Source organism: Oncorhynchus mykiss, chromosome 2 (genome assembly GCF_013265735.2).
Source record: "Oncorhynchus mykiss isolate Arlee chromosome 2, USDA_OmykA_1.1, whole genome shotgun sequence".
NCBI lineage: Eukaryota > Metazoa > Chordata > Actinopteri > Salmoniformes > Salmonidae > Oncorhynchus > Oncorhynchus mykiss.
Genome location: NC_048566.1, coordinates 71,922,402 through 71,989,942, shown reverse-complemented (window position 1 = coordinate 71,989,942; position 67,541 = coordinate 71,922,402). Strand labels below are relative to the sequence as shown.

General features: G+C 42.2%; 2 long non-coding RNA genes across 2 annotated transcripts; both read right to left on the bottom strand.

Annotated features, from left to right (window-relative positions):
• Positions 1-7,121: 7,121 nt before the first annotated feature.
• Positions 7,122-28,224, bottom strand: LOC118937292. The gene is made up of 3 exons (XR_005034536.1): positions 27,232-28,224; positions 26,454-26,544; positions 7,122-8,126 (listed from the first exon to the last, which is right to left on the bottom strand). It is a non-coding gene; the product is annotated as an uncharacterized LOC118937292 (long non-coding RNA).
• Positions 28,225-29,843: 1,619 nt separating this feature from the next.
• LOC118941481 lies at positions 29,844-45,258 on the bottom strand. The gene is made up of 3 exons (XR_005037751.1): positions 45,122-45,258; positions 35,147-35,351; positions 29,844-31,052 (listed from the first exon to the last, which is right to left on the bottom strand). It is a non-coding gene; the product is annotated as an uncharacterized LOC118941481 (long non-coding RNA).
• Positions 45,259-67,541: the final 22,283 nt, after the last annotated feature.

Below are 67,541 nucleotides of genomic sequence, written 5' to 3'. Positions count from 1 at the left end.
AGGATTTTCCTATTCATATTCAGGAAAGGAGATCATGAGCCCCCTGATACCAGCGAAACCATTTATTTTCCAATTTGTTAATGTAAAAAAAGTGGCAAGGAATCAAATGGTTATATGCTGTCTACTAGACTTCCTCTTATGTTTATTCAATGAATCTATATACCTGTGACCCAAAGAGACAAAGATAGCCATAATGAACAAACCAAGTTCTTTTTTAAAAGTAATATTACCCTGTAGTAGTCATTCTATGTCTTACATTTCTGAATGTGTCGCTTTGACACTGTTTTGAAAGGGAAATATTTCTGATTCCACTTTAACTTTATCTAATTTATTTTACACAAAAGGTTGTGTCAGATAAGCTGTTGGAGGGGTCAGGCTAATATATGTGAAACAGCTTTCCAATGTGTATGTAAGGTGGTATGAGTAAATACTGCTATATCAGACAATATTCTATCTCTATAAATGATATCTTTAAAACACATTTTGTGTATGAATGTCACCTTGGCTGTAGCTGATAGTCAGCCTTACAGAATAGACTGGGGTCATTAAGGGGACAACAAAAGAAAAAACATTGGTGAAGGTAAACAACCAGGGTAATTAATACGGGTTCTTCAATGTCACTGTTAGGTGAATGCTTCATCTCAATGTTTTTAATTTCTATCAGAGAGATAGACAGGAAATAGCACCGGTCTTCCTAATATTCAAAGTTCAACTGCAAGGAAGTTGTCAGGGTTTGTTTTGTCAGGGTTTGTTTTGAAAGTTATTTTTCAGCCACACACATGGCTAAGATCACAACAATTTTGCACCCTATTAGTCCCTCCCTTGCTTTTGGCAGCATATCAAAAATAAAGGCTTGCATGACAAACAAGAACCTTTTTTAAAAAAGTATTTATTTAATCTGCTGATCATTAGAACTTCTCATAAATCTAAGCTTGTGATGACAGCCTCTGTTTGGATACAGGTTTGTTTACATTCTTAGCCATCGCTCTGTTTTTGCTTGTGGGAGATTCCAGATTCTGATTTGTGTGCACGGAAATGCAAATAGGTGCAAAACATTCATAATGTTAAGTTTCACCTAATACCAGTCATTGAACAATAACAATGAGAATACAGTCATCCACATTTTTTAAATGTGTCACTTACAGTGCCTTCAGAAAGTATTCACACCCCTTGACCTTTTCCACATTTTGTTGTTACAGCCTGAATTTTAAATGGATTCAATTGAGATTTTGTGTCATTGGCCTACACACTATACCTCATAATGTCAAAGCGCAATTATGTTTTTAGAAATGTTTACAAATTCATTAAAAATGAAAATCTGTAATGGCTTGAGTCAGTAACTATTCACCCCCTTTGTTATGGGAAACCTAAATAAATTCAGGAGTAAAAATGTGCTTAACAAGTCACATAATAAGTTGCATGGACTCACTCTGTGTGCAATAATAGTGTTTAACATGATTTTTGAATGACTACCTCATCTCTGTACCCCACACAAACAATTATCCGTAAGGTCCCTCAGTCGATCAGTGAATTTCAAACACAGATTTAACCACACAACTAGGGAGGTTATGTAACGCCTTGTATTGGTAGATGTGTAAAAAATAAAAAAGCAGACATTGAAAATCCCATTGAAGAGATCAATTACACTTTGGATCCAGTCAATACAAAGATACAGGTGTCCTTCCTAATTCAGTTGCCGGTTTGGAAGGAAACCGATCAGGGATTTCACCTTGAGGCCAATGGTGACTTTAAAGTTTAATTGATGTGATAGGAGAAAACTGAGGATGGATCAACAACATTGTAGTTACTCCACAATACCAACCTATATGACAGAGTGAAAAGAAGGAAGCCTGTACAGAATAAAAAAATATTCCAAAACATGCATCCTGTTTACAACAAGGCACTTAAGTAATACTGCAAAAAATGTGGCAAAAAAATAACTTTTTGTCCTGAATACAAAGTGTTATGTTTGGTGCAAATCCAACACAACATCACTGAGTACCACTATTCATATTTTCATGCATGGTGGTGGCTGCATCATGTTATGACTAGGGAGTTAATTTAGTATTTTTTGCATTTTTAAAGCATACAATATACTTACAGTGAAGCCACTCAACAACTACATCACATTAGTCATCTAACAGACTCCCATCCAGAGTGACACAGAGAAGAAACCAGAGTCAACGCCCTGCTCAATGGCATGTCGACAGATCTCCCACAAGGTCGAAAATGGGGAACCGAACCAGTGATCCAGCCAACTGCCAGGATACCAGCCCTCCAAGATCCCCCCACAGTTCCCCAAGAGCTGCCCCTCAACCATCTGTGACCCCCCCCCCCGAGAAAAAAATTATACATTCAATAAATCCCTTCCCCACCCCCAAGACCCCCCCCAACAACCAACATAATGAACAATAGTGGAAAAAAAAGAAATACAAAGGAAAACAGAAAACAACAATGCAAAAAACAAAAGACATCATGGATAACAATCATAACAGCAAGGTCAACCGAATATGTTTGAGTGTATTTATGGCACTTTTTACATGTGTCTGTCCGCGTATGTGTACATGTGTGCATTTGAATGAGTGTGGGTGTATATGCATGTGTACATACACCTGCACGGCATCAGCCTCAGGCAAACCGGCATTAACTAACAACACTGTCATTCAAACATACTTTTTGTTATGTTTTATTTTGACTTTATTTTTTAAAAACTTTTATCTTTGACCGTCATTCTGTCCCCCGCACAGCAACTCCACTCCCACTTGTCTCCAATTTCACATCTCTACTCTCAGTTCCCCTAAGCCCATCCCACCTATTTCTGCTGGCCACCCTCTTCGGATTTCTACGAATCATATATCTTCAACTATGCTGTGATGTTTAACATACAATTTCAACCTATATAATCGAATAGAAGCCACAGATTGCAAGTTGAAGATAAATAGTTTTACTAAGAGTATTATATATTTGTAATTGACTGACCTGGTCTCTACAGATCTCCCAACAGTACTACTTCTAGGGTCAATTTTAGATCAATGTTATTCATTTTTAGCCATTCCTGAACCTGAGACCACAAACAGGCTACCTGAGGGCAATACCAAAATAAATGGTCTATTGACTCTGTATCCTCAAAACAAAATCTGCAGAGCTTCGATTAATTGTATGCCCCAAATATTCAACATTTTGTTGGTGGCAAGAATTCTATATAATAATTTTAGCTGTAAAGCACAAAGTCTTGAATCTTGTGTCGTTTTATATATCAACTCGTACACCCTGTACCATGGAATCGGTACATCAAACATGTCTTCCCAACTATTTTGCAATCTGTATGGCACAGCTGTCAACATCCTGGTTCTAAAATAAAACTGGTATACTTTCCTATTTATGCTATTTTTATTCCTCTGACAGTTTTTATCCTTTATATTGGGCAGACAGACCAGTTCCCTACCTCCTCCTGCTGCCACCTGCCTCCTAAATTTTTGGGTTAATGCTGTAATCAATTGTAATCTTGGATTGAGCAGACCTTCCCATGCAATTCTGATAACTCCACGAAAGACAAACTCTACCATTCCAATTTACAATATAATTTAAAAACAAAATACAATTTCAAACATCTTTCCCATAAATACAGGTCTTTAAACAACCAGCACATTTGATTTGGACTAGAGAGTTGTTTAGGATAAAAATAAACAGAATAGAGCTAAACACAGGAAAAATCCTAGAGGAAAATCTGATTAAGTCAGCTTTCCAACAGACAATGGGAGACAAATTAACCTTTCAGTAAGACAATAACCTAAATGCCAATGCCAAATCTACACTGGAGTTGCTTACCAAGACGACATTGAATGTCCATGAGTGGCCTAGTTAGTTTGGACTTGAAATCGGCTTGAAAATCTATGGCAAGACTTGAAAATGGTTGTCTAGCAATGATCAACAACCAACTTGATAGAGCTTGAAGAATTTAAAAAATCAAAAATGTGCAAAGTATTGTACAGTCCAGATGTGCAAAGCTACACATCCGAAAACGTTTGGAACAGTTCGTTCATTTTGTTGTTTGTTTGTTTTGGTCTTCGCAAGATTTTTCTCGGCTTTTCGGGAGCCGAAGTCTACGCCTCTTTGTTGGTCAACAGTAGGGATTCTTCAATGAAGTGATTGTTGTCATTCAACTAGAGACAAATCATTTTCACGCACATTTCTTCAATTGAGAAATACTGCACTAAACATCTTAGATGTCAAATTGCGTGACTAAGACCTCCTCTGCAAAAATGTTAAAACGAATACCAGATTGAGAATTATTTCAAATTAATTCAGACTATTTTGACTACGGCATCTCAAGATGGACAAACAGTACTTTTGCAACTTTTTTTCAAATTTTTCAAGCAAAGGTCTATTAAGAGGTTGTGCAAGCACACTCATTCGGTTCGCCAAGCCGAGTTCGAAACGAAGCATGCTGATGCCTTCTTTAGAGACTTACCCAAAAAGACTCACGGGTGTAATCGCTGCCAAAGGTGATTCTAACTTGACTCAGGGGTGTGAATACTTATGTAAATGAGATATTTCTGTATTTTATTTTCAATAAACGTGCAAAATGTCTAAAAACACCCTTTCACATTGTCATTATGGGGTTTTGTTACAAAATCGATTGAAACAATTTTGAACTGTAACACAACAAAATGTGGATGAAATAATGTGGTATGAATACTTTCTGAAGGCACTGTACAAAATGGTGTAATATGTTACTTAAAGAGGTAAATTGACCACTGAACTATGTATTAACGGAACGAGTGTTTAGGGGATTATAGCAGTACAGAGATAAATATTCAGAGCCTCTAACAGATTAAGGAGATTGTTTTTTAAAATTAGTATTTGCATTGACTTGAATTGCAAGGGATTGTAGCATTATGATCCTCTAATGGCTGGTAGGCCCATCTGTTTCCTACCTAGCTAGCATAACAACAAGGTGCCAAGAGTGAGTCAGGCAGTGAGCTGAATATCTGCTGAGGTGTGTGTGCATTTTGCAGACATACTCCAGATGGATTTGTCATGGCTGTCCGAGAAGCAGTGGGATTGTTTCTCCAACTGAAAAAAAAGAAAGTAATTTCTCTCTTTCACACAGCGTTTAAAGGTCATGAACAGTCAAAATAATGTTTTTCATGAAATTGGATGATGTTTGGATGAAACCAGATCAAAGTATGATTACCAAATTATGAAAAAGGCCTGTTTCTTTTACATTGATAAAGTTTGATCATAAAGTTACTGGTCGCCTCCCCCATGTCAAAAACAGGACTCACCCTAACTCTCTAATTTTAATACCCCAATGGTAACATGATATTCTCTTAACTAATATAAATAAGTAACGCTTTGTAACCAACATCGGAGAAGGCGTGTTTGCAGAGCGGCGTGGTTTAAGTAGCTAGATAGCGACTTTACTGGTGCTAACAAAGAAAAATGAAGACGGGCAGTTCCATGTCTTCTCATCACAGCTGGTGTACAAACTCAAATAAAATAGGACTCAAAAGGTATCATAGCCTAGATGAATGAAGTCTGAAATGAGGGTGTGTGTCATTGTCTTTGATAATGAGAAGTGTGAGTGAAAAGTCTATTTGCTGGTGATATGTAGAAAGCAGGCAGTGCATAGCATTACTCAGACTATAACAATGTGAATGCAGGAAAGCAGTAAATTGGCAGAACCTTACACAGAGTTATGGAGTAGAATGCTTACACCCTCATTATACAGTATATAAATATATAAAAAACACATTCTCATTCTAGGCAGGGAAGGATAATCTTTTTTTTAAAGCCCAGACACTGATCCAATGAGAATTATGTGCACTCCTTAATTCTAGACATGCACCAAACCGGACCAGGGAATGTGCATGGACGGCAAGTATAATTAGTCCTGATACCAAATAGAGATAATCAGACTGAATGACACTGCACATCAAACCTAATGACCATGAGCAACATTGGTAAGTGCAGAGCCAACCCAGTGCACAGTATGGTCCTTGGAATAATGCATGTGGTTTGTCAAAACATTGCAATGCAGTGAGAGTTGGAGAACAACAGACCTGCTTCGATTTGCATGTTTGGTCTTGTTAATGTATTCTACAGTACAGAGGCTTATCTCAATAAAACAGCTGCCTTGTACATTTCTTGCTGCATAATGTCTCCCAAATGGAGGGAGGGCAGATCCTAATTTTATGAGGACATGGAATATAATTTCCCACATTTAGATGAGCTGCCACTTTTCACATATTTTAGAATGTATCTTAGATGGTCTTCAGTTGAATAGTATACTGAACAAAAATATAAACAAACATGTGAAGTGTTGGTCCCATGTTTCATGAGCTGAAATAAAAGATCCCAGAAATGTTCCATATGCACGAAAAGCTTATTTCTCTTATATTTTGTGCAAATTTGCTTACAGTCCTATTAGTGAGCATTTTTCTACTGCCAATATAATCCATCCAGCTGACAGGTGTGGCATATCAAGAAGCTGATTTAACAGTACACAAGTGGACCATGTGCTGGGGACAATAAAAAGCCACTCTAAAGTGTGCAGTTTTGTCACGTAACGCCACAAATGTCTGAAGTTGAGGGAGCGTGCAGTCGGCATGCTGACTGCAGGAATGTCCACCAGAGTTGCTGCCAGAGAATTTAAAGTTGAATTCAATGTTCAATGTTTAATTCTCTACCATAACCTGTCTCCAACTTCATTTTAGGGAATTTGGCAGGGTGTCCAACCGGCCTCAAAACCGCAGACCACTTGTAACCAAACCAGCCCAGGACCTCCACATCCGGTTTCTTCACCTGCGGGATTGTCTGAGACCAGCCACCTGGACAGCTGATGAAACTGAGGAGTATTTGTCTGTAATAAAGCACTTTTGTGGGGAACAGCTCATTCTGATTGGCTGGGCCTGGCTCCCAGGCCCACCCATAGCTGCACCCCTGCCGAGTCATGTGATGTCCTTAGATTGGGGCCTAATGAATTTAAGTTGGCAGATTTCCTTATATAACTGTAAGTCAATAAAATCATTGAAATTGTTGCATGTTATGTTTTTATTTTTGTTCAGTACAGATGAGTGAAATGAGTTTACTGAGAGTCCCAACATTAATAACAGACATTGATATCATGCCCATCTTCGTCTTCGTTGTCATAGAAACAGCCTGAGTTGCGATTTGGAATATAGCATTTTATCAAACATTCATGTTGCATCTTCCCAAATGTTAGTACACATTGCACAAATGATAAGTGGGTGAAAGAGATACAGTAATTATTTGTTATTCATGAGAGGGGAAATTGCTGTCCAATACAGTCAGAGTATGTCAACAGAACCTACCTTGAATGGTGACTGCAGATAATCCACAGAATACGACTAGATAAATATAGAGTCTTCTACTCTGATCTGGGTGAGCTGTTGCATTATGAATCATAAATAATCAGAGTCCTGACATGCTTATCCAAGCTATCACTAATGCAAATCTCTAACAAAATACCTTTCAATAGACAGCTAAAGACTAGATTATGTGGAAACTAATATATTGCAATGGCTTTTAACAGAGGAAGATCTAGAAATGACAACATTTGCTGAAAAATGCATAATGGGCACGATTCAGGCGTAGGAAACAGACACCTAACCTACATGAGCCTTTCCTAATCACTTGTCAGTAGTTGTTATTCAGACTTAGATTTTGCAGGTGCGTAATGGGCTTTGTAGGCGTGGTTCCCTTGCGTGCGCTGAATAGATTTAATTCAACCACGGAATACCCTTCCACTTGCTAGCCAAAAGATTCTCGTGGAGTTTTCATTCAGTAGGGTTTTCAGTACATTTATCTTAAGCCATCCCTTTAATAATGGTGTACCTTTAATTCAAATTTTGTTAACAGACTAGAATACATTGAGAGAACGGGTTCAGAATACAGGGATCAATGAAAGGAAGCCATCTATATCACAACTCAGATGCAGACACAGGAGGTGTGATAGTTCGACAGTCAATTTTTATTGTACAAAAGGGCAGGCAAAGGGCAGTTCGTAGTCCAAGGCAGGGTCAAACAGGGACAGAACGGCAGGCAGGCTCAGGGTCAGGACAGGCAGATAAACAAATGTATCTAGTCTTCCCAGATCTGACCTGAGAGCAGGAGAAACGGGAAAAACGCTGGTAAGACAAGATGAACTGGCAACAGACAGACAGAAACGTACAGTTGTCGGCAGTTTAAATACACTTGGGGTGGAGTCATTAAAACTAGTTTTTCAACCACTCCAAATTTCTTGTTAAACTGTAGTGTTGGCAAGTCGGTTAGGACATCTATTTTGTGCATGACACGTAATTTTTCCAACAATTGTTTACAGGTAGATTATTTCACTGTATCACAATTCAAGTGGGTCAGAAGTTTACATACACTAAGTTGGCTGTGACTGTAAACAGCTTGGAAAATTCCAGAAAATGGATATCAGAAGCTTGTGAAGCCATGACAAGCTAATTGACAATATTTGAGTCAATTGGAGGTGTACCTGTGGATGTATTTCAAGGCCTACCATCAAACTCAGTGCCTCATTGCTTGACATCATGGGAAAATCAAAAGAAAATTAGCCAGACCTCAGAAAAAATAGTTGTAGACCTCCACAAGTCTGGTTCATCCTTGGGAGCAATTTCCAAACGCCTGAAGGCGTTTGAAGGCGTCACACTCAACGTCAACAAAACTAAGGAGATGATTGTGGACTTCAGGAAACAGCAGAGGGAACACCCCCCTACGCCGAGGAACTTAAAACTTACTACCCTCTCCACTACTGTTCCATCGATGTGGATAGGGGGGTGTTCCCTCTGCTGTTTCCTGAAGTCCACAATCATCTCCTTAGTTTTGTTGACGTTGAGTGTGAGGTTATTTTCCTGACACCACACTCCGAGGGCCCTCACCTCCTCCCTGTAGGCCGTCTCGTCGTTGTTGGTAATCAAGCCTACCACTGTTGTGTTGTCCGCAAACTTGATGATTGAGTTGGAGGCGTGCGTGGCCACGCAGTCGTGGGTGAACAGGGAGTACAGGAGAGGGCTCAGAACGCACCTTTGTGGGGCCCCAATGTTGAGGATCAGCGGGGTGGAAATGTTGTTGCCTACCCTCACCACCTGGGGGCGGCCCGCCAGGAAGTCCAGTACCCAGTTGCACAGGGCGGGGTCGAGACCTAGGGTCTCGAGCTTGATGACGAGCTTGGAGGGCACTATGGTGTTAAATGCCGAGCTGTAGTCGATGAACAGCATTCTCACATAGGTATTCCTCTTATCCAGATGGGTTAGGGCAGTGTGCAGTGTGTTTGAGATTGCATCGTCTGTGGACCTATTTGGGCAGTAAGCAAATTGGAGTGGGTCTAGGGTGTCACTGTTCCCTGCAGCAATGACGTATCCCAAAAACGAGATAGTGGAATGATGGAACTCACATTCCTCAACTTTAACAAACAGCTGGTTCTCCAGGAGACGCTGGAGGACTTGTCAGACATGGAGAACATGCTTTTGAACCGACATGGATGTCGTCGAGATAGACAAACACAAACCGGTTCAACATGTCACGGAGCACTTCATTAACCAGGGCCTGGAACACTGCGGGAGCATTGGTCAGACCAAACGGCATAACCAGGTACTCAGCCTGCATAAACGTTCACTAGGAGACAATCTAGCCCTGCCCAGTTGCATGGGCTCCGGAAGAGACGAGTCACTAGCCACCACCCGAGGGGGTTTGAGTGATTTCGGGTTCTCTCGGGAATGCATACGTCGGGAATCCCGGGGTTAATTGGAGAAGAGGGAGAAACCGTGGATGAGCGAGTGTGGCTGAGAACAGACCTCTCCCTCCTGCGTTCCTGCGAGTTAGTCTTTGATTTCCTCCGATAATCCACAAAGGAAGGTGTCAAACAGGGACTCTGGGTTCCAGGCACTCTTGGCAGCCAGAGTGCGAAAGTCTACTGCCTAGTCTACCACACTGCGGGAGTCTTGATGCAGACGATTCCCCCGTACACAGGGGAATCGAACACCTTCCTTATCTCTGCTACGAAATCCTCCAGACTAAGGCAAATGGTGGATTGTTGACCCCACACTGCCGTAGCCCAAGCAAGCGCCCTTCCAGACATCAGCGTTATATGATATGCTATCTTTGACTGATCCGAAGGAAATGACAAGAACTGTAGCTGAAAGATGAGAGCACTGGGAGAAAAACGCCCAGCAGGTTCCAGGATCTCCTGCATAGCGCTCCGGAGGAAGTAAGCAGGGTTGTCTGGGTAGGCTGGGGAAAAGCATCACTAGTAGTGAGGTTACTGAGCACCCGGGAGGTTTCCATTGTGGTTTATTCCAGTAATGAGTTTTTAATACATGGTCATGGTATTCCTCCAAGTTATGGAATTCCTCCATAAGGTTCTGAAGTAGCTCCTTGTGTATTCCAATGGTGGCTCCTTGCAGGGAGACAGCATTGTGGAGCTGGTATGAGTTTGCTTGGTCAGTAATGGCCAGTTTGTACTATCACGACTCAGGATATGACCCTGATGCAGACACAGGAGGCGTATAGTTTGATACTCCAAATTTGTATTTTATACAAAGGGGCAGGCAAAGGACAGGTCGAGGGCAGGCAGTGGTTCGTAATCCAAGGCAGGGTCAAAGAGGGACAGAACGGCAGGCAGGCTGAAAAATAAGAGACACCTTTTGGAGGGTTGTGACAAGCACAAGACAGGTGAAACAGATCAGGGTGCATATTCGTCTACGTTTAAGCACCAGCTGGTAGATAAAAAAAACTCTGATTTTGTTGATTATTTAGGGGCATTTTTGGGTTAGGAAAGTATTTATGAATAATAAAATAGCTGTGCCACCAGAGACTCTGGGTTCGCGTCCAGGCCCTGTCGCAACCGGCCGCGACCGGGAGGTCCGTGGGGCGACGCACAATTGGCCTAGCATCGTCCGGGTTAGGGAGGGTTTGGCCGGTAGGGATATCCTTGTCTCATCGCACACCAGCGACTCCTGTGGCGGGCCGGGTGCAGTACGCGCTAACCAAGGTAGCCAGTTGCACTGTGTTTCCTCTGACACATTGGTGCGGCTGGCTTCCGGGTTGGAGGCGCACTATGTTAAGAAGCAGAGCGGCTTGGTTGGTTTGTGTTTCGGAGGACGCATGGCTTTCGACCTTCGTCTCTCCCGATCCCGTACGGGAGTTGTAGCGATGAGACAAGATAGTAATTACTAACAATTGGATACCACGAAATTGTGGAGAAAAAGGGGGTAAAAAATGAAAAAAGGATTGAACAATAAATCTACCATAATTCTCACTAAATCATGGAACTGTATGACAACGGTCCAGTGTTGTGAACCATGCTCCAGGTTTAACCTGCTACGTGTGGTCGGAGTTCCAAAATTAATGCACAACGTTCACCTAATATGATCCAATAATGCTAGCTACCCTCAGGAACAACTACACGGATGTGACAAAGGAAATAAACGTATCTGAATGGAATGAGGCCAAATGTAAGAAAACAAACTCTAAAGTGACAGTTACAGTGCCTTGCGAAAGTATTCGGCCCCCTTGAACTTTGCGACCTTTTGCCACATTTCAGGCTTCAAACATAAAGATATAAAACTGTATTTTTTTGTGAAGAATCAACAACAAGTGGGACACAATCATGAAGTGGAACGACATTTATTGGATATTTCAAACTTTTTTAACAAATCAAAAACTGAAAAATTGGGCTGGCAAAATTATTCAGCCCCTTTACTTTCAGTGCAGCAAACTCTCTCCAGAAGTTCAGTGAGGATCTCTGAATGATCCAATGTTGACCTAAATGACTAATGATGATAAATACAATCCACCTGTGTGTAATCAAGTCTCCGTATGAATGCACCTGCACTGTGATAGTCTCAGAGGTCCGTTAAAAGCGCAGAGAACATCATGAAGAACAAGGAACACACCAGGCAGGTCCGAGATACTGTTGTGAAGAAGTTTAAAGCTGGATTTGGATACAAAAAGATTTCCCAAGCTTTAAACATCCCAAGGAGCACTGTGCAAGCGATAATATTGAAATGGAAGGAGTATCAGACCACTGCAAATCTACCAAGACCTGGCCGTCCCTCTAAACTTTCAGCTCATACAAGGAGAAGACTGATCAGAGATGCAGCCAAGAGGCCCATGATCACTCTGGATGAACTGCAGAGATCTACAGCTGAGGTGGGAGACTCTTGTCCATAGGACAACAATCAAGTCGTATATTGCACAAATCTGGCCTTTATGGAAGAGTGGCAAGAAGAAAGCCATTTCTTAAAGATATCCATAAAAAGTGTTGTTTAAAGTTTGCCACAAGCCACCTGGGAGACACACCAAACATGTGGAAGAAGGTGCTCTGGTCAGATGAAACCAAAATTGAACTTTTTGGCAACAATGCAAAACGTTATGTTTGGCGTAAAAGCAACACAGCTGAACACACCATCCCCACTGTCAAACATGGTGGTGGCAGCATCATGGTTTGGGCCTGCTTTTCTTCAGCAGGGACAGGGAAGATGGTTAAAATTGATGGGAAGATGGATGGAGCCAAATACAGGACCATTCTGGAAGAAAACCTGATGGAGTCTGCAAAAGACCTGAGACTGGGACGGAGATTTGTCTTCCAATAAGACAATGATCCAAAACATAAAGCAAAATCTACAATGGAATGGTTCAAAAATAAACATATCCAGGTGTTAGAATGGCCAAGTCAAAGTCCAGACCTGAATCCAATCGAGAATTTGTGGAAAGAACTGAAAACTGCTGTTCACAAATGCTCTCCATCCAACCTCATTGAGCTCGAGCTGTTTTGCAAGGAGGAATGGGAAAAAATGTCAGTCTCTCGATGTGCAAAACTGATAGAGACATACCCCAAGCGACTTAAAATCAAATCAAATCAAATTTTATTTGTCACATACACATGGTTAGCAGATGTTAATGCGAGTGTAGCGAAATGCTTGTGCTTCTAGTTCCGACAATGCAGTAATAACAAGTAATCTATCTAACAATTCCAAAACTACTGTCTTGTACACAGTGTAAGGGGATAAAGAATATGTACATAAGGATATATGAATGAGTGATGGTACAGAGCAGCATAGGCAAGATACAGTAGATGGTATCGGGTACAGTATGTACAAATGAGATGAGTATGTAAACAAAGTGGCATAGTATAGTATAAAGTGGCTAGTGATACATGTATTACATAAGGATACCGTCGATGATATAGAGTACAGTATATACGTATGCATATGAGATGAATAATGTAGGGTAAGTAACATTTATATAAGGTAGCATTGTTTAAAGTGGCTAGTGATATATTTACATAATTTCCCATCAATTCCCATTATTAAAGTGGCTGGAGTTGAGTCAGTGTCAGTGTGTTGGCAGCAGCCACTCAGTGTTAGTGGTGGCTGTTTAACAGTCTGATGGCCTTGAGATAGAAGCTGTTTTTCAGTCTCTCGGTCCCAGCTTTGATGCACCTGTACTGACCTCGCCTTCTGGATGATAGCGGGGTGAACAGGCAGTGGCTCGGGTGGTTGATGTCCTTGATGATCTTTATGGCCTTCCTGTGACATCGGGTGGTGTAGGTGTCCTGGAGGGCAGGTAGTTTGCCCCCGGTGATGCGTTGTGCAGACCTCACTACCCTCTGGAGAGCCTTACGGTTGAGGGCGGTGCAGTTGCCATACCAGGCGGTGATACAGCCCGCCAGGATGCTCTCGATTGTGCATCTGTAGAAGTTTGTGAGTGCTTTTGGTGACAAGCCGAATTTCTTCAGCCTCCTGAGGTTGAAGAGGCGCTGCTGCGCCTTCTTCACGATACTGTCTGTGTGAGTGGACCAATTCAGTTTGTCTGTGATGTGTATGCCGAGGAACTTAAAACTTGCTACCCTCTCCACTACTGTTCCATCGATGTGGATAGGGGGGTGTTCCCTCTGCTGTTTCCTGAAGTCCACAATCATCTCCTTAGTTTTGTTGACGTTGAGTGTGAGGTTGTTTTCCTGACACCACACTCCGAGGGCCCTCACCTCCTCCCTGTAGGCCGTCTCATCGTTGTTGGTAATCAAGCCTACCACTGTTGTGTCGTCCGCAAACTTGATGATTGAGTTGGAGGCGTGCGTGGCCACGCAGTCGTGGGTGAACAGGGAGTACAGGAGAGGGCTCAGAACGCACCCTTGTGGGGCCCCAGTGTTGAGGATCAGCGGGGAGGAGATGTTGTTGCCTACCCTCACCACCTGGGGGCGGCCCGTCAGGAAGTCCAGTACCCAGTTGCACAGGGCGGGGTCGAGACCCAGGGTCTCGAGCTTGATGACGAGCTTGGAGGGTACTATGGTGTTGAATGCCGAGCTGTAGTCGATGAACAGCATTCTCACATAGGTATTCCTCTTGTCCAGATGGGTTAGGGCAGTGTGCAGTGTGGTTGAGATTGCATCGTCTGTGGACCTATTTGGGCGGTAAGCAAATTGGAGTGGGTCTAGGGTGTCAGGTAGGGTGGAGGTGATATGGTCCTTGACTAGTCTCTCAAAGCACTTCATGATGACGGATGTGAGTGCTACGTGGCGGTAGTCATTTAGCTCAGTTACCTTAGCTTTCTTGGGAACAGGAACAATGGTGGCCCTCTTGAAGCATGTGGGAACAGCAGACTGGTATAGGGATTGATTGAATATGTCCGTAAACACACCGGCCAGCTGGTCTGCGCATGCTCTGAGGGCGCGGCTGGGGATGCCATCTGGGCCTGCAGCCTTGCGAGGGTTAACACGTTTAAATGTCTTACTCACCTCGGCTGCAGTGAAGGAGAGACCGCATGTTTTCGTTGCAGGCCGTGTCAGTGGCACTGTATTGTCCTCAAAGCGGGCAAAAAAGTTATTTAGTCTGCCTGGGAGCAAGACATCCTGGTCCGTGACTGGGCTGGATTTCTTCCTGTAGTCCGTGATTGACTGTAGACCCTGCCACATGCCTCTTGTGTCTGAGCCGTTGAATTGAGATTCTACTTTGTCTCTGTACTGGCGCTTAGCTTGTTTGATAGCCTTGCGGAGGGAATAGCTGCACTGTTTGTATTCGGTCATGTTACCAGACACCTTGCCCTGATTAAAAGCAGTGGTTCGCGCTTTCAGTTTCACACGAATGCTGCCATCGATCCACGGTTTCTGGTTAGGGAATGTTTTAATCGTTGCTATGGGAACGACATCTTCAACGCACGTTCTAATGAACTCGCACACCGAATCAGCGTATTCGTCAATGTTGTTATCTGACGCAATACGAAACATCTCCCAGTCCACGTGATGGAAGCAGTCTTGGAGTGTGGAGTCAGCTTGGTCGGACCAGCGTTGGACAGACCTCAGCGTGGGAGCCTCTTGTTTTAGTTTCTGTCTGTAGGCAGGGATCAACAAAATGGAGTCGTGGTCAGCTTTTCCGAAAGGGGGGCGGGGCAGGGCCTTATATGCGTCGCGGAAGTTAGAGTAACAATGGTCCAAGGTCTTTCCTCCCCTGGTTGCGCAATCGATATGCTGATAAAATTTGGGGAGTCTTGTTTTCAGATTAGCCTTGTTAAAATCCCCAGCTACAATGAATGCAGCCTCCGGATAAATTGTTTCCAGTTTGCAGAGAGTTAAATAAAGTTCGTTCAGAGCCATCGATGTGTCTGCTTGGGGGGGGATATATACGGCTGTGATTATAATCGAAGAGAATTCTCTTGGTAGATAATGCGGTCTACATTTGATTGTGAGGAATTCTAAATCAGGTGAACAGAAGGATTTGAGTTCCTGTATGTTTCTTTCATCGCACCATGTCACGTTGGCCATGAGGCATACGCCCCTGCCCCTCTTCTTACCAGAAAGATGTTTGTTTCTGTCTGCGCGATGTGTGGAGAAACCCGTTGGCTGCACCGCTTCGGATAGCGTCTCTCCAGTGAGCCATGTTTCAGTGAAGCAAAGGACGTTACAGTCTCTGATGTCCCTCTGGAATGCTACCCTTGCTCGGATTTCATCAACCTTGTTGTCAAGAGACTGGACATTGGCAAGAAGAATGCTAGGGAGTGGTGCGCGCTGTGCCCGTCTCCGGAGTCTGACCAGAAGACCGCCTCGTTTCCCTCTCTTTCGGAGTCGTTTTTTTGGGTCGCTGCATAGGATCCACTCCGTTGTCCTGTTTGTAAGGCAGAACACAGGATCCGCGTCGCGAAAAACATATTCTTGGTCGTACTGATGGTGAGTTGATGCTGATCTTATATTCAGTAGTTCTTCTCGACTGTATGTAATGAAACCTAAGATGACCTGGGGTACTAATGTAAGAAATAACACGTAAAAAAACAAAAAACTGCATAGTTTCCTAGGAACGCGAAGCGAGGCGGCCATCTCTGTCGGCGCCGGAAGTGTACTCTGTGCTTACAGCTATAAACGCAGCAAAAGGTGGCGCTACAAAGTATTAACTTAAGGGGGCTGAATAATTTTGCACTCCCAATTTTTCAGTTTTTGATTTGTTAAAAGAGTTTGAAATATCCAATAAATGTCGTTCCACTTCATGATTGTGTCCCACTTGTTGTTGATTCTTCACAAAAAAATACAGTTTTATATCTTTATGTTTGAAGCCTGAAATGTGGCAAAAGGTCGCAAAGTTCAAGGGGGCTGAATACTTTCGCAAGGCACTGTATAAATGTATGTGGGTATAACTGACGGTGGCTCCCGACAATAGCTAATGTTTAACATGATACAATTTGTAAATAAAATGGATAAGGCCCATGTATATAATTAATTCCAAAGCGCATACATCAATTCAGCAGGTTCAGCCCTAGAGAAGCATATAGCTTGGATCTCAATCCATGCAAATTGTGAGGGCACACAGTAAAAATTCTGAATAACGGCACAGCTATTTATAGCCTACTTCAATGTGGAAAAGGGGCTACAATACATGTCGATATCATTTTCAGTTTGTTTCCATATGACTGGTTCCACATTCTTCTCCATGGATCACAAGGAATAAAATTCAATTGCCTAGCACTTATCAATTTATAAATTACAGTGCTGTTATTTCTAATCAGAAAAAAGAAAGTAGATGCTTTTTCCACTTGGAACCGACAAGTTCGCTCGACCTTATTTCTGGTTTTGTGTAAAGGTGGTGGAATTATCAGGCATTAAGTCAAGGTCAGAACACGCTGTATCTGTAGACACCTCTGGCACACCTTCATTTCTTAGAACTCCGTCACGAAGGTCAGAAGACGCATGGAAAGAAAAGTGCATAAAAAGGGAATTACGATCTGTTTACTCACGCTTAACTAAGGTCGGCCCCTATGTTATATAACCAATTAAACCCTTTCCCTCTGTGTGAATGTTGTCTGGACTGATATGGAATCATTGAACAAAGACACCAGTGCCTGATCTGTCTTTGAGAGGGCTATTCACAGACACAGTCTTCCACTGATGTTTCAGCTACAACTAGCCACTCTCGCCCTCTTTCTAATGGTATTACAGCGTAATGACCCTCTTGGGCAAAAACTGGTTAAATCAATGTTGTTTCTACATCATTTCATCAACAAAATGAAATGTGATGACGTTGAAGCAATGTGGGAAACTGATTTGATTTGCAAAAGGTCAACCTAAATGTTGATTTACCAAATGTAGATCAAAACTAGAGATGTTGAAATTACATCTGTGAACAGTGGGGACACAGCAACATCTCTCAACAAGGACATAAACACCTGGGGAATGTAGATCAATTCCAATGTCATCCACAACCTGCTTACCCAACATTTTGTTTTGTTTGCATTTAGAGTTACCAACATCTGGGAATCTGGTGTTAGAAAATTAAATCAGTAGGTCTGAAAATGTTTGGAGGCCTTTAATTTCTTTGTTTCTTCTACTCCGCTGTTGAACTTGACCAGTGTGCTGTAGTGTTGTCCTGTGTGCACAGCTGCAGCGGCTAAGGCTTGCCCTTCCTTTCGTGGCATCCTGTCACAATGGCTGCAGCGAGAGCTAAAGTTATTGCAGCTGCAAGCCAATTATTGGCAGCATTAAATTATTTTGCAGCTTTCATGCTCGGGTGATAGTGAATCGTGCTTTGAAATGGTGTTTGTGTAATTATGAGGCCGACTGGATACTCAGAGAGAACAGGCACTTCTTAAGGTTTCATTGCACAGACATTACAGTGCATGATGCTCTAGTCAGAACTGCTGTTGACTCCTGTGGGAGAGAGACCTTATAGTGATCCAGCAGTGAGACCTCAGCCTCAGTGGACTTAAATATAAAGGGGAAAATACTGTATTTTTGGTAGTACTTACAACAAGCATGTAACCTTTCTGGGCAGTAGGCCTGTCAAGATAACCGTATGAACACATTCATATTCAGTCTACATGTGAAATAATTTAACTGCCCTTGAAGCCAATGTCATGGGTCAATTGCTTCATACCAGTTCAGAGCGTAAATCTATCCTTATTCAATAGCTGGAAATTAATTTGCAACTCAAAGGACTTGGAACAAGATCATTTACATACTGAAATATTTATAGACTTCTTAAATTCATCGATGTGTAGAAAGCTGAGGTGGCTGGAAGAGCAGATTCATTTGAAACTCATTAAGACGTGCTATCAGCTCAATGTGCTGGAGAGTAGGCTAGTAGCAGTATCCCATTAGAAGCTGCTCCCGAACATTTGAAAGTAAACTTCTGAAATTGTTGGTTAGACAGGGATGTCATGGTCCTCTGTGATACATGTTAATTTCCCACTGCCCCCATGTAGTCCACTCCGTCTCATAAAGTACACTGTCTCGTTAATGAGCCGTGGAAATGTCAGCGCTGATTACAGGAAAATTGCTTACAGATATCCCCAGCCCTCCGAGACAACATACCTCTCCTCGGGGCTTAATTATGTTGTTATTGATCGTTTTCTGTAAGATTAAATTGTAATTGCTCCAACTTGGCTGTTACAATAGACCTCTATTAATTAAAAACTTTTTTCTTTTTTTTTTAAGGTCCAATTCAGCAGTTCTCAATACCAATAATTTCTGGGTAACAATTAAGTATCTTACTGTGATTGTTTTCAATTCAGAAGGTCAAAAAGAAACAAAAATATCTTAGCAAAGAGCAATTTCTCAAGCCATAATTTTGCTAGAACTTGTCTGGGAGTGGTCTGAGTGGGGAGGGGAAAACTGAAAACGAACTGTTATTGGTAGAGAGGTTTGAAACTCTTTCTTATTGGTCTATTAACTATTTCAGTTTATCACCTGGTCATGTCACCAGGCAGAACAAAACTCCATCCCACGAAACAGGCTGAAATTTCAAACTGCTCACACACTGAAAGGGCGTTATCATAATTTTCACAATTTCCCATTATTATTCCAACCTCAGTGTGGAAATATATATAAAACACAGGAAAAATCACTTTTTTTTGACTGGGCCTTTAAGAAAGAAATCCTGGTAGGTTGTAGGTTCACAAAACTCTATGGCTGACACCAGCCCAAACATTGACAGGAGGGGCATGGACTGCATCCTATTTTTGGTGATGCAGAGGAATGATGATGAAACCTGATGTCTTTGATATGTCTCTGAGACACTGTAGCAGAGCAGCAGCACCTGATACAGACAGGCCCTCAGTACAAAACTCTCAGCCAATAGTTGGGAGACTGAAGCCCAGCATAACTCCCAATGCCAAAATAATACCAGTGAGTCATAGTTGCCTTTAGGCCGCACTGCCATTATCTTCCTTGTCTCAACATGCAGTCTAGTCCTCTCATCAGGAACTTTAATTAAACATGGTATATGAAGACACCAGATACCCAAACTCACCTTTCTCCATCTGTCTGACTGTATACTGAAAAAAAAGTGTTGACATGTCTTCTTTCATTTTCCTCTTGTTCCATGTGCAATGTGCCCAAGTAAGAGGGACCTGCATTGTGTGTGTGTGTGTGTGTGTGTGTGTGTGTGTGTGTGTGTTAATATCTTTAGTTTTATACTTGGCTGGTAAAAACATTTATTTAACTCCAAAAGGGGCCATCCCTGGTAAAATACAACTCAAATTACATTAGCAGATGTGTGCATGCTTTTGTTTTCCCTTGAGTGATATGGGAGTTACTTTTATAAGTGCAATGTGTGCAAGGGAATGGTAAACTGGAATACTGGAAAAAGTCTGTCTCTCTGCCAGTTCAATTGGAAACAATACTCAATATCCCTCAGATTCCTTTCTGCATCCAGTCAAAGTAAAGTGTGGGATAGACAACCTCTTGGCCAATAAAAAAGGGACATTATGACATACCTCTTATTGGATGAAGTGCCATTTTTTAAAACAAATACAAGTGTTTGGCTATCATTAGTTTCCTATGAGCCAATAGAGATTGCCAGTCTAAACAGCCATGTAACGCATTTAGCCTGTAAGGATTGTAGAACAAGAGGAATAATATTGTGTAACTAATGTGTGTTCCAGTGAGACTGTACAGTATAGCAACTCAAAAGGAAAACAACAGCTTGGAAATTCATATGTAATCAAGAATACAGAAACAGAGCAAAGCTTTTCAAAAAGTAAAATGACTCCTTTGTCTGATCTCAGAGGATGCACCGTGTTTTGGGTGAGTTCTCCAGATGGCTGACACATGTTCATTTACTTTCCTGCTGCTATCAGTCTCTTCTCTACAGTAAGGTGATCTGCACCAGCAATCAGCTGTCAATTAAATTATTTCAGCAGTCCAGCGACAAGATCTAAACTCAACATTTCTTCTCCCAAGACCCATGTTTACCCCATTTGTCTGAACGTCTGGCTGTCCCTCTCCCAAACACCACTAACAGAAGAAAGAATGCTCAAACACATCTCAACTCATGGACACACATGCAGAGGGCACACCAAGACAGATAGATGGATGAATATAGACAAAGCCAACAGGAAGAGAGAGCGAGAGTTGACAGGGTAATGTTGGAATCCAAACCGTTTGAGAGCAATACAGCTGTATTGATTTTGTGTGCATATGTGTGTGTGCATTTTAGTGTGCATACATCTGAGTGTGTTCATGTGTGTGTACAATTATATTGATGACACATTTGCACTACTGCCAATATCACTGTGTCGAGCTCTGAAAATAAATCCTGAGCTTTCAGTCAGTACAGTCCACACAGAGGAAATTGGACATCACACAGCAGTTTTAAATAAGAAACTCAATTCCTTTCAGATCACACAGCCAAGAATTCTACAGCTAGAGACACTCTCAGGGTATCTGCCCATACTTGCCTCTTGTTGCATCTATATCAATATTGAATAAAGGTGTTGGCAGTTTTTCTTGTATTAAAACAGAAAAAGATGCTGAGTGAGCTATTGAGGAATGCCTCTCTGCTCTTAGCAGTATTGTTTGCACTCTCTGTGCTACAGTGCATGCAGTTGCTTGTAACATATTTAACCAATCAACCTTTACCAATGCACACCTAATGAGAAAATATTAAGTGTTGAAAGTTCTGTCCCATTCTTGCATCAAGTGGTAAATATTTCCAGTCCTACCCACATAAAAAAATACTACAGTTTACTATAAAATACTATAGTACTTACTACAGAAATAATAGAATTCTGTAGTAAACTGTAGAATCCGGTACTCCACACTAGTATCCCTTGATCTTGTAGTGCTTACTACAGACTTTTGCAGTATACTATACACTGTACTACCCCTTGGTCATGTGTAGTACTTACTTTAGATTATTGTTGTATACTGTAGAATACTATACTACACACTGTAGTATCCCTTGATCATGTAGTGCTTATTTTTATAATTTTTTTTGATCGATTGGACTGCTAGCTGGCTTTACTGCTAGCTTTGTTGATGCTGTTTTGAACGTGCTGTCCTTGGGAAGCTCACGCTGGGGATTTCCTCTGAGGTTCCCCCTCGATTGTGCAGTGTTTACTATAGAATTCTGTAATATACTATACTCCACACTATTATCCCTTGATTGATTGATTTTATTTGACTATTTAAAAAAACACCATACAACCACCCGTGGATACAACACACAAAAAAACAACATTGTGGTCCTAGTTCAAACATGCTACACATGTACAGCTAACCCACATGAAATAAATACCATTGTATAATTTGGTCTAAATATACTATTGTATAATTTGGTCTAAATACTGTAGTATTACAATATTTATATATACCGTATTCACTGTAGTGTTTTTGCAAACTTTACTGTGGTAGTCACTGTAGAGCTTTTGCAGACATTTTTGTAGTGTGCACTAATGTTTTTGTGGACAACAATGTACTTTTATTTTCAAATGGTTTGTGTGAAGAGGCTTTGCTGGTTTGAGGTCCAGGCCGTTTATTGGCAGCACACTCCAATAAGGTCTTTGTAAAGTAATTTGCATTTAAAAAATATCTATTGTTTATGTAAATGCGATGGTTAACCATTTGTTTTCACCATAAGTAAAGTATTGTTTGGCCACTGTTTTTGGTCATCGCATGAACTTGGTCAGCTGAATCTCTGTGAAAGCATTGTATTTCAGAAAGCTATATCGGAGGTAACAGATTAAGTCATTTTGGTGAACTCTTGTTAATGTGTTATTTATCAGTGTCAAACAAACAAACATAATCCTCAAATTAGTAAAAACTGGGTGGCTCGAGCTCTGAATACTGATTGGCTGAAAGCCGTGACAAATTACTTTTTACTCATCTAATTACGTTGGTTACCAGTTGATAATAGCAATAAGGCACCTCTGGGGTTTATGGTATATGGCCAATATACCGCATTGTGGCGTGAATAAGAACAGCCCTTAGCTGTGGTATATTGACCATATACCACACCCTCGCATGTCTTATTGATTAGATAAACTTGGCTTGTTCTTTACATCTGCCTCTGTACTGTTTACCTTAATTTGGCCTAGAACCTGTGTCTAACATTTAGATGTTACAATTGTTCTAAATTGTATATTTTTGCTAAGGTGTTGTCTGGTCCATTGCATTACTCAGAACTCACCTAACTCAATAGGTGGCCTGTCATGAACCTGTGTGTACTATGTTCTGGTTGAAGTGTTCCCCTCAAGTAACTGGCGTCGTCTTTTAGCTAACCCTTGACGGCAGGTGTTACAATATACTACAGTCACGTCTGCAAAAACACTGCAGCGTGTACATTTCTGAAAAAAACGACATAAATACTATAGTATACTACAGTAAAGTAAAAAAAAAAAAAAACACTACAGTGGATATTGTAGTATATAAATATAGTAATGCTACAGTATTTATACCATGTTATAGTACTTTTCATGTGGGTAACCTGCACAGACATGATTACCTCTGTTTTGGGATCATCTCTCTCGAAATTAGATTATTTATAAGTCATGGGTTGGAACCAAAATCGTTTTCCAATTGTTTTGTTCTGAAACCCCCCCCCCCCCCCCACTATTATTTAACCCTTTCATTCCAGAGTTCCAACCAGCAAAAAAAAAAGATGTGAACCAGTTTGAACCCCCAAGAGAGTACTGGTTTAGATCATTCCTTTTTTAACTTGTGAAATCATTTTGTTTTAGATTTAGCTCATTAAATAGCGTCAAATCAGTGTGGATAGAGTAGGCAAGCTTGTTGCTTACATGCGTGATGGACAGACAAGTGTAGCCTATGATGCAAGATGCAACTGAAAGTTTGCGGGTGGGGAGAGGGTGAGAGAGGATTGCGGAGGCTTGAAGTACTGGGCATCTTGTTATGACATGCATTATATGAACTAGGTCCACAGAATTATACTTAGGAGGAGCGGCTTGAATGGAGGAACTTTGAATGTTCTTTGAGCTAACTAGCTAACAAGCTTGTGTGTGCAGAGCGGCACCAGAATTAAAAACATATTTTTGCAGTTGATAAATCCAACATAAAATCTAGGCCTATAGTTTTCTTAACTTGCACTGAAAAAGTTAATCCATTGTTCTCTAGTTAATAAAAATCAAGCTTGTAACATGAGTACAGTAGCCTATGCCAAAGAGGGGACAGGGGGAGGTAGCCTAAAGATGCATGGGCAACCATTTTCAGCTTGCAGGCAGACACTGGAATAAGTTTATGATGACCAGAGAGGGCTTAGCATAGGTGCTCTGTTGCATTTTGTTTGTAATAATGTTATTAACCAGTTCCCATGCTTCGGAAAAAAAAAGTTTCTGTTCCAAAACGGTATGGATCACATTCATTCCAGGTTCCGTTTCTGATCCTTGAAAATGTTTGTCGTTTTAGGTTCTGTTCCCTGAACCGGTTCCAACCCCTGTTATAAATACGCGCACGCACACACATTCATCCCTTCTCATTCAATTGCCAAGTCATTTTTGCACCTGCAAATCTTTTGACACAATATAGCAGGCTAATAAAGTGAATACCCCAGTTTCAATGAGGCAACTGTCAACCTGTGTAGTTTCTGCACAATGGAGAGAAGAAAATACATTCTTTAAATGCATCAAATTGGAACCACATCGGCAAACAGCTCAAATAAAAAGAGGTATTAAGAGTGAGGAAAGAGTGAGATGGATACAGACAGGCAGGAGGAAGAGGGATGAAGAGGGAGTTGGACCCAGAGATGGGAACAGGCAGGCCCTGTTTCTACCTTCAGAGCAGCTGACACCTTCCTCACTCATGGGTATTCTCATTTCTTTCAACAACAAAACTGAAAGCAAAGCAAAGACTTTTGAGAGAAAAGTATATTTGTCTTATTCACATTGAACCACATTCATTAAAATGACAGTTGTGTTCTGCAAAAACAACAGTTATGTTCTACCTCCCCCAGCAGTGGTTTCACGCCATGGTTAAACTCAATAGGTTGAATCTGCTTTTATGAATTGTTTGTTTTCTCAGGAGTACATCAAATCCACACGTTGAATGTCAGTTCAGGAAAGAAAACAGGTGTATGTTGCATTTACTTTTTAATCAGTAGTTGGTCTGTGAATCTTTCATGCTGGACATGTCTTGCTTGACCCCCAATAAGCCAAGATGGAGACAGAGAGCCTTTGTGTCAAAACTGGGAAATTACTCATTTCCACAGGCTCTCCCCCAATCTAAACCTGGGCCAGAAACTGTGGCTGTAGAGGTTTGGTGCAAGAGCTAAAAGTGAACCCTGTTGTGAGCTGCAAACTTCAACAAGTTGCTCCAGAAACGTGGAAGGAGCAAGCCATTAATGCAGCCCAGCTGTCTTTATTGCTGGGCTTTCACTTTCTGGGTTGTGGCAGGAGTGTTTAGCAGTGATTGGACCTGGCAGCCTGCACTGTGCTTTACCTGGAGAACAGGGAGAACCACCTGGAATTGCTCTGCTCTGTGAGTATACTGATAAACCCCTTAATATAATGTTAAACCCAAACTGCTTCAATACAGACCCAATTAGTATTTCACATCACTTTCTGCAGAATATTTTGCCTGCATTTCTAATCTCGGAAACATGGCTGCTGTAGCTCCATTTAAGATCACTTTTATAGCTCCAGGTGGGAATATCTGAGTGAGTGTCAAATTCAGACACTTACACAATTCTAAAGCTTTACCTGTAAATGTGAGTGTGGGAAAACGGAAGCAATAATTTGAACGTGGCACTCGATGTGGCTTCAGCATATCTGCTCTCTTAATCCTGAACACAAAACTGGGATGAGCACTGCCTTTGTATATGGCAGAATGGCAGACTCAAAAAGCAAGCCCCGGCATGCACAACATTTTGTACAGCGGCAATATTGTGGCAAGTAAGGAATCTTCGGTTACAATGAGGATAGAACAACATGGAGGTAAGGTAATACTGGTAGAAGGGGTGGGAGTTGGAATACATCAGCACACATCACAATGCCTGAAATGAATTGTCACATATCAAGTCATAACCAGCTCAGGCATATACTGTATACTGAGTAATATATTTCACTTTCACCCCTTTTGTTTTGAGAGTAAATATTAGCCATCCATTGTGTATTATGACTGGATGCATCAGGGCATTTGTTACAAAACCAATTAACAAGCCAGCTAATATTGTTGCACTCATCTAGGGGTCTTAGGCCTAGCTAACTGGTCTGTAACCTGACTAGGTGTGTGCAGAAGTCAGGGTATGTGGACCGTGTTGGATGCATGTACCCATGGCACAGCATCCTTACCTGGGTCCAGGGCTAGCTCCGCCTTGACTTCTGTGTCGGCTAGCGCAAGTGGGTTATCGTGTTTCAAGGTGACCAAAATAAATGTATACAAAAATAACTACAAAGAAGCATGCCTAAACTAGAGAGGTTAATTAAGCCCAAAACAGACAAATGCCAGCTGAGGCTTTCAGCCACCTCTCTCTGATTCACAATCAATCTGATAGCCAACACCTGAGTAATCATCAAGGCTTCCTGGCAGAGCATAACCTGACCCAGTTGGTGCTACCACCTGGAGTATTAAAGTGTAGTGTAGTGTGTAATTATGATAACACTAACCTACCTAACCTACTCCATAACACATTTGACTCACCTGGGTGAGTAACAGGTTTGAACCAATGGAAACAGCAAAAGCCTTACAGGTGTGGGCTTGGTCTTACCCGTGACCTCTGTCTGCTGCATCTGTAGTGCATCAGGCGCATCTGTAGTGCATCAGGCGCAGCAGCAGACCTGCATGGTATGTATGGGAGCCTTTACAATGGACGGAAAAGGAGTGAAAAAAAGAGAGACCTCTGCAGGCTTGGTTAAAAAACATCAAAGTAGTTTCTCCTACACAGTTTAGGTGTAGAGATCACACGCTTTCTGTCAATATTGGTGTCTTTACTCCTTTGATGGTTGTGCCAGTGTAGCCTACTGTCAGCTTTCCCTTACACTGGGTAAGAGGGAAGGAGAGAGAACAATCAATACATGTGCATGTATGGCAGTGCCTGAAAAGCTAGTTATAGGCAATGATATTATCCATGTATGATATGATTGGAGAAAGCAGACTGATTATGCTAATATGGACTTTGGCTTGACTAACGACTCATGTCTGGTTAGGGGGGATATTGTGCTTCTGGGGGAGGGGTGGCAGTTGAAGTAGTCCACACACTTGTATGTGGGCTACTGTTGGGAGAGTTATCAGTTCTAGCATTGTGTGTATTTGTAGGTGTTTTGACATACATTATGTTGTGTGAGAAGGGCTGATACTGTTGGAGAAACAATTAACTTAGCCTACATTAACATGTTAACTTTCTTGATCTAAATAACCTTTCTGAACATGTCATTATAATATACTGCATGTATGGTGACCAAAACAATAATTTAGTCAACAGATACAGTAAAAGCTACACTTTTCTTTGCAGGCTTAGAATTAGCCTGAATATTTTACATACTCACCAACTTGCACAGTTTGGCTGTAGAAGTCATCACTCATCAGTCAGCCTCCCTTTATGTGTGTTTTTGTCTCCCTCCTCAACCTGTGTGCTGACACGCTTGCACCTGGGGGTGTCTGTCCCTCTACTTCCTGGAAACAATAAAAAAGCTGATGCAGACATAAAATACCTGCAGTCCTTCCACTTCAACACCTAAAGCTAAGGTGGAGATAGGGAAAAGATGAGCAGACTATTTGTCATAGCTGGGTTGAGGTTGTTAACTACAGCATTTGTTCCACAATAACATTTTATGGGTTAAGATATTGATAAAAGACATGACAGTATATACAAATGAAAAAAATCACAGTGAATGACTTATTCAGGCATACAGAACAGCCACTAAGATGTTCTGGCTCTCTGATATGTCGAAGGAAGGCAGGGATAGAGCCATATAAGATGCTGAGGAAATGTTGAATGTTCCTACTGGAACATATAATGCACAGATGAGAGGAGCAATCAGTCACTCAAAAGCCTTGGTGTCTCTTGAGTTTGTACCAAGATTTGTGTAATTCTTGAAACTATCGTTCTTCTCATAAGACCACAAAAGCAGTATTTACTCACCTTCTCTCCTGTCGTTAGAGCAGTATTTCACTACTGAGATCATCTGCTGGAGTAGCTGTCATATTCTGAGAGGTACAGGAAGGACAATGATATTTTTTTAATTTAACCCTTATTTCACCAGGTAAGTTGACTGAGAACATGTTCTCATTTACAGCAATGACCTGGGGAATAGTTACAGGGGGATGAAAGAGCCAATTGGAAGCTGAGGATGATTAGTAGACCATGATGGTCAGATTGGGAATTTAGCCAGGACATCAGGGTTAATACCCCTACTCTTATGATAAGTGCCATGGGATCTTTATTGACCACATAGTCAGGACACCTGTTTAACATTCCATCCAAAAGATGGCACCCTAAACAGGGCAATGTCCCCAATCAATGCCCTGTGGCATTGGTATATTTTAATACACCAGAGGAAAGAGTGTCTCCTACTGGCCCTTCAACACCAGCTGCATCTGGTCTCCCATCCAGGAACAACCCCGCTTAGCTTCAGAGGCAAGCCAGCAGTGGGATGCAGGGTGGTATGCTGCTCACATTTAATGGGTCTCATCCTTGAAAGAGGTAGCTGCTTGTAAATGAGCTGACTCTGGTGCAGGGGTACTCAAGTACTATTATGAGAAGGACCGGTCACACAAATATCCGAGGTGGCAAAGGTCCTCATGGATAATGTAATTTATTGGTGTTGTAACAAACCCCCACCTCGCAACTCATGCAACCCCCAACTGTTCACAGCCCTCTTGTTGGCGGAGATAAAATGATAAAATGTATTTTTCCATGTCTTCTGTGTGTTTATATGATACAAGAGGTCGAAGCTCGATACATGTAAAAAAATAAAAAAATAAAAACCTGCAGTGTGTATTGACCCTGTTCTGGGTCCAGATCCGGTCCGCCAGTTGAGTATGGAGGCTCTAGTGCTTGTCTTTTGTGGTCGTGAGGGTGCTAAAGCTAGGATGGAGAGCATTTCTATTTCTACGTTATAATATGGGAAGTTGTAAATTCAGCTAGTGCCTTTTTCATTAGTGTAGCAGTGTTTCCCTGATGCTCCCCAAGGCAAAACCACCCTGGCAGCCTGACGCATGCAGGATCAGGCCAACCACCTGTCAGCTCATTTCTACACATGGCCTTTTCTGTCAAACACTCCCCAAATCCCCCATCTGCCCCACACAACACCTGTGACTGGCTTCTCTATTGCCATCCCAGCTGTCCCTTTTACCATCAGCATTAATTAAAGTGATATCCCAAAACACACAAAGTACTCCCTACGTTGTACTAATTCAGAAAAGCTTATCCTGGCTAGCCTACATTAGTATTTCTGAGGTAACCAAAAGTCTTTCTTGGCATCTTCTCTCTGTTATCTTTAGTTCTGACATGCTGTTTTTTCTGAGTGCTGCAGTGAGCATCAAACATTAAGCAATTTAGATATTTGTGGTAGTCTGAAACCCAGCTTGAGGTGGTATAAATTCTACTCATTTTCTGAAAGTACTCCTGCATACTCAAGGGTAGGAATGTGGAGAAAAGCTGGTTAAATACGTTACAATAGATAACCCAACCAACCTGTAATACAGGCAGACTGACAGGCAGCCAGCGCTTGCTGCAACAAATATCATTTACATTTTTGTCTCTACATTTGAAGCCCAAAGCCTGATTTGCAAGGAAACATTTCAGGATCCGCTTGAGTAGATTCAGCAAATTAACCGAAGCAGATTGAAATGAAACCAATTCCCCATCCCTGTGTGATTGTATTTGTGTCAACTTCATCTCTAGAGACTTTTGTTCTCAGAATGCCATGATTATGATATTCAGCGGAATGAGACATCATTCACATTGATCCAATCAATCCAGGCAACAGAGCCTCATTTGGAAGTTAAAAGTGCTGTGTTGTGTTATTGATTATAGGAAATTAGCATTCACTGCCCTAGATAGTGATCATGTATGTGTCTAAAGCAGGGTTTCCCAAACTCGGAACACGGGACCCCAAGGGGCTCACTTTTTGGTTTTTGCCCAAGCACGACACAGCTGAGTCAAATAATCAACTAATCATCAAGCATGGATCATTTTAATCAGCTGTGTAGTGTTAGGGTAAATACCAAAACGTGCACCCCTTGAGGTTTTGGAAACGCTGGTCTAAAGGGAATGTCAAGATGGCAGATAAAGACATTATGAAAAACACATTGTGCACTTGTGAGACGTCAGAGTATAAGTGTTGTGATGTTTTATATAGTTGGTTTTATTAATGGATCTTGTAATATTTTGTCCCAGTTACATAAATACTGTGGGAAATATTCCCAGGTGAAGTTCCCGCTCACATTTTTTCTCAGTCAACCAGTTGTGTTGCACATTCAGTTAAATGTCTGTTTGGGGGAGAAAGAATGACCATTGCAGAATTAATATTATATTGATTTGAATTAATATCTTCATTGGGCATTTACCTCACCCTTTCAAAAAAGGATTTCAGTTTTGAAACTGCAGTAAAAGTGCAGTAACTGCAATCAACTGTGATATTTTGGATGCAGTTTTTGCTGTACTGTACTCTAACTGCAAACTTTTTCGTAAGGGCACAACCACCCTTATGCGAGGTCAGCTGTTTTGCCATCATTACTGAGCTTGTAACGTATACACTGGGAGTCGGAAAGCAAGTGCAGGTGGTGAGTTTGATAATAAACGGAACATAGAACAATACAAGAAACATGAGTAGCGCATAGACATGAAACAGTCAATACTGCCTGGGAAATGGAACTAAGGAAGTGACAGATATAGGGGAGGTAATCAGTGAAGTGATAGGGTCCAGGTGTGTCTCATGATGAGACACAGTTATGCGTAATGATGGGTGCCAGGTGCACACAAAGATGGTTGCCAGGGCTGGTGGTTAGTAAACCGGTGACGTCGAATGCCGGAGGGAAGGAGCGGGAGTAGACCTGAGAGTACCCCTCCCCCCTCACCCCCTGACACGCGGCTCCAGCCGCAGGACAAAGCCGGCCAGAGGGATGGCTCCGAGGATGAGGAGCGGTTCGGGCGAAGATGGAAATCATGGATGATGTTGGGATCCAAAATTTCCTCCAACGGAACACAGCTCCTCTGGGAAGTACCCCTCCCAGTCCACCAGGTACTGGACGTTGGCAGTCCAGTAGGGATCTGACGGCATAGGCGGGACTTCCCTCGATGTCCAGGGGAGGAGGAGAGGTTTCGTGGGGAACAGCATCAGCCAGGGGACCAGGAAACACCGGCCTGAGAAGGGAGACATGAAAAGAAGGTGAAATGCGGTAGTTCCTGGGAAACTGTAGCCTATACGTCACCTCGTTGAACCCCCGGAGAACCTTGCAGGGGCCCACAAAGCAGGGGCTCAGCTTCTTGCAGGCAGGCGGAGAGGGAGTTTCCTGGTAGATGGATGGCACGCTGGGGCCTCACATGAGCTTCACTCCAAACCTCCTCTGCGCGCCGGAACCATTCTTCCACGGCAGGGGTGAATGGTTCCGGCCGGCTGATAACCCAGGACACACTGGAAGGGAGTAAGCCAGGTGGAGGAGTGACATGATGAATTCTGGGTGTATTCTGCCCAAGGACGGAATCGGGCCAACTACCCCAGCTCCTGGTTCATTCTCTCCACCTGCCCATTGGACTGAGGCTGAGGAAGTGAGGCTGACAGTGACCCCCAGTTTCTCCATAAACGCCCTCCATACCCGTGATGTGAATTGGGGCCCACAGTCGGAGACGATGTCCTCCGGAACGCTGTAGTGCTGTCCACAACCACCAGAATGGTGGTGAAACCGTCAGAGGAGGGGAGATTGACTTTGTTAGCAATGGACAGATGAGACCAGGGACTTTGATGCACGGGAAGGGGAAGGAGCTTCCATGGGGATTTAGTTTGAGCACACACAGAACAGGATTTGATGTAACAAATAACATCCTGCGCGAAGGTGGGCCACCAATACTTCTCGGTGATTGAATAGTATGGGTTATCCCAGCAACGACAGCTGTGTGTACCCAGGTCAAATGCCGCTCCCTTATCCCCGTGGGAATGTAGATGCGCTCAGGAGGACAGGTAGTGAATGCGGGTTCCCTCTTCAGAGCCTGGCGAATGTCCACATCTACATCCCAGACCACAGGGGATTCGAGATGGAACGGGAAAGCAGGTCCTCCGGCATTCGGGTGACCAGTCGGTGATTTTCATCCTCGACCATGAGATGGTGGGCTTATGGCGTTGGAGCCATGGGAGGCAGAGGATGATCTTTTCAGCTGGTGCACTAGTGATGAGGAAGGGAATATTCTCCTGATGAATGGACTCCATGGTGAGTGGTGTGGTGACGTGTGTCTGTGATGGTTCCGGATCCTAGTGGTCAATTATCAATGGCTTGGACAGGAAACGGAGCGGAGAGTGGGTATGATGTTATATTAAGAGAAGAGGCAAGTGTATGGTCAATAAAGTTCCCTGCGGCACCGGAATCCACTAGTACTGTAGAAACAGTACCTGAGGGACAGCCAGCTAGTGTGATCGACTGTTAGGGTTTTCTTGCGGTGAAGGAGAGTCGGACCAAAATGCAGCGTGGTTATTCTGATACATGTTTAATAAAGAAGAAACACGAACAGTACAAAATCAACAAACGTAACGTGAAAAACTATACAGCCTATCTGGTGCAAACAAACACAAAGACAGGAACAATCACCCACGAAACACCCAAAGAATATGGCTGCCTAAATATGGTTCCCAATCAGAGACAACGATAAACACCTGCCTCTGATTGAGAACCACTCCAGACAGCCATAGACTACGCTAGAAAACCCCACTAAGCCACAATCCCAAAACCTACGAAAAACCCCAAGACAAAACACACCACATAATAAACCCATGTCACACCCTGGCCTAACCAAAATAATAAAGAAAACACAGAATACTAAGACCGGGGCGTGACAGAACCCCCCCCCCCCCCCCCCAAGGTGCGGACTCCCGGCCGCACACCTAAACCCATAGGGGAGGGTCCGGGTGGGCGTCTGTCCATGATGGCGGCTCCGGCTCGGGACGTGGACCCCACTCCAACAAAGTCTTAGTCCCCTTGTAACGCGTCCTTTGATTGGCGACCCTCGCCGCCGACCTTGGCCTAGTAACCCTCACCAAGGACCCCACTGGACTGAGGGGCAGCTCGGGACTGAGGGGCAGCTCGGGACTGGGGTAGCTCGGGACTGAGGGGTAGCTCGGGACTGAGGGGTAGCTCAGTACTGAGAGGAAGCTCAGCACATAGAAGAAGCTCAGCACATAGAGGAAGCTCAGCACTGAGAGGAAGCTCAGCACTGAGAGGAAGCTCAGTACTGAGAGGAAGCTCAGTACTGAGAGGAAGCTCAGTACCGAGAGGAAGCTCAGGCAGGTAGTTGGCTCTGGCAGATCCTGGCTGGCTGGTGGTTCTGGCAGATCCTGGCTGACTGGCGGTTCCGGCAGATCCTGGCTGACTGGCGGATCCTGGCTGAATGGTGGATCCTGGCTGAATGGCGGATCCTGGCTGACTGGCGGATCTGGAATATCCTGGCTGACAGGCGGATCCTGGCTGACTGGCGGCTCTGGCGGATCCTGGCTGACTGGCGGCTCTAGCTGCTCTGGCTGCTCCATGCTGACTGGCGGCTCTGGCTGCTCCATGCAGACTGGCAGCTCTGGCTGCTCCATGCAGACTGGCAGCTCCATGCAGACTGACAGCTCTGGCTGCTCCATGCAGACTGGCAGCTCTGGCTGCTCCATGCAGACTGGCAGCTCTGGCTGCTCCATGCAGACTGGCAGCTCCGGCTGCTCCATGCAGACTGGCAGCTCCGACTGCTCCATGCAGACTGGCAGCTCCTTGCAGACTGGCAGCTCTGGCAGATCCTTGCAGACTGGCAGCTCTGGCTGGTCCATGCAGACTAGCAGCTCTGGCTGCGCTAAACAGGCGGGAGACTCCGGCAGCGCTGGAGAGGAGGAAGGCTCTGGCAGCGCTAAACAGGCGGGAGACTCCGGCAGTGCTAAACAGGCGGGAGACTCCGGCAGCGCTGGAGAGGAGGAGGGCTCCGACAGCGCTAAACAGGCAGGAGACACCGACAGCGTTGGAGAGGAGGAAGGCTCTGACAGCGCTGGACAGGCGAGGCGCACTGTAGGCCTGATGCGTGGTGCTGGCACTGGTGGTACTGGGCCGAGGACACGCACAGGAAGCCTGGTGCAGGGAACTGCCACCGGAGGGCTGGTGTGTGGAGGTGGCACAGGATGGACCGGACCGTGAAGGCGTACTGGAGATCTTGAGAGCAGGGCTGGCACAGGACGTGCAAGGCTAGGGAGGTGCACAGGAGGCCTAGTGCGTGAGGCTGGCACAATCTTCACCAGCCGACTAACACGCACCTCAGGATGAGTATGGAGCGCTGACCCAGGTGCCATCAAATCCCCGACACGCTCCGTCGGGCAAATTCCGTGCCTAAAGCACCAACACAGCAACTTCCTCATAACTCTCTCCTCAAATTTCCCCATTAACTCCTTCACAGTCTCTGCTTCGCTCACCTCCAACACCGGCTCTGGTTCTGGTCTCCTCCTTGGCTCCTCACGATAAACAGGGGGAGTTGGCTCAGGTCTAACTCCTGACTCTGCCACACTCTCCCTGTGCCACCCCCCAAGAAATGTTTGGGGCTGACTCTCGGGTTTCCGTCCGCGCCGCCGTGCTTGTCTCTCCAACTCCATTCTCCTATAACCCTCCTCGCACTGCTCCAGCGAATCTCAGGGGGGCTCCGGCACTCTCCCTGGGTCGACCGCCCACCTGTCTATTTCCTCCCAAGTCGTATAATCCAAACTTTGTTGCTCCTGCTGCCGCTGCCTGTCACAACACCGCTTGGTCCTGTTGTGGTGGGTGATTCTGTTAGGGTTTTCTTGCGTTGAAGGAGAGTCGGACAAAAATGCAGCGTGGTTATTCTGATACATGTTTAATAAAGAAGAAACACGAACAGTACAAAAACAACAAACGTAACGTGAAAACCTATACAGCCTATCTGGTGCAAACAAACACAAAGACAGGAACAATCACCCACGAAACACTCAAAGAATATGGCTGCCTAAATATGGTTCCCAATCAGAGACAACGATAAACACCTGCCTCTGATTGAGAACCACTCCAGACAGCCATAGACTACGCTAGAAAACCCCACTAAGCCACAATCCCAAAATCTACGAAAAACCCCAAGACAAAACACACCACATAATAAACCCATGTCACACCCTGGCCTAACCAAAATAATAAAGAAAACACAGAATACTAAGACCGGGGTGTGACATCGACACTAAAAAGGGATCTGGCAGACAATTATGAAGATGGGATACTCACACCTGCCCCAAGGGGTAGAAGATCACGTGACTGTCTCTCTGCTCTTGTGGATCCCGAGTTTGGACGCACTGGACACAGCTGAAGCTGGTATTCTCCTTGACCAAAATAGGGACAGAGCCCCAGCTGTTTCCATCTACGTCGTTCAGCCGTGGGGAGGCGTGTGACCCTTACCTCCATGTGCCCAGGCTCTGATACAGAGTGGTCACTGAGGGAGGGAGAAAAGCAATGAGGGTACTGACGCTCCCGAAGAAGGTTATCCAAACGGATGGCCATCACGATGAATGCGTCCAAGGAGACGTTGTCATCTTGACATGCCAGTTCCGTCTGGACCTCCTCGCGCAGTCCTATTGTGCAGATGCCGGAAAGCGAAGCTTCTGCAGTGGTGTTCAAATTTATGCTAAGTAGTTTTTGTTCTCCTTAAAATGATCACGAGTATTGCATCATAGGTCATAAGTCTTTTTTCAAATATTTTTTTTAGACAATGTGGATTTCTGTTTTCTCATTGAAAAGTGTTTCTTATTCTCTTAGGCTTCATCAGAGCTTTTAAACAAAATGCTAAACCATATTTTGGCTGTGTTATGGATGTCATTTTAAATCAAGCCTTTTGATTTGAACATATGGATTGTTTTAGTTTTGTAGTCTGGCCAATTTAATTTCTGGATCAATCCTTAGCAGTCATTCATTTATTATGTTGCTGTCCAGCGGTTCTGAATTTGCGATGCACCAACTGTCAAAGTTTTTTCTGTGAAATAGCCTTTTGACTTGAACATTTGAAAAGTTCTGGTGTGTGTAGGCTATTTGATAAAATGTTGAAATGTTACAGCGCTTTGGTTTCACTGATAAATATGTTGAAATGGAATCAAATGATCTGTTTCTGTGTTCAGTCCTTTTTAAATAGGATAGATGGGCTTTATAGCCTACGGTATACAGTGCCTTCAGAAAGCATTCATACCTTGATTTATTACACATTTTGTTGTGTTACAGCCTGAATTAAAAAAAAAAAATCTTACCCATCTACACACAAAACCCCATAATGACAAAGTTAAAAACATGTTTTAAGAAATGTTTGTACGTTTATTAAAAATGAAATGCAGCAATATCTCATTTACAGAAGTATTCACACCCCTGAGGCAATATTTTGTAGAAGCACCATTGATGGCAATTACAGCTGTGAGTCTTTTTGGATAAGTGTCTAAGAGCTTTACACACCTATATTGGACAATATTTACCCATTGTTCTTCAAAAATCATTCAAGATTGATTGTTGATCATTGCTAGACAGCCACTCAGGAACATTCAATGTTGTCTTGGTATGCAACTCCAGTGTAGATTTGGTCTTGTGTTTTATGTTATTGTCCTGCTGAAAGGTGAATTAATCTCCCAGTGTCTGGTGGAAAGCAGACTGAACCAAGTTTTCCTTTAGGATTTTGTCAGTGCCTGTAGCTGTATTCTGTTCACTTTTATCCTAAAAAAAAACTCACTAGTCATTGCTGATGAGGAAGTGTTTCAAGGAGCTTTTTCATATAGCAAACATATACTTTTTTCCCCTTCATGAGGCCAAACAGGACTATTGTAAAACATTTCAGGTTTTGTATAGCATATAGCAAATATATACTTTTTCATGCCAATAACATGATGCAGCCACCACCATGCTTCAAAATATGAACAGTGGTACTCAGTGATGTGTTGTATTGGATTTGCCCCAAACATAACGCTTTTTATTAAGGAAAAAAAGGTTTACTTTGCCACATGTTTTGCAGTATTACTTAAGTGCCTTGTTGCAAACAGGATGCATGTTTTGGAATATTTCTATTCTGTACAGGCTTCCTTCTTTTCACACTGTCATTTAGGCTTGTTTTGTATAGTAACTACAATGTTGTTGATCCATCCTCAGTTTTCTTATAGTACAACCATTAACCAATCAACTCTAACTGTTTTAAAAATCACCATTGGCCTTATGGTAAAATCCCTGAGCAGTTTCCTTCCTCTCAGGCAATTGAGTTAGGAAGGACACCTGTACCTTTGTAGTTACTAGGTGTATTGATACACCACCCGAAGCCTAAATTAATAACTTCACCATGCTCAAAGGGATATTCAGCATCTGCTTTTTTTAATTTTACACATCTACCAACTGGTGCCCTTCTTGACAAGGCATTGATACACCTCCCTGGTCTTTGTGGTTGAATCTGTGCTTGAAATTCCCTACTCGATTATGGGACCTTACAGATAATTGTTTGTGTGGGGTACAGAGATAGGGTAGTTGTTCAAAAATCATGTGAACTACTATTACTGAACACAGAATGAGTCCGTGCAACGTATTATGCTTTTTGTTAAGCACACATTTAGGCTAGTCATAACAAAAGGGTTGAATACTTATTGACTCAAGACATTCCAGCTTTATATTTATTTTTAATTTCTAAAATGTTCTACAAAAAAAGTCAACGTTGACAATATGGGGTATTGTGTGTAGATCAGTGACACAAAATCTAAATGTAATAGATTTTTAATTCAGGCTGTAACACAACAACATTAGGAAAAAGTAAAGGGGTGTGAATACTTTCTGAAGGCACTGGTCTAATGTGATAGTCTGCTTGTAACTCCACTCTATTTTATTCAGAATTTAGAGAATTGAATTAATTTCTGCCTATAACTCCACTATTCTATTCAGAGTTTAGAGAAATTCATCAAATGGTAAATTACCTATCATGTTTCTGGTTAATGCAATGCATATCTGTTGAATTTCGAAAAATACACCCGCACTCGGCCCTACCCCACCTACTCAGCCAGTCAGGAGCCGCTACTGTGTTGCAGACGATGTATACTGCATACTTTTTAATAAATGGTACTTGCTAAATAGTATGCAGCGATGAGTACACAGTATGCTGTTTAAGTATGTACTGTAGTACGCTAGTATGGGTATTCAAACATGTCCAGTCTCTAGTGAGGGAAATAACACTATGCATTCTCACATAATTTCCCTCTGGCATTACAAATGAGCCAAAAGACACATGGACAAGGTAGTATGTGTAGTCAAAGCATTCCTTGTGTTAAGTGTTCATTTCCCTTATCAAGATTTCATCATGCGTCCCATGAATGGTCCTCCCAGCCAAATTGTTTGTATTGCCTCATTATACTGTGAAGGCAGTGCTTTCACAAACACCATGCAGTGAATCATTAGATACTATTCATGCTGTATTAGTAGTACAATCAGGGCTTGTTGGTAAATCTCTTTCTCAGAGAGTCTCATGGAGCTGTATCTCAGCTGTTTCTGTAATTTCATTTGTGTGGGAAGAAATTGTAAAAACCACTAGCTGTCAGGAGAAGACATGGAGTGATTTGTGCACAGACCCAAAATGCTGAAATGGTACAATATTACATTTTTTGGTGAAAGCAAATATTGTATACGGCATGATTATCATACATTTATATCATAACAGAGGGGGTCTTAACAAGACATGATTATGTGCTCTTCTTTGTGGATGTGTAAAGGCACTAAGTTACACCAAAATGTACATTTGAAATGGAAATGGTGTCCCCATTTAATAATTTAACCTGAAAAAATAGAGCAACAGATTGACTCAATAACCACAACCCAAAATGCATTATTCATATGGAAGGTTGCGAGTTCAAACCCCCGAGCTGACAAGGTACAAATCTGTCGTTCTGCCCCTGAACAGGCAGTTAACCCACTGTTCCCAGGCCGTCATTGAAAATAAGAATTTGTTCTTAACTGACTTGCCTGGTTAAATAAAGGTAAAAAAAAAAAAAAAATATTGGTGAGTTAAATTGGAGCTCATTAAAGGCAATTCTTTGTCAAGTTTAGTAAGGGAACTTCGGCCCCCTTTTCTGTGTTGCCCTCTCCTTCTGTGATACAACTCTGACAAGGAATGCTGGGGACCACTGTGCGACTGGCATCATTTTCTTTAAGTTCTGAAGCTATTAGCTAAGCAGTCACACAATCATGCAGAAATCCTCTGATCACTGTTTTGCCTCAGCCATTTCCTTTGCCTAGACAAAACCAATGTGTTTACTACAGTGCCTTCAGAAAATATTCACACCCCTTGACTTTTTACACATTTTGTGTAACTGGCCTACACACATTACCTCAATGTCAAAGTGAAAGATTCAATAAGAGTCAATAAGTATTTAACCACTCTGTTATGGCAAGTCTAAGATCAGGAGTAAAAATGTGCTTAACAAGTCACATAATAAATTGCACGGACTCACTCTGTATGCAATAATTGTTTAACATGATTTTTGAATGACTACCTCACCTCTGTATCCCACACATACAGATAATTGTAAGGTCACTCAGTCAAGCAGTGAATTTCAAACACAGATTCAACAACAAAGACCAGGGAGGTTTTCCAATGCCTCGCAAAGAAGGTCACCTATTGGTAGATGGGTAAAAATAAAAAGTAGACATTGAATATCCCTTTGAACATGGTGAAGTTATTAATTACACTTTGGATGGTGTATCAATACACCCAGTCACTACAAATATACAGTTGTCCTTTCTAACTCAGTTGCCGGAGAGGAAGGAAACCGCTCAGGGGTTGCATTATGAGGCCGATTTTAAACAGTTACAGAGTTTAATGGCTATGAAAGGAGAAAACTGAGGCTTGATCAACAACATTGTAGTTACTTCACAATACTAACCTAAATGACAGAGTGAAAAGAAGGAAGCCTGTACAGAATAAAAATATTCCAAAATGCATCCTGTTTGCAAGAAGGCACTTAAGTAAGACTGCAAACAATGTGGCAAAGAAATTACATTTATGTCCTGAATACAAAGTGTTATGTTTGGGGCAAATCCAACACATCACTGAGTACCACTCTTCATATTTTCTAGCATGGTGGTGGCAGCATCATTTTATGGGTATGCTTGTCATCGGCAAGGCTAGAGAGTTTTTAAGGATAAAAAGAAACGGAATGAAGCTATAAGCACAGGCAAAATCCTAGAGGAAAACCTGGTGCAGTCTGTTTTTCTTCAGACACTGGGAGACACATTCACCCTTTAGCAGGACAATAACCTAAAACACAATGCCAAATACACACTGGAGTTGCTTACCAAGACGACATTGAATGTTCCTGGGTGGCCTAGTTTTGACATAAATCGTCTTGAAAATCTATGGCAAGACTTGAAAATGGCTGTTTAGGGGGCCTCCCGGGTGGCGCAGAGACTCTGGGTTTGCGCCCAGGCTCTGTCGTAACCGGCCGTGACCAGGAGGTCAGTGGGGCGATGCACAATTGGCCTAGCATCGTCCGGGTTAGGGAGGGTTCGGCCGGTAGGGATATCCTTGTCTCATTGCGCACCAGCGACTCCTGTGGCGGGCCGGGCGCAGTGTGCGCTAACCAAGGTTGCCAGGTGCACAGTGTTTCCTCCGACACATTGGTGCGGCTGGCTTCTGGGTTGGATGCACACTGTGTTAAGAAGCAGTGCGGCTTGGTTGGGTTGGTGTGTATCGGAGGACGCATTACTTTCAACCTTCGTCTCTCCCGAGCCCGTACGGGAGTTGTAGCGATGAGACAAGATAGTAGCTACTGAAAAACAATTGGCTACCACAAGAAAAAGTTTTTTTTTTTTTTAAAGGACAACAAAAAAAAGAAAATGGCTGTTTAGCAATGATCAACAACCAACATGACAGAGCTTGAATAATATTTTACAATCCAGGTGTGCAAAGCTCTTAGACTTACCTAGAAATACTCACTGCTAAAATCGCTGCCAAAGGTGATTCTAACATGACTCAAGGGTGTGAATACATATGTAAATGAGATATTTCTGTATTTCATTTTCAATAGATTTGCAAACATTTCTAAAATTGTTTTCACTTTGTCATTATGGGCTATTGTGTGTAGATTGGTGAGAAAAAAATGTATTGGATCCATTTTGAATTCAGGCTGTAACACAACAAAATGTGGAATAGGTCAAGTGGTATGAATACTTTCTGAAGGCATTCAAATGGCGAAATAATGATAGAGAGGGCCAAAACGACGTTAATAAAGCAATTCTTACTTTACAAAAGAGTTCAATCAAAGTAGGCAATAATGTAGCTTGGGTTTTTTGTAAAAACGACAGCCAAGTTTTGTTCAGCTGACACAGAACAAACTCTGTTGTTGAAGGAGTTACTGAGAAAGGGCTTGAAACGTCCGGTTTGGAAAGGACAGAGGAACGCTGAGTTCTTCTATGCATCTATTCAGCTCGCAGGGAAGGATTTTCCCAAGCCCAGTGTTCTCACACTTGTACTTGCATCTCAAATAAACCTCCTATGGATTCCCAACTTCACAGACAGAAGGATGTGGGGGGCTATGGGTGGGTGGAGTGGGGAAGTGGATTGTGAATAAAAAAAGTGTTTTATAGAGATGCTGATTTCTTATTCACTCAGCCTCTGCAAGAGCAGAAGCACAGAGGAATGCAGAAAGAAAGCCCTCTCTCATTGAGAGGCCATAATGCATCCATCGTATATGAGTTGAAAAAGGATTCCCTGGTGGGAAAAGGCTGACCCCCGAACCCATTGAGGAGAAAAGCTGCTGCTGTGGGCCTCTCTCTGCAGAGGTGCATTCTGGTACGAGGTAGCTGTGGTTTTCACCTGGGGGGGACAGGGAGGGGGGGACCATCTCCGGGTGTTTACGAAAAGCCCTCCTCTGCTTTTGCAGCAGAGCGAATGAATAACAATATAAATCCCGCTTGAGTCTGCGGAAATGCGCTGTTGCCAGATTGTAATCACATCTTTTCAAAAGCAGTAGTGAAAAGACTAAAAGACATCTCATTCCCACTTACTTTGCTGATTTCCTCTTGCTTTATTTTTGGTTCATGGTAGATCACGATGTAGGCATTATGAGGCATAAAATTATAATATTTGTATATTTCTTCATTCCATTCTTTTACTGTGTATTGTTGTGAATTATTTAGATACCCACACTGTTGGAGCTAGGAACACAAGCATTTCAGTACACCCGCAATAATATCTGATAAATATGTGTATGTGACCAATAACATTTGATTTCATTTGATGATTGCCATGACAAAGAGCTGTCAGACCTGATAAGAATTGTTAATGCAGAAACCAAGTCTAGGGTTTGGCAGAGATAAACATCCCAGTGATAAACATCCAGACAAAATTACCCTTTGGGACAATGTGATATTCTGTGAATTGACTTTGATAAACAATGACTGTTCATGGAGATTTTTAAAAAAAATGACTTTGTCCTCCCTTACAGCTGATAATGTACATTCTATGTGTGAACAATTTATCATATGTGTATCTACTGTATAACTATGTCATGTTTACTTACAGCATACTGTAAACACACCCCAGATGACCATGATGGTGTTAAATGGTCTTGATTGGGACCATTTCAGATCAGAGGCACAATAGGGGCCAGCGGGCCAGGGGCAGAAAGTCCACATCCTGACAGTGCTCTTTGGATGTGCATTTCGCTCATATCCCCTGATTTGAATTCAATTAAATTCAGGATTATGCATGGACACTGGCAGATTTGGGGGAATTAGAGGTAATTCACTTTTCCAGTTTACGTGACTGTTAAGCAGATGTTGGAAGAAAAGTATTCCACAGTGGAGAACGGCCAAGAATAACAATTGGATTTCCACATTATCAGAGGACGAACACATGTGGCATTTGGGCAGAGAGTGTATGTGTTTGTGTGTGTGTTTGCATGGTTTAAACTTTATGGAAAATCGCTATGGAAAATCGGGGTTAGCCTCTAATCCTTAAAAACAACTTGGTTTATTCCTCTCTGAAATGCTGTGTGGTCATCAATGACATAAAGTGATAAAGTACCCTAATATCAATGCATTATGTTCAATATTATGCATGAACAATGATGTATAATGAAGTACACTACTTCTCGATTATGGGATGCAATATGTCATCAATTTCTCTTAGAAACAACAGAAAACCATTAATTATACTCCTGGGCTGTCACGTTCTGACCTCTATTTCCTTTGTTTTTGTATTTATTTAGTATGGTCAGGGCGTGAGTTGGGTGGGCAGTCTATGTTTGTTTTTCTATGTTTTGGTCTAGTTCTATGTTCGGCCTGATATGGTTCTCAATCAGAGGCAGGTGTTCGTCATTGTCTCTGATTGGGAACCATATTTAGGTAGCCTGGGTTTCACTGTGTGTTTGTGGGTGATTGTTCCTGTTTTTGTGTTTGCACCAGACAGGGCTGTTTTGAGTTCTCACGTTTCTTGTTTTTTTCGTTAGTTTGTTCATGTATAGTGTCGTCAATAAACTACAATGAACAACCACCACGCTGCGCTTTGGTCCGCCTCTACTTCACAAGAAGAGAATCGTTACATGGGCACTATTGTCCTTCACATGCCTGTTTGATATTCACAAAGACTTCAAAATCTAACTGAAAGCATTTTGCCAGACGTATAACACAAGTTTACTGCATAGTATTACTCATTATAGGTTGTAAATGTATTAATATGCACATTTAATGTGGAAAATTGAGGATTTTGCTGGACCTGTTAATGTCAAATCAAATCAAATGTGATATTATAGTTCTGTTCAATATACCGGTATATATATGTTATGGAATTTTAGCATGTTAATTTGATGCACCATTTTGTTAGCAGATTTATAGCTCGCTTACTTATCCATTGTTATTCAGACGGAGCTGAAGATCAAATCAAAGTTTATTGGTCATGTACACAGTTTAGCAGGTGTTGTAGCGGTGAAGCGAAATGCTAATGTTGCTAGCTCCTAACAATGCAGTCAACCCAGATAGAACTGCAGCACAGATGCACTCCACTCATAACCTCCATCTCTGTATATGAAGGGTTGTTGTGATGAAGGTATGGTGATGACAGCCCAGTGACAGCTCAGAGTTGATTAGGTTTCCAGGGTGACATTAGCATTAGCATGGGCTGTGCACAGCGGCCCATTAAAGATGCTCTTTATTCAAAGCCTTCCAGACGCTCCGGAATAGCTCTGTTCTGTGCTGTTGACAGGGCCCACTGCCCAGAGAGCTTCTGTAGACTGCTAAAGGTCAGCGCCTTTCTTCCGCCCCCTCTATTCAGACCATTGTGTGTCTGTTTACCAAGTCCATATGCTACCGTTCCACTGAGGAGACCGAGACCCCCAACTTCCATCACACGAACAAACTCCATTTTTAAGACCGTTATCCATTTCTTATCCTATTATGGTGATGAGAGTCAAAATATTCCACTCTACAATCAAACACACATGAGAAAGTATGAATACTGGGGGAAGCAGATTTGGATGAATAGAAGCACCTTACGTTGTTAACACTAGAACCACTAAAGCAGTCATTTTGACTGCTCAGACATATTTTTAGTATTACTCTTTTCAAGTCATTCCCCCTTCTGTCTATATAACACACTACCGCTGTTAGAATCTTAATATCACAAACAGAACTGGAGTTATAACCAGATTTATGACGACGTCATTTAAAAATAAAAAAATCCCCCATCGTCCCTCCTTCCTCCTACAATAGGACCTTCTCCTTCTCCCAACATTGGAATGTGCCGTGCCTAGTTGATAATCAACCTGATTGTTGCCTCGAAATTGAACCTAAACTATACCAAAACTAATTTCACATACATATATAACATCAGATGAAATAAATGAAGTAAAGTATGATGGGGAGAATGGGTGAGTTGATGATGAGAGAGGGGAAGAGAACAATGCATAATTTGAATGAAAACAACTTGGATGGCAAGGAAGAAATTAATCTCTGATGATTATTCTTCGGATTCTGAGCCTCAGCCTCGATAACCTACACATCCGAGGTCTAGGCGCAAAAAAAGAACGGTGTGCACTGAGCAGGTGCCCACTCCATTACCAAATAAAACAGTAAGACAGGAGAAAGGAAGAGATAGAACAAGCAGGTGACAATGCTAAGGGCCGATTATCAGCACAAAATGTCTCCACTGAGAGAGCAGGCCCTACATCTCAAGCAAAAAAACAACATCAGCAATGCACTCACCAGCTTTCGTTGTTTATGTGGCATGGACATTCAAAGCATTCAGGGACTGTACTGTGGCTAAGGCGCACACGGAGCCAGGAGACACTGCCTGGCATCTGTCTGTTGATGAGCTGGAAGCGTTCATTTCAATCCTGTATCAATCCTGTATGAGCATTCGGTGGAAAGAGCTTCTATCAGACATGTAAGATATTATTTTCTTTGGAGAAACCATGTCACGGGATCGCTTCAGAGAGATTATACGTTACCTCCAATTTGATGACAAAGAAACTGCCTATGGTATCCAACATAAATAAAACATTTTTTTTTACTGATGTCACATCAACACTTATAGTCATTATAATGGCATTATTGATTTTGTGCTGATTTTCACTATCAAGCAGACTTGGCACTTATCATGTTTAGACTACTGATGTTTTCTTCATTTGATCGCGCGTGTGTGTCTTGGTGGTTGAAGTATTTTGATATATTTTTTATTTATTTGGTCGTCATAAAAAGAAGCTCTAACCCTATTCCAACAATACGCTTTCTGTTTAATAGTTGTAACAAAGACACTCCACGAAAATGGTTTATTGAACACTTGAAATGTTTTGTTTTTACATATAGCCCACAGTAACATAAACTAATAAAGGCTATTGTGTTATTTGAAATCAAATAAAAAATGTATTTTAAAGTTACCTTAGACCTTCATAAACACAACCAAATTATAATTTTTGCCATTGTATATGTGAAATGTATTAATTACACTGTTAGAATGTTGTCGAAGGCCCAGCGGTTTTAGTGTTAAAATGCACACACGCATTGGAGAGGCCAAGGGTCAAAGAGAGACAGATAAAGGGGATGGGGATAAAAGGGACAATATATAAAATAAATCACCTAACCAATTAGGCTTGGGCAGTAGCAGCTTTCATATGGCATCCGTGCCTGAGAGACATCCACAGCAAAGCACCTGGATATAGAGAGCTCTGGATGGGGATGAGAATGGGGTGGGGAAGGAAGTGTTTCAGAGAAACAAACCCTTATTATCCTTGGATAACCTACTAATTAATTCAGAGACCACAGAAAGGAATTAAAGTAGTGAGGAGCTGAGCTGGGACTGAGATGCCTGAGAGTTCCTAATAACCACAATGAATAAGGCAGCGCTAGGCAACTGGCTTCCCCAAACACAGAGAGGGAAACAAGCCCTGGGGGCTGGCCCAGGCAGAATGGCCCTCCTAATTGACCTCTCACTAGTGACTGGCCCTGCTAATACACAGTATTGTGCACAGAGGAATAGACCAGTGTGAGAAAGTTTATTATGCTGGACTGGGCTGAAAATAGAGGAACCTTATTCTGTAGTTACATTGGCAAGGCAAAGTATGTGAACACTTTGGAAATATCTGGATTTCTACATAAATTGGTCATAAAATTTGATCTGATCTTCATCTAGGTCACAACAATAGACAAACACAATCTTCTTAAACTAATAACACACAATTATACGTATTCGTGTCTTTATCGAACACACCGTGTAAACATTCACAGTGTGAACCCTTGGATTGAATAACTGGTTGAACCGCCTCTGACAGCAATGACCTCAACCAAATGTTTTCTGTAATTGCGGATCAGACCTGCATAACTGTCAGGAGGAATTTTGGACCATTCCTATTTACAAAACTGTTTCAATTCTGCAATATTCTTGCGATGTCTGGTGTGAACTTCTCTCTTAAGGTTATGCCACAGCATCTCAATTGGGTTGAGGTCAGGACTCTGACTGGGCCACTCCAGAAAGCATATTTTCTTCTGTTGAAGCCATTGTTGTTGATTTACTTCTGTGTTTTGGGTCGTTGTCCTGTTGCATCACCCAACTTCTGTTGAGCTTCAATTGGCAGACAGATAGCCTAACATTCTCCTGCAAAATGTCTTGATGAACTTGGGAATTCATTTTTTCCGTCGATGATACTGTAGTAAGCTGTCCAGGCCCCGAGGCAGCAAAGCAGCCCGAAACCATGATGCTCCCTCCACCATACTTTTACAGTTGGGATTTTTATTTTATTTATTTTATTTCACCTTTATTTAAAACCAGGTAGGCCAGTTGGGAACAAGTTCTCATTTACAACTGCGACCTGGCCAAGATAAAGCAAAGCAGCGCGACACAAACAACAACACAGAGTTACACATGGAATAAACAAACCTACAGTCAATAACACAATAGAAAAATATATATATACAGTGTGTGCAAATGAGGTAAGATTAGGAAGGTAAGGCAATAAATAGGCAGTAGTGTAGAATAAATAATAATTTAGCAATTAAACACTGGAGTGATAGTGTGCAGAAGATGAATGTGCAAGTAGAGATACTGGGGTGCAAAGGAGCAAAAAAATGACAAAAAAACAATATGGGGATGAGGTAGTTGGATGGGCAATTTACAGAAGGGCTGTGTACAGGCGCAATGATCTGTGAGCTGCTCTGACAGCTGATGCTTAAAGTTAGTGAGGGAGATATGTGTCTCCAGCTTCAGTGACTTTTGCAATTCCTTCCAGTCATTGGCAACTGAGAACTGGAAGGAAAGGCGGCCAAAGGAGGAATAGGCTTTGGGGGTGACCAGTGAAATATACCTGCTGGAGTGCGTGCTATGGGTGGGTGCTGCTATGGTGACCAGTGAGCTGAGATAAGGACGGGCTTTACCTAGCAAAGACTTATAGATGACCTGGAGCCAGTGGGTTTGGCGACAAATATGATGCGAGGGCCAGCCAACAAGAACATACAGGTTGCAGTGGTTGGTAGTATATGGGGCATTGGTGACAAAACGGATGACACTGTGATGGACTGCATCCAATTTTCTGAGTAGAGTGTTGGAGTCTATTTTGTAAATGACATCGCCAAAGTTAAGGATTGGTAGGATAGTCAATTTTACGAGGGTATGTTTGGCAGCATGAGTGAAGGATGTTTTGTTGCGAAATAGGAAAGCGATTTTAGATTTAATTTTGGAATGGAGATGCCTAATGTGAGTCTGGAAGGAGAGTTTACAGTCTAGGTATTTGAAGTTGTCCACATATTCTAAGTCAGAACCGTCCAGAGTAGTGATGCTGGACGGGCAGGCAGGTGCCTGCAGCGATCGGTTAAGCATGCATTTAGTTTTACTTGCATTTAAGAGCAGTTGGAGGCCATGGAATAAGAGTTGTTTGGCATTGAAGCTCATCTGGAGATTAGTTAACACTGTGTCCAAAGAAGGGCCAGAAGTATACAGAATGGTGTCGTCTGCGTAGAGGTGGATCACAGAATCATCAGCAGCAAGAGCGACATCAGAGAAAAGAGTCGACCTGAGAATTGAACCATTTGGCACCACCCATAGAGACTGCCAGAGGTCCGGACAACAGGCCCTCTGATTGGACACACTGAACTCTGTCTGAGAAGTATTTGTTGAACCAGGCGAGGCAGTCATTTGAGAAACCAAGGCTGTTGAGTCTGCCCATAAGAATGTGGTGATTGGGGCCCTCCTGGGTGGCGCAGTGGTCTAAGGCACTGCATCGCAGTGCTAGCTGTGCCACCAGAGAGTCTGGGTTCGAGCGCAGGCTTTTTCGCAGCCAACCGTGACCAGGAGGTCCATGGGGTGACGCACAATTGACCTAGCGTCGCCCGAGTTATGGAGGGTTTGGCCAGGTTGATGAATATGGCTGCACAGTATTGTCTTTTATCAATGGCAGTTATGATATCGTTTAGGACCTTGAGTGTGGCTGAGGTGCACCCATGACCAGCTTGGAAACCAGTTGGCATAGTGGAGAAGATACGGTGGGATTCGAAATTGTCAGTGATCTGTTTGTTAACTTGGCTTACGTAGACCTTAGAAAGGCAGGGTAGGATAGATATAGGTCTGTAACAGTTTGAGTCTAGAGTGTCTCCCCCTTTGAAGAGGGGGATGACCGTGGCAGCTTCCAATCTTTGGGGATCTCAGACGATACGAAAGAGAGGTTGAACAGGCTAGTTATAGGGGTTGCAACAATTGCGGCGGATAATTTTAGAAAGAGAGGGTCCAGATTGTCTAGCCCAGCTGATTTGTAGGGCTCCAGATTTTGCAACTCTTTCAGAACATCAGCTACTGTATCTGGATTTGGGTGAAGGAGAAATGGGAGGTTTGGGCAGGTTGCTGTGGGGGGTACAGGGCTGTTGACCGAGGTAGGGGTAGCCAGGTGGAAAGCATGGCAAGCCGTAGAAAAATGCTTAATGAAATTCTCAATTATCGTGAATTTATCGGTGGTGACAGTGTTTCCTAGCCTCAGTGCAGAGGGCAGCTGGGAGGAGGTGCTCGTATTCTCCATGGACTTTACAGTGTGTGAAGTGTGTGAAAAATCTAGCCTTTGCTTTCCTAACTGCCTGTGTATATTGGTTCCTAACTTCCCTGAAAAGTTGCATATCGCAGGGGCTATTTGATCGAAATGCAGTACACCACAGGATATTTTTGTGCTGGACAAGGGCAGTCTGGTCTGGAGTGAACCAAGGGCTATATCTGTTCCTGGTTCTACATTTTTTGAATGGGCCATACTTATTTAAGATGGTGAGGAAAGCACTTCTAAAGAATAACCAGGCATCCTCTACTGACGGAATGAGGTCAATATCCTTCCAGGATACCCGGACAGGTCGATTAGAAAGGCCTGCTCGCTGAAGTGTCTTAGGGAGCATTTGACAGTGATGAGGGGTGGTTGTTTGACCACAGACCCATTTAAGGATGCAAGCAATGAGGCAGTGATTTCTGAGATCCTGGTTGAAGGCAGCAGAGGTGTATTTAGAGGGCAGCTTGGTCAAGATGATATCTATGAGGGTGCCCGTGTTTACAGATTTGGGGTTGTACCTGGTAGGTTCATTGATCATTTGTGTGAGATTGAGGGCATCTAGCTTAGATTGTAGGATGACTGGGGTGTTAGGCATTTCCCAATTTAGGTCACCTAACAGTACGAGCTCTGAAGATAGATGGAGGGCAATCAATTCACATATGGTGTCCAGGGCACAGCTGGAGGCAAAAGGTGGTCTGTAACAAGCGGCAACAGAGAGAGACTTGTTTCTAGAAAGGCGGATGTTTAGAAGTAGAAGCTCAAATTATTTGGGTACAGACCTGGATAGTGTGACAGAACTAGATTGCAACTCCGCCCCCTTTGTCAGTTCTATCTTGTCGGAAAATGTTATAGTTAGGGATGGACATTTCTGGATTTTTGGTGGCCTTCCTAAGCCAGGATTCAGACACGGCTAGGACATCCTGGTTGGTAGAGTGTGCTAAAGCAGTGAGTAAACCAAACTTAGGGAGGAGGCTTCTAATGTTAACATGCATGAAACCAAGGCTTTTACAGTTACAGAAGTCAACAAATGAGAGCACCTGGGGAATGGGAGTGGAGCTAGGCGCTGCAGGGCCTGGATTAACCTCTACATCCCCAGAGGAACAGAGGAGGAGTAGGATAAGGGTACGGCTAAAGGCTATAAGAACTGGTTGTCTAGTGCGTTCAGAACAGAGAGTTAAAGGAGCAGGTTTCAAGGCATAATGCACAGACAAGGTTATGGTAGGATGTGAATACAGTGGAGAGAAACCTAGGCATTGATTGACGATGAGAGTTTTTGTCTCTAGAGACATCATTTAGACCAGGTGAGGTCACTGCATGTGTGGGAGGTGAAACAAAAGGCCTAGCTAAGGCATATTGAGCAGGGCTGGAGGCTCTACAATGAAATAAGACAATCACTAACCAAAAAAACAATGGACAAGACATATTGACATTAGGGAGATGCATGCATTGCCGAGTGATCATAGGGACCAGTGGGAAGCTAGGCGAGCTGGAGACACAGTGATTCAGACAGCTAGCTGGCCGGGGCTAGCAGGCTAGTAGAAGGGCCTTAGGTGGATGTCGCGACGGAAGATGTCTGTTGTATCCCCCTCGGACGATTACGCCAGCAGACCAGACGTGTTGGATCGCAGGGCTCTGTGTAGGCAGTAAAAGGGTCCAGGCCAATTGGCAAAATAAGTATTTTATTTCAATATGCTCTAGACAGCTAGCGGGCCGCGGCTAGCAGGCTAGCAGATGATCCTTCAGGGGACGTCGCAACGGAGGAGCCTGTTGAAACCCCCTGGCGGATTACGTTGGTAGACCATTCGTGATGGAATCGGCGGGGCTCAGTTTCGACAGTAAAACGGATCCAGGCCAATTGGCAAAATATGTATTGTAGCCAAGGAGTGGCTGATGGACCTCTTCAGCTAACCAGGAGATGGGCCTAGCACAAGGCTAGTTCCAGGTGCTTGCTTAGGAACAGAGACATTAGCCAGGGGGTAGCCACTCGGATAGCAGCTAGCTAGCTTCGATGATCCAGGTGAAAAGGTTCCGATTTTGCAGTAGGAAACTGGAGATGTGGAGAAAAAGCAGTCCGGTATGCTCTGGGTTGAATCGCGCTGTGCAGACTGGCAGGTGTTGACCGGGCTAAGGTTGCTGATGACCGCTAGCAGTTGCTAACAAGTATACTATACTAAAGTATAGAAAAGTATAGAAAAGTATAGAAAATTGCAGATCCATACCAAATTGGGTGAGGCAGGTTGTAGGAGTGTTTGTTGAATTTGAGGTTAAAATATAAAAAAATATATATGAAATACATACGAAGGAAAAAAAGATATACACAGGACACGACAAGACAAAGACATCTGAACTGCTACACCATCTTGGAAGAGATCTGGAACTCTGAGCTGATGTTTTGATGTTGGTGTGCTGTGCCTTTTTTTTCCCACACATAGTGTTGTGTGTTCCTTCCAAACAACTCAACTGTAGTGTCATCTGTCCACAGAATATTTTGCCAGTAGCGCTGTGGAACATCTACGTGCACTTTTGCAAACTTCAGACATACAGCAATGTTTTTTGGACAGCTGTGGCTTTCTTCTGTAGTGTCCTCCCATGAACACCATTCTTGTTTAGTGTTTTACGTATCGTAGACTTACAGAGATTTCTGTAAGTCTTTAGCTGACACTAGGATTCTTCATGCGCTGTGCTCTTGCAGTCGTCTTTGCAGGACGGCCACTCCTAGGGAGAGTAGCAACAGTGCCGAACTTTCTCCATTTATAGACAATTGAACTTACCGTGGACTGATGAATCTCAAGGCTTTTAGAGATACTTTTGTAACCCTTTCCAGCTTTTTGCAAGTCAACAATTCTTAATCTTAGGAATTCTGACATCTTTTTTGTTTGAGGCATGGTTCACATCAGGCAATGCTTCTTGTGAATAGCAAACTCACATTTTGTGAGTTCTTTTAAAAGTACAAGGCAGCTCTAACCCACAACTCCAATCTCGTCTCATTGATTGGACTCCAGGTTAGCTGACTCCTGACTCCAATTAGCTTTTGAAGAAGTCATTAGCCTAGGGGTTCACATAATTTTTCCAACCTACACTGTGAATGTTTAAATGATGTATTCAATATAGACAAGAAAAATACAATATATTGTGTGTTATTAGTTTAAGCACACTCTTTGTCTATTGTTGTGACTTAGAAGTATATCAGATCAAATTTGATGACCAATTTATGCAGAAATCCAGGTATTTCCAAAGTGGTCACATACTTTGTCTTGCCAATGTAACGGTTTGGGAATCAGGCCAAATTAGAGAGATTTTTCACCCTTCAGAGGTGCATGGCTGACACACTCCAATCAAGGACATGTCCAGGTCCTCTTTGTTATTACATTCATATCTCGCTAAGTAATGCATTCTAATTATTTTGTCAAGCATGCCATTCTCTACGCTGATTATCAAGTGCCGAGATCTAACAACATAATGGAGCAAATATTTTTCTATGGTAATGTGGAGTTTGCCGTTTGAGTGAAATTCCGTACTCATCCTCCACAGATGCGCAGACATCCCCCACTAAATCAATTAAATGTGTGTGCAGAGTTGGAGCCCCATTGAGAAATAGCAACAAATGGCATGTTGAGATACCTGTCAACAGCCCTAGCCTGTCTGTGGGGGGCAGGCGGGAGAGGTGGGACCAGGATTTGTCAGACCTCCCTGCTCTGTTTTGAGGAGTCAAATCAGTGGCAAATGGTGTCATCCTTGTGTAACCAAGTGCCACACCAGCAATATGGGATGCTGTGATAGGTGTTCAGAGGGTAAACCTCTGAAAAAGCAACTCACAATCTCTAGACTGTATATGATAATGCCTGTACTTAAGCATGATAATGTGCATAGCTACTTTTAACCCATAGTGAAAGACCTTTCAAAGTCCAAACTGATTTATAATTGGATGGGTAGAGACAACAGAAAAATGCATACCCAGACATTTTAACTGCTTGAGTTTACACTGAAGTAATGTGATAGATGTCTGATATTAAAGGAGAAGTTTACCCAAAATCCAGAAACTCTCAAGTGATTCCATACATTGAAACTAGTTCAGTGGAGTTTGTCCTCTCCCCCTCTCTCTCCATGGATTGCAGAACTGAGACAGCTGCAAAAACGGGTCATGTGACTTGTGATGTTGCTGGGTGCAGGCCTAGCTCTGCTCCTTGGTCAGTGAATGCAAGATTCACAAAGCCGTGAACTGTGGACAAAGTTGTTGTTTTATTGAAAGCATACCGACTTAGCTATTTTTTGTCAAAAGCATTATCGATTTTGAGTCAGGAAATGTGTACTTTTCCACCTAAAACATTTGCGGTTAGTTTATGTAGCTGACTGCCAAAGCAGTGGAGATGGGGAATAGAATATCCTAAAAACATTGTGATAAATAGATATAGGCTATATAGTGGTATGGGCTAATGTCAAAACATCAACCCACTAACGGTTCCGCTCATAGAGGTTAATGATGAGCGATCATTCAATAAAGTAAAGTTTGACTACTTACTCGTTGGATAAATGTCCATTTGGCACAGCTGGAACAGCGTTGTGTCTCCAATTCCTTTTTGGAAAAGGGAAGATGTTTCCAGGACAGAGTTTTGTGGGCAGCAAAATCCATGTGGTCTCAAAAGCTAACTAACTGCTCCTCATTATCAAGTTCCTCCATGTCTAAGAATTGTAGTCACATATTCAAATGATCTGCAGCACAAACATTCTTCAATTGTTGTCATTGGAGCGCAATTGCCTCAAATGCACACACCACCAGTCTGTGTTGATCCTGGGGATGGGTTGGGGCTCCTGTCTAGCTGCCGCTGCAGCCTCGGTTTCTAAAACGGTTGTTCAATTTGTCTAAATTCTTCATCAGAATGGACTACTATGCCTCAAATCAATTTTGTCGTAAGACATGTTTTTCGTAGTTTTTTTTGTAAGAGAACTATAGTGAAATTGTACTGTAATTTCAATTTGTGACAAAACAAGCATTAGTGTAGAGAATCATTGTACAATCTAAACCTCTGAAATGTATTTTCAATAACCAAAAATATTGTATTTTCCGCTGTTTGAAGCTAGTGTACAAAACCTAAGACGCAAAAACTAAACATAAGAAAGGAAGCATAGAACCAGCGCATATACAACAGATATACTGCTTCTTAGACTTGCTTTCAATGAGTGACAGATCTATAACTCACATTTCTATGTGAATTTGGTCGAGTCACCCCAAAAAGTTACATATTGCAGCTTTCAGTATCCTCACTACTTCTACCCCCCCAAAAACGTGTGGCATCAAGCACCATATAAGGGCATATCTTGACATTTCTAAGTAGCAGGGTTTCCAAATGAGGGCACTCATGCGTTGTTACCCATTTCCGTTGCTGTGGCAGCCGGCTACATAAAATAATGATATAAAACATTTGCAAATATTTTATACTGAACAAAAAAATAAACTCAACATGTAAGGTCATATGTTTCATGAGCTGAAATAAAATATCCCAGAAATGTTCCATACACACAAAATCTTATTTCTCTCTAATTTTGTGCACAAATTTGTTTACATCCCTGTTAGTCAGCATTTCTCCTTTGCCAAGATAATCCATCCACCTGACAGAAGCCTATTAAACAGCATGATCATTACACGACTGGCATGCTGTGCTATATACAGATGAATCTCAGTTTCAACTGTACCGGGCAGACAGAATATATGGCGTCGTGTGAGAGAATGGTTTGCTGATGTCAACGTTGTGAACAGAGTGCCTCATGGTGGTAGCAGGGATATGCTATGGGCAGGCATAAGCTACGGACAATGAACACAATTGTATTTTAATCGATGGAAATTTGAATATACAGAGATACCTTGATGAGATCCTTAGGCCCATTGTCATGCCATTCATTTGCCTCCATCATCTCATGTTCCAGCATGATAATGCACTGCCCCATGTCGCTAGGATCTGTACACAATTCCTGGAAGCTGAAAATGTCCAATTTCTTCCATGGCCTGCGTACTCACCAGACAAGTCATTCATTGAGGATGCTCTGGATCGACGTGTATGACAGCGTGTTCCAGTTCCCGCCAATATCCCAAAACTTTGCACAGTCATTGAAAAGGAGTGGGACAAAATTCCACAGGCCACAATCAACAGCCTGATTAACTCTATGCGAAGGAGATGTGTCACTTTGCATGAGGTGGTCACACCAGATACTGACTGGTTTTCTGATCCATGCCCTTACCTTTTTTTAAAAGGTATCTGTATTCCCAGTCATGTGAAATCCATAGATTAGGGCCGAAATTAATTAATTTCAATTGACTGATTTCCTTATTATAAACTGTAACTAAGGATAATCTTTGAAATTGTTGCATGTTGCGTTTATATTTTTGTTCAGTGTACGTGGAAAAGCACACGACTCAAAACCGATATAAAAAATTTGCTAATTTGGCCTTACGCTTTCAATAAAACAATGAATTTGTCCACAGTTTGCAGATTTATAAATCAATGACAACGGAGCAGAGTGAGGCCTGCATCCAGCAACGTCACGAGTCACGTCACATGACATGTTTTTGCATCTGTCTCAGTTCTGCACCCCAGAGAGAGATAGGGGGAGAGGGCAAAAAACACTGAACTAGTTTCAATGTATGAAATTACTTGGGAGTTTCTGGATTTTGGGCAAAATTCTCCTTTAAAGTGTTTCATGACCAATACATGTTAAATCCTGCAGTATTTAGCATGTATCAGGCCAAACAAAGACAGCTGCTAAGCAGGTCGGTCTTTGTGGACATTAATCACTCTCTAAAATTAACCGTGTCTGGTATGTAGGAGGACTCCTGTCAGTGTCACACATGGCATTTCAGAGTTTAATCAGGACTATGGAGATGGAGCCTAGCAGGTCCAAACCAAGGCCAATGATGACAACAAACAATGTCACAGACCGTAACACCTGAAAAGAATCAATAGGGATTGACAAAGCATTCAGCGTCAATTTACCATAGAAGGGCTATGCTTTCTCTGTGAACCTGTATTGCTCAACGAAATTATTGGCAGTTATTTACGACCCTGATTAACATCCAATGGTTAAACTTCATGCCAAATATGTTCTGTATGGGGCTGGCTCAACTGGCTGGGTGAGCTTGGCTTGATGTGAAAATCTTGTGACACGCCAATGGAACCCTGACCTGTTCACCGGACATGCTACCTGTCCCAGACCTGCTGTTTTCAACTCTCTAGAGACAGCAGGAGCGGTAAAGATACTCTTAATGATCACCTATGAAAAGCCAACTGACATTTACTCCTGAGGTGCTGACTTGCTGCACCCTCAACAACTACTGTGATTATTATTATTTGACCATGCTGGTTATTTATGAACATTTGAACATCTTGGACATGTTCCGTTATAATCTCCAACCGGCACAGTCAGAAGAGGACTGGCCACCCCTCATAGCCTGGTTCCTCTCTAGGTTTCTTCCTAGGTTTTGGCCTTTCTAGGGAGTTTTTCCTAGCCACCATGCTTCTACACTTGCATTGCTTGCTGTTTGGGGTTTTAGGCTGGGTTTCTGTACAGCACTTTGAGATATAAGCTGATGTAAGAAGGGCTATAGAAATACATTTGATTTGATTTGAACTACACTTCTAATTGACATGTGTTTGTATAATGCATTGAACTATTCCACATTAACTGTCATACTCACAATCCCATGAAGAGACACTGACAGTTTTACACATTTAGTATTCCATTCCATCCCTATGACAACATCAAAGTAGATTTATAACCTGTTCACTTGGTTCGCATCAATCTCCTGAGATGATGGAAGAAACAAAGGCAGGACAGGAGAGAGGCAGTGGAGGTGTGGAGGCGCAGGCCTCAGGTGTGAACAGGTGGGTCGGTTCATTGCCATGCAGGAATTGTGCACAGATCCAGGTGCACAGCTGCAGGGAGGGGTATAACAGACACGTACGCTGAGCTTCCCAGGCCATACTGCCCATGTTGAAACAGTTTGTCCCAGGGGAGGTGAGGAGAGTGTGGGTGGGTGCTTCTACCTTCTACATGCTTAATGGTTGGTGTTGGTAGCTGCAAGAGGGAGAAAAGCAAAAGGGGTGAGAGAGCGATAGCTTGAAACTATTATTACGTGCATGTGTGTAAGTGTGTGTTTGTTTACTTGTGTGAATGTTTGTGTGCAATAGGTATAGCTGAGTAAAAGAGCATTAGAGGGAGAATGAGCAGCAGAAGCTAGTTTGACTAGTTTCTGAATGTATAGTTTCCGGGCAACTATTGTCGCAATCGATCTGTGATTTAACAAAGTCAGTCATTTGCAAACCTGCCATTACACATCCTGTTGAGATTCCAATAAGACCATGCTCTTATTGGACTTCTCTAAGCCACCGGCTGCATCAATCACAGCCGTGGGACAGATTAGGTTCTAGATGAATGCCGTCCCTCCTGGCTGGATACATGAGCACCAAGTCCTCAACATCAAAGGTCAGAGGAGCTACAAAGTGAAGGGGATCACTGAGGCATTGCACTCTTGGTAATTTTGAGGAGAGGCAGTGGATAAATGGGTCAGTGACCAGTGTGGATGGATTGGCTCAAGTCAAGATTCCTGTGACACAGTTGGGAGCCCACAAGCCCGGATTGTAAAAATATATATCTGTAGATAATGATGCAGTGATAGAACACACCCCAGAGAGCTCATATACCACTATTTTCTGACACAATATCATCCCAGCAGCTCCATCCACCGCCAGACAATGAGCCAGACAGACAGGCTGACCTTTGGTGTCCTTGAAACAGTTGATGCTGTGTAATGTATTCTGCATTTGATTCCATTTTTTTTTAAATCATTCTCAATCCACTGAGTCTCTGTGTCTAAAAACCCTGCTGGATATTATTCCTGTTATTATTTTTCACTAGTCCAATCACTATAGGTCCTGTGGAGAAACAATGCTGAGAGACTCGGGCTAAGACGGAAATGCCAATTCCCTCTGAGCACACCATCCTCGGGTTCAGAGGAAGATTAGTTGGATGTCAAATCTCACAGCTCAAGTGCTCAAACTTAAAAGTGCATTTGAAATGCAGATCTTCCTAGGGATATGGCGAGTAATATGAATGGTTTAGATGGGTGCTATAATGACACTTTTATGGGCCTTCTTCAGAATCCTCTTTTAGGAGACCGTGACAACATTAATAATTACAACATTTTCATAACAGGGACCAAAAAAGGAAAATGCTAAAGAAATGTAAATGAGATATCAGCCTACCTACACGGTTACACAGAACCCACTGTGAGAATGGTGTAAAATGACCAGTGACAAATGACAGGATGCCAGAGTGTCAATCAGAATCCATTAGTAGCACAGTACTAATTACTAGTGACTCTGGGGTTGATTAAAATAAATCACAAAACAGCACCAGACACTATTATGCTAATGATATCTCATTTGGAGTGGCCGGGTTTGGGGGCCTAAAAGGATTTGGACAGCGCTACCAGTCTGGCTCAGAAAAATGGGAAGCATGTCATTAGAGCAGGAACAGAATATCAATTCTTGAGATGATGGCAGCATTTTAATCTTGTTCGGGGAGTATACTGATGGGCTCATTCCCTTACGGATGATCATATGCAGGAATATGAGCAGGTAAAAGTCATTTACAGTCACATTGTCCTCTATAATGAACCATATCACATAGCAGTGATGATATAGGGAAGAAGATCGCAGGATACTTTATATTTTTTTATTTTATTTCACCTTTATTTAACCAGGTAGGCCAGTTGAGAACATGTTCTCATTTACAACTGCGACCTGGCCAAGATAAAGCAAAGCAGTGCGACAAAAACAACACAGAGTTGCACATGGCATAAACAAACGTCCAGTCAATAACATAATAGATCTGCACACACTATGTACAGTGTGTGCAGATGTAGTAAAATCAGGGAGGTAAAGCAACAAATAGGCCATAGTGGCAAAATAATTACAATTTAGCATTAACACTGGAGTGATAGATGTGCAGATGATGATGTGCAAAGAGAAAAAAAGAGAGTACTGGGGTACAAAAGAGAAAAAATAATAAAATGGGGATGAGGTAGGTGGGCTATTTACAGATGGGCTGTGCACAGGTGCAGTGAATGTTAAGCTGCTCTGACAGCTGATGCTTAAAGTTAGTGAGGGAGATGTCAGGCCTGGGCAATTATCTTCCATAGAGGGCCACATTAGAATATATTTTCATGGGCCAGAATCATATTACAGGATTATACATATTGTGTATGACTGTGTTAACAGATATATCTACTGTAAATCACATCCATATAACTTTTTTAACATGCACGGAAATAAACCACATCCATGTTCTCCTTCTGGTAGGTATTTTTATGATTAAACATGCAATAAACTACACGGAGGGAAAAGTACACTGTGCATTCAGCATCACAGACAGAAAGAACTCTTGTTTAATGGGTATGCACAAAAACAAGAAAGAGAGAGCTCAATATTACATTTAAATTACTCAATCAGTGTGAGGAGTGAGGTCTCTGATAGACATTGACTAGAGCAGTGAAGTCAGGTATAGTTTCTGACATTGCTATGCACAGGATTACTGAGAGGTGAGTCAATAAGAGATGATCTGTGCCTTAACTTGTTATATTTCATCACTGAAAATGTCTGTTCACATACATAGGTTGACGCAAACAGTACAAACATCTTCTGAGCATGACTCCTAATCTTTGGAAAGTTTTGTTCATCAAGAGATGCATAGAACCTCGTCAGTGACATTGTTTTGAATAGTTCTCCAATCACTGCATCAGACTGACGATCGATAAGCTCAGTGGGAGCGTTATCCACATTGAAGGTGAAAGGAGAGGAAACCAACAGCGTGTCATCTTCCAACACGTTGAAATCCTCAAAACAACGAGAAAACTCACTGTTCAAAGCACGCAGCAGCGATGTATACTTCTCCCGCTGGTCATCTGATAGGGAACAGACTAGTAGTGTCGGAAGGTGGGTGACATTGTTAGCTTCTACTTGACGGGTCAGGAGGAGTCATTTTCCCTTGAAGGCTATGACAAGGCTGTATATCTGATGTGTGAAAAGGCCCTTCCCTTGTAGTTTAGAATTCAGTTCAGTCATGAGGGCCATGATGTCCACAGTGAAGGCAAAATCAACCAACCATTTTTTATCTTGCAGCTGAGGGAAATCCACATATTTTCCTTTCATTTGCAAAATTTCAGCAATCTCTGACATCAGGTCCCACACCCTTTTAAGCCACTTCCCCAAACTCTGCATGACCCAACTCTGTTTCTTCCAACAGTGAGACAAACTGCCTGTGTTTTAAAGATGTTGCTCTTATGAAGTTTACCACTTTAGTGACAGTATCCACAACATGGCTCATTTTCAGAACACATTTACAGAGCACCTCCTGATGAATAACGCAATGCAGGAAAATAATTTTCTGATCTGGGTTCAGCTCAGCAACTTCATCTTGTATCCTTTTCGAAAGGCCAAAGTTTTTTCCTGTCAAGTTTGGGCACCCATCGATTGTAATACTGGATAACTTTCCAAAACTCAGTTCCAGCTTTGCCATACATTAAATCTTTCCTCGTGGTTGTGCTTTCATTGACTGTACTGAAGCAAGCTCCTCTGTAATTTAAAAGTCTGGGGTTATGCCTCGTAAGAATATCAACAACTGCGCCGTGTCACATGCATCACTGCTCTCATCCAGGGCCAAGGAGAAATAGGTGAAATCCTTTACCTTGTCTTTCAACTGTTGTTCCATATTCTCTGCGATGTCCTCAACATGCCGTGTCAATGTTCGTCGTGACCTGTGTGTCACTCTCTGTCCTCGTGCAGTTGTTATTTATACGTGCTTTCAAAATAAATGTCCCACAAGCGGTGGGAGTTAAATTATTACATAATGGCGAGAGTTCATTGGGCTTTTAATTTGAATAACAAATACGTTTAAAAAAACTTCATGATCACAAATTCTTTGTGATCTGAGCATGATTCTGCGGGCGGTATTGAATCAGGTTGCGGGCCGCATATGGCCCCAGGGCTGGCCTTTGCCCAGGCCTGATATGTGTGAAGATATGAAGTCATAATCCATTTCCTGCTCTGATTAGAAGCCTTTGTGGGACATAACATTTATGAAGGAAGTAAATTAATTGGTTTCCAGGTGACGATACCAGACATAACAATTTACTGTATCTATGGAGAAAATAATCTTACCTCAAAAACCTTTCAGACACGTGCTGAAACGCCAGTGCACTAAGAACAAATTCCTGCTGGAATTCCGTCATCTTTCTGAAAATGCTAGATTCTATTATGGGCTACATTAGATTTGTATTCCTGCCATGCAGGAATGTTAAGAGGTTGTCCATCAGTGTTACAGCAGTATTATACAAAGCTGGGAGTTACTCAGTAAGTACTGACAACTGTTCACAAAGACGGGTACCGGTGATGGATTACTCTATCAATGTAATGGTCAATTACCCATTGAACAAAGCTTGAGAGAGGTAGCATTAAATCCATCGCTACATTGTTCAGACAGCTACACCTTTAAAAAAGATAATCAGCTCCATTCAAACTATCCAAAAGGCATTACATAAACTTTAAAGAACACCACAGAGGGTAAAGTTAGGTAAATGGCCTTAATTACACCAGTCCTTACTGAAGATGTGCCTTCTTGGCAAATGTTTTTTTCCATTACCGACTTTATATTGCACCATTTATTATCCCAGCTTTTATCCGATGTTTTTATCAATGAATTACAATAGATTAACTGCGTTAACCGCAATGAAAATGACCCATGGAGAACCGCTCCTTAAGTTCCAAATGCCCCCTCAGACTATTTCCAAAAGTCTATCTATACCCTCCTTGTCTTGACAAGGAAACAAAGCCCAATCTCACATGTGGAAAAACACAGGAATATGTTCAATGGAGTGATAGCCAGCACACAAACACCTTATGTCAATGAGACTCTTATTTACATTAGAACAACGGCTAAATACTGACCAGGCACAATGCTGTGATTATACCAGCGTCTCGAGCTATGCAAACAGAGTGGAAATGGGAAAGAACTTCACAGCCCTGGTATCAGGCAGCACACACGGATGCAATCAGTTGGGTATCAGCAATCCGGAACACAATTTGTATGGCATTCACACCCATACTGTTTACTCTGAGTGGCAGGGATAAAAAAATGCAAACACTTTTATTCTCTTTGGCTTTGTAAATAAATAGCATGGTCAAAGAGCTCATAGCTAGCTCCACATATGTTCCAAACACACACACGCACTACATACATACATGCACTCATGCACACTCTCTCTCTCTCTCTGTCTCTCCTTGGGGCCACAAAACAACAACATTGTGAGGATGTGGTCTGGTGGAAAAGCCACATCACTCTCCCTGCTGCCACTGAGGTTGTGGCCTTATCTCAGTGACATCAGCACGGTGGGGGACTTTTTATTGTTGTTGACTGTTCTACTCTTAATGGGTAAATCCACTGGCTGAAAAGAATACCCAACTCTCTCTGGCTGTTCAGTTATTCTGTTATTTCAGGATGCCCTCTATGTAAGCCTATAATACTCTGTCCTTTCATCACAAATTATGGGGAGGCAGGTAGCCTAGTGGTTAGAGTGTTGGACTAGTAACCGAAAGGTTGCAAGATCAAATCCCCGAGCTGACAAGGTAAAAATCTGTTAACCCACCCTATGCCATCATTAAAAATAGAAATTTGTTCTTAACTGACTTGCCTAGTTAAGAAAATGGCCTGCATGTTGGGTGGGGAAAATGTTTCTTAAAGACGAGACATGTTGGGCAACCCTTTGCATACATCCAGTCCAGCGTTTTTCTATTTGCTCATTACACAAGGCGTGAGGCTTTTACTTATGAAGTGGATATTTCCGTCAAGGTGACACATTGGCAAAGTAACAACTAAGAGTAGTGACAGATGGCTGAGTCAACGGATGTGTTTAATGCTCTCTCATTGGAAATAACTCTAATTAATTTCCTATATGCATATGCTGTTCACATATTTTTATATTGATATACACGTATTATAACATGACCCATACACATTGTTTTTTTCTTCACATTACTTTACACCAGTAAATATTTCCTCAAGGGCTTTAATTTCCTACTTCCTTCGTTACATGGATAATACCACAGTGCTTTCCAGGGGCTCATCCTCTCCTTTAACAGCCAGACCTAAAGCTGTGAACAGGGGTGAATCCACCCCCTGAACACCTGTTGGAGAGACTAGCAGCTTCTCCATGGCATCTGATAAACAGGGACAAGCTGGAGGCTCTTGGACATGTTCCCTCTTTGGCCTTCACATCTGTGATTCCCCCAGCCTTCCCAAATCCCCTCGGCAGTTCAGAGATCTTTCTCAGCTGTTAGCATGCCCTCAGGCTGGGGCAGGCCTGCTATGCGCTCCAGCTGCAGGCTTTGCTATGGTCTTGGGGCCCTACTGAAGGGCACTATTGTCCATTCATAGGGTTCACTGTGTGAGAGGTCAGATAAGGGGGAGCCTGAGCTGGGGCCTGGCAGGAAATGAAGGTGGTGTGGGCCATTTGGGCTTGAGTGTGCTCCAACACACTGAGTAAATGTGACCGAGCAGTAAGCACTCTAAAGACTAAACTATAATTAAATGATAATACTCCATGTATTTGTATGCGTGAGAATGTGTGTTCATAATGTTGGTGTATTTGAACACTGTGAATTTACTGTACAAATATAAATATATAGGATTACATAACTCAATTCAATGGAGATTTAAGTATCTAAATTGTAAATAAATTATAATAGTTGGTCATCTTTCTTTCTTTAGTATAATGTGTCTCCCCTCTCCACTGTGTGTATGTGTGGGGGAGTTAAGATACATGGCATGGCAGGGGAAAGAAAGCGCCTAGCAGATGTGCAGATAAATCTTCATTTCTCACCCAGTTAAGCAATTCAGCAGGCGCGGGATGGAGCTCTCGCTGATAGCCAAAGGCACCTTGCAGGAGCCAGAGAAACTGCATAACAAATTGGAGAACAAACAGTCACACAGGGTCACCCACATTATCCTTTATCTACAAAGCCAAGGAGCGCAGGAGGTGGCGAGGCTTTGCCCAACAATAGGCAATAACACATATGTTGTGACAATACTCCTCTGACGCTGTTTAAAATGACATTCTCATATAAAATCACCCACTTTTAGAGACTTACAAGTTTTGGTAAGTTCAACACCACGGAACCGCTGAAAAACATCCCTGCAGCATGATGCTGCCACCAGCATGCTTCAGAGATGGTTGTCCTTCTGGAATGTTCTCCAATCTCCACTGAGGAACTCTGGAGCTCTGTCAGAGTGACCATCACGTTCTTGCTCACTTCCCTGACCAAGGCGCATTTTACCCCATGTCATTATGGGGTATTGTGTGTATATTGATGAGGAACATTTTTTATTGATTACATTTTTGAATAAGCCTGTAACGTAAAAAAATTTGGAAAAGGGGAAGGGTTCTGAATACTTTCCGAATGCACTGTATTTTACATACATGGATTACCAACTTGGGTCATTTTGACCCCAAGAAGATACTATTGGAAAAAGCAACAATCATGCCAAAATATGAACTTAATTCTTATCAAAACATCATTAGACATGTAAATGGTGTTATCTGAAATTAAAAATAACCAAAACAGACTGCTACTCTAACAAATACTTTTTTTGCATTTTATTATGTTATGTGCAGCTTTTTTCCAAAGTACAATCCACATTAGTACTAAAAAGATGATTTGCCATCATTTGATTGTAGTATCATTTAATTTTTAGAATTTGTAATTAAATAGTCATTTTGTCATATTTATGTGGTACAAATGACTGGATAAAAGTTATTGCAAAGAACACAATAGCATTTTTTCATTAGTTTATGTTACTGTAGGCTATTTGTTGCCTCGTACACACGTGGACCGCATGGAACACTGGTAATATTTAGAAATTGAGCTAATATCTTCAATTTTGAGAGCGATTTGCCAATGGTAAGGGTTTAGGAAACCTATGGACCTACTCTTTTTATCACTACATAGACATCAAAGCATCTTACCTGTGCGTCTTCTTAAAACTGTTTATATCACATTCTGTTTGTGATATCGAAATTATTCTTACAACATACAGTGGGGCAAAAAAGTATTTAGTCAGCCACCAATTGTGCAAGTTCTCCCACTTAAAAAGATGAGAGAGGCCTGTAATTTTCATCATAGGTACACTTAAACTATGACAGACAAAATGAGGGGAAAAAAATCCAGAAAATCACATTGTAGGATTTTTTATGAATTTATTTGCAATTTATTTCCTCCACTCTCTGAGGATATTTATAACTTAATATTATGTCTCTTAGAGAAACCTGGATTCAAATAGACTTTTTAGATTTGCTGTAGAATAACTACTTTTGGAGAATACACACCAATACAGCTATGTGTAGATTCAGAGTGTATCTGTCAGAGTCATTTATATAGGTGGCAAGGAAGTCAGGCGCAGGAGAATCAAACTGAGTGTAATTGAGTTATTTAATAACAATGAACGAAACATACTCCAAACACTAAATGTAATAAATAACAAAAATGGGTACGAGGACCCGACACCCACCAATACAAAAATATATACAACACTGAAATACAAACAATCTCTGACAAAGACATTACAGGTAATGAACGGGATTGAAACCAGGTGTGTAGGAATTCAAGACAAAACCAATGGAAAATGAAAAATGGATCAATGATGGCTAGAAGACCGGTGACATCGACCGCCGAGCACCGAACAAGGGGAGGCTTCAACTTCGGCAGAAGTCGTGAAAGTATCTGAGTTCTGGATTGCAGTTCTATCAAGTATTTATACCATTTGTAGTTTTGTATATGCTAATGTTGGTTTTATACACAGTCATACAATACGTGTTAGAAGAGTACAATATTAGGCAAGTACATGGAGAGCTATATCTCTGTAGATGATCTGTCTATCTGGTCAAATACACTGATACAGCTCCTCCTCCACCCTCTGGTGGTATGGATAACTTGTTTTTATGTCTCCAGAGAAACCTAGATTCAAGTAAAGGTCATATCTAACAAATTACTATAGATGGAAATAGGTGTTTTTGTTTTTGGGTAAAAATGTTGATAAATAAACACTAAACAACAATTAAGATGTATTTAAAAAAAAAAGTTGATCGACAAAGTCATGACATTTGAAGAATTTAATAAACCACATTTGGGTTATGATCAAAAATATGCCTGTGGGGTCAAAATGACCCATCGGTAGTTTGAGGGTAAATTTTAATTTCCTGAAATTAAACACATTTTGCCATTACATAGTCACGCTCACTCAGATATCATATGAACATAGCATAACAAAATCAACAGGGGTCCCCTGGAGGTCAGGGCCCCTGGGCACGTGCTCTTCATGCCCAGTCGGTAATTCAGCCATTACTACAAGTTTAGATAGCTGGCTAGACAAACTTACCAATTTTAGCTGACAAGGCTAATTGACTGACTGTCAATGACTGACATAACAAGAGGAAAACTGCAGATGCACAACCACATTTCGATATTGCACCTTGTGTATTCTACCATTCTAACTCTCAACAGTAAATTGAGACCATAACTGGGTTCCAAAAAAAAAAGGCACTGTAAAACATAAATTCATAACCCAGGCACTTATTTACTTAAAATCACTGAACACAAAAGGCACTTATTAGATACAGGCTTCTATTTGAGCCAAGCGTCTATTTCCATGATGCGCACAGCTTTTGATCATTTGCATAGTTAATTGTTTAATTCCAGCATTCATTTCCAGCATTGTAGTACATTTCTTCATTTCCTGCACTAATGTGTCACGTTTTCACGTTTATTTTTTCTTAGCATGCCTCTATTCCGACTTTTTATTTACATCCTTGACAGACTATGCATCTTCTCCTCTTTGACTATGCATTTTCAGCAGCTCTTACTTTCACCACCAGAGGGTAATCTCCCGATTTCTGGGGGTCTGTACTGTTTTTTTATTTTTTTTAACTGTTTTTGACAGTTAACTAACATAAGGGGGCAGTTGAAATCGGTGAGGTGGCACAATTTTGAGGTCTTCTTGCATTGGAATTATAT